Source organism: Nicotiana tabacum, chromosome 7 (genome assembly GCF_000715075.1).
Source record: "Nicotiana tabacum cultivar K326 chromosome 7, ASM71507v2, whole genome shotgun sequence".
Lineage (NCBI taxonomy): Eukaryota > Viridiplantae > Streptophyta > Magnoliopsida > Solanales > Solanaceae > Nicotiana > Nicotiana tabacum.
The window spans coordinates 138,031,770-138,103,579 of NC_134086.1; the positions used below are offsets into that span (position 1 = coordinate 138,031,770).

General features: G+C 37.7%; 4 protein-coding genes across 7 annotated transcripts; 1 reads left to right on the forward strand and 3 right to left on the reverse strand.

The window, feature by feature from the left end:
- Positions 1-8,884: 8,884 nt before the first annotated feature.
- On the reverse strand, positions 8,885-25,887 carry LOC107797880 (serine/threonine-protein kinase EDR1). Its single transcript, XM_075217707.1, has 13 exons — positions 25,227-25,887; positions 18,726-19,148; positions 18,232-18,335; positions 15,297-16,447; positions 14,605-14,645; positions 14,164-14,232; positions 12,324-12,424; positions 11,463-11,541; positions 11,259-11,357; positions 10,693-10,761; positions 10,523-10,572; positions 9,560-9,736; positions 8,885-9,462 (listed from the first exon to the last, which is right to left on the reverse strand). Exons 1-13 carry the CDS (start codon positions 25,683-25,685, stop codon positions 9,327-9,329), a joined length of 2,958 nt encoding a protein of 985 aa, XP_075073808.1. The 5' UTR covers positions 25,686-25,887; the 3' UTR covers positions 8,885-9,326.
- Positions 25,888-27,475: 1,588 nt separating this feature from the next.
- Positions 27,476-28,634, reverse strand: LOC107759974 (deoxyuridine 5'-triphosphate nucleotidohydrolase). Its single transcript, XM_016577989.2, has 3 exons — positions 28,452-28,634; positions 28,210-28,301; positions 27,476-27,878 (listed from the first exon to the last, which is right to left on the reverse strand). The coding sequence occupies exons 1-3, from the start codon at positions 28,556-28,558 to the stop codon at positions 27,634-27,636; spliced, it is 444 nt and encodes a 147-aa protein (XP_016433475.2). The 5' UTR covers positions 28,559-28,634; the 3' UTR covers positions 27,476-27,633.
- A 1,283-nt stretch (positions 28,635-29,917) lies between these two features.
- Positions 29,918-33,224, forward strand: LOC107759975 (late embryogenesis abundant protein 47-like). The gene is made up of 3 exons (XM_016577990.2): positions 29,918-30,113; positions 30,962-31,243; positions 32,756-33,224. The coding sequence occupies exons 1-3, from the start codon at positions 29,997-29,999 to the stop codon at positions 32,966-32,968; spliced, it is 612 nt and encodes a 203-aa protein (XP_016433476.1). The 5' UTR covers positions 29,918-29,996; the 3' UTR covers positions 32,969-33,224.
- A 7,287-nt stretch (positions 33,225-40,511) lies between these two features.
- Positions 40,512-45,675, reverse strand: LOC107759972 (cysteine synthase). 4 transcript variants are annotated; one of them, XM_075217704.1, is made up of 12 exons: positions 45,531-45,675; positions 45,345-45,388; positions 44,254-44,310; positions 44,057-44,166; positions 43,869-43,926; positions 43,312-43,575; positions 43,105-43,242; positions 42,907-42,958; positions 42,245-42,324; positions 41,752-41,815; positions 41,556-41,632; positions 40,512-40,818 (listed from the first exon to the last, which is right to left on the reverse strand). In XM_075217704.1, the coding sequence occupies exons 3-12, from the start codon at positions 44,290-44,292 to the stop codon at positions 40,729-40,731; spliced, it is 972 nt and encodes a 323-aa protein (XP_075073805.1). In that variant the 5' UTR covers positions 44,293-44,310; positions 45,345-45,388; positions 45,531-45,675; the 3' UTR covers positions 40,512-40,728. The 4 variants fall into 4 exon arrangements, with proteins under 4 accessions (XP_075073805.1, XP_075073804.1, XP_075073806.1 ...); XM_075217703.1 differs by lacking the exon at positions 45,531-45,675 and adding an exon at positions 45,486-45,510; XM_075217705.1 differs by lacking the exons at positions 45,345-45,388; positions 45,531-45,675 and adding an exon at positions 45,216-45,339.
- Between the last annotated feature and the right edge of the window lie 26,135 nt (positions 45,676-71,810).

The window sequence follows — 71,810 nt, forward strand, 5'->3', positions numbered from 1 at the left end:
AGATCACCCTCTCCCTTATCTTCTTTCCCAAATAGAATTTTTGAAAGAACATAAAATTTTAGATCTAAATTTGAGCGGGTTTTGTTGGTTTTATTGTCTAAATATTGTGAAAACTATTTATTTGTGGTAGATTTAAAAGCTTTAACAGTAGTATTGAAGGTTTGGTGAAAAAAATCTAGAATCCACCATTGTTGGAATAATGAAAAAAGTTTGAAAATTCAATTAAGTCTTGTTGATTATTGGGTTGTTGAACTCAATTTATTGCTCGATTATTTTCGGCTAGTTGTTTAGATAGTGTGGTTGAATTTTGATATTGTTGGAAACTTTCTCACAAACAACCATGGTGACAGCGACAATGATGCTTAAGATAGAAAATGGGAAGATGGGTTTTAATCGTAATTTCTAATAATTTTTTCCTTTTTAAAGTCAATGACACGTGTCACGAGCCTATTAGGGTGACTTTGAAAAATTGGTAATGCACAAAAGTGATGTTTTAGCCACACTTTTGAAAAGTTGAGTGTGTAAAAGATTTTCCGTGAACGAGACGTATGTAACAGGAATTTCGCTGCAAGGTCGATGGGTAAACTATGTATTTTGCTTTTAATGCTCTTAGCTAAATTCATTTAATTAGGTGTAATGAAACAGAAAATGCTGTGAAATATAAGGGATTAGGAAAAAAAACATTTGGGCCAGAAAAAGTTGTTTCATTGAATTAGGTGTAATGAAATAGATAAAGGAAATATTGAGTAAAGTACTCAACCTGTAAGTTTGAATACCTCTGTGAATCATAAAACATTTATAATGTCATGCATATGCATGTAAATGTGATATCATGCATAGGTATACGCGTACATAACATAATCAAGCCTCTGAGGGCATCCTATCATATCATCCCGGCCTCTGTGGGCAAAATCATCAATGTATACCAACTGATCGGGTGGTGGTGTGTATATAACGACATAACCTTTCCCTATACCCCATATACACATAATATACGCGTATATAACGTCATCTGGTCACGGGTCAATGTGCATGTATAAATGAATGCAATGCATACTGAAGTAAGTCAATAAGATCTCTCGGAATGTCATAAGATCATTATGCCTTCGATGAATATTATGATAAACTTTATCAACTTATATATTTCTGAGACACATGAATAAATAATATAATAATATGACACATGGGTAATCAAGAACATAGGCAACCCTAGTAATTCTATGAATAAAATCATTTATGAAAGTTGCACATTTGCTCGTTTCGCTTATATCATATAGATCATGACTAAAGGAAAGAAGGGATAGCCTTAACATACCTCAAGTCGTCAATGCAACACAATAACAAGCTTATGACAACTAGCGCACCAACCCTATAATAAAGAAATACATGTACAACTTAGATGGCACTAGTATATCACGTATCTCAAACAATAACTCGATTCTAAAATAAAACGGGCAGCATTTACCTAGTTTTATACATTCCAAAAACCACTAAGGGTCATCAACAACCCAACAACAATAACTATAACCAACAACAACAATATAATTCAATATGAGTTTCTTCGATTATTTTAACAATCATATTGAGAGGCAAGCTCGTTTTTACTCATAACAAGATATAAATTGAATCCAACTCTTATTCCATAAATTAGTTTACAACCTTCAAAATATCATATTTGTATGTACTATATTATTTCTAGTTCAAAACATCCACAAAATGCCTTTCAAAACAGCCTCATACGTCTAGCACTTTAATTTTTTTCGTCGATCACTTGTTTTTCATCTTTTCTTCTTCAATCAACTTAATTAGCACCTAGAAAAGTTTAACAATAGCAGCCAAAATATTATCAAACTATTTCTCACAAACTTCCAGCCACCACAAACTATATATTTTGCCACAAAACAGTCCAACCAAAAAGACAAATATATCCCATGTTCCTTCAAGTGTTGTCTTATGATTTTTCACTCAACCAACACAACCAACACTGATTAACCTTAGGCACAATCAAGAAGATATTATACATACCTTGGACAACAGCTACAACTCGAAACCCTATCTCAACTTAGCTCACAATAGCCCTCAATCACACCACAACATCATAGAAGCATTCTCTTGTACTCTTTAACACTTTTGATAGTGATTTGAGTTGATTTCCCTTGAGTTTGGTTCTTGGTATCTTGGGATATGTTAGGGAGGGTTTTGGAGATCTTGAGAGTGTTTTGGTGTAAGTAATCTCTGTATTTTTGACGAGATATAAGGGGATAAGACCACTTATAAGCCCACTGCCTCAATTCTCCAAGCAGGTGGATAAGCTGCCTGCTTGGCAGCTTGAGCAGTGCAACTTCGGACACTTGTATCTCTCTACTCTGATATCGTATTGATGAACGATTTTCAGTGTGAGAAACTATACAAATGGGTATTTAATTACATATAAAGATCTCCATGTAACTCTCAATAGATTGAGAGAAAACTACATCGCAACTTGGCCTATAAACCTACCAGTTTCTCCCAAGTGCGGTGACGTGACTTGGCGACCCTGCTTTAAAAATTCATATTTCTCTACCCCGATGTCATATGAATAAATAGTTTGGATCGTTGGAAATCAAGTTCCAAGACCTTCATTTTGGGTATAATATGTCCCAAAAAAAACCTCATATAACAAATGAAATATATTGCTCAAAACTTCGTTACAAGGCAAATACTTAGTCGATTTTTCTGCAACTTAAAATCTAAGTTTTCCTAAATTTTATATTTTAACATCTTATATAGTCATATCATGACTTTAAACTCATTTAAATCATGATTAACTAGTCTCTTGTTCATCTTAACTTACTTAAGACTTCGGTAAACTTTTCTTATCCTTGTAGAAGGATTTCGTCCTTTTTGAGTTTATACTAAATAATCCTATAATGAAAGTGACATCTGAAGTACGGGGTGTGACAACATTAAATCACTTTATATACTTTCAAAGAGAATCTCATTTCCGAACTTACATCAATTGGCTTACGACGTACTTTCACGTACAAAAATATGGGGTGTGACAAGGGGGCCTATTTATAGTTATTAAAAGGTTAATAACGTAATTTATCAATTATTAGGGGATGAAGGGTCTATTTTAATAAGGAGATAGGCCAAAATGGTTAAAAGTGCAAAAAATGGTCATTGCCCAACGGTCATTTTTTATTTTGACCATTGGCAACGGTCAGAATAAAAAAAAATTACAACATAAACTGCACTGGACCGGGCTGGAAGGGTTAGCAGGCTAGCCGGGTTCGGTGCACCAATAGCAAAAAAAGGCCCGACCCCGTCCGACACAACCCACGTACCCTAGTCAATCTGTCACACCACTTACCAAACCGGACCGACACAAACTAAATCGGGTCGAATGGATTGTTAATGGGTCGGGCGGGGCCGATTAACACCCTTACTTCATAATCACAAAAGATTAGAATCATTACATACGACAAATGGTCCAAAAAGAAGGCATCAAAGAGAGTAAAAATTGTGTGGGGTAGCCACTTTTTAAAGTGGTATTTATTTTTTATCCAGCATTTTCAATATTTAGCAATAGTAGTCACTAGTTTATTAAAACTAATATGAAAAGACTGTGTTACTCTTTCTTCTATCTCTTTCATGTTACAGAGAATAACTGTGCCACCGTCTATGAGACGACGACTGTCGTGGCTAACCGTGCACTTCCCCCACCCAAAGCTCAACGGTTCACTGACTCTACCACCAACACCCACAGTGCATCTTAGCATCCACACGGCAATGGGTTACGTAATTGCACGAACTGACAAATTACACAAACGAACGAAACTTAAATACGCCACTTCTGCTCTCCTCATGTCATTTTTCACCTCACAGTAAAATGTATGTATGTATACAACATTTGTGGAGAGAGAAACGCTAAATTTCACACTCTTCAGTCAATTTCAGTGTACATGTACATTTGTGAAGTAGAAATGGTAAAATATGCACATTTCAACTACAACCTATACATACACCATTTTTGTATCTATACATTGACCTACAGATACAACTGTGTACCTCTACATTTGGATCCTAAACTTACAGTTACAAGTTCAAAAGTTAAGGACACTTGGTTTTGAACTTCGAGTTCCAAGTTCAAAAGTTAAGGACACTTGGTCCTGAACTTAGAATTACAAGTTCAAAAGTTAAGGACAATAGGTCCTGAACTTACAATTATAAGTTCAAAAGTTAAGAACAATAGGTCCTGAAGTGTTGAACTTAGACTAACAAGCTCAAAAGTTAAGGACAATAGATCCTGAACTTAAGCTAAGAAGCCCAAAAGTTAAAAACAATAGGTCCTGAACTTAGACTAAAAAGCTTAAAAGTTAAGGACACTTGGTCCTGAACTTACAGTTACAAGTTCAAAAGTTAAGGACACTTGGTCCTGAACTTAGACTAACAAGCTCAAAAATTAAGGACAAGTAATCCTTAACTTAGAGTTACAAGCACAAAAATTAAGGACATGTGGTCCTGAACTTCGAGTTCCAAGTTCAAAAGTTAAGGACATGTAGTCCTGAAATTCTGAACTTAGAGTTGCAAGTTCAAAAGTTAAGGACATGTAGTCCTGAAATTCTGAACTTAGAGTTGCAAGTTCAAAAGTTAAGGACACTTGGTCCTGAACTTTATGAGTAGAAAGGGTGTTTTCGTCCAGGCAGGTAAAGTTTATTAAAGCAGTGGCTAAAGACTAAAAACATTTTAAACAATGGCTTAAAAGAAAATTCATGTGTTATTAGTGGCTAACCGTGCACTTCCCCTCAAAGAGAAGACGAGGTAAAATATCTTAAAAAGTTCATGCTCTACGCAGACTTTCACATGCATCATCCGGAAGTAAAACATTATAACGAACAAATGTGCTAAAAGAAGACAGAGGTACCTGAACTCAGAGAAAATTTAAGGCCAAATACATAGACATTCCATTAAATTTGGCATCATTTTTTCTTTTGGCACTCTATCTCAACCTTGTTCCATTTTGGCCCTCCAACCTCATTCCTTTTGTGTCATTTTAACACAGAAATTTTATCCGATGTAAAAATGCAGCGCGTATACAAACTTGCTTCTAATGTGTAACAACCATCCAATTAGATTTGGACACCTGTTTTTGTATCCTTGTCAGCTGGGTTTAATCTAAATACTCACCTGCTATCTCCCCCCCCCCCCCCCAAAACCCATCCCCGGAACAAAAATTATTTTTTACTTTTTGTTATAACTTCAAATTTCCGTTTTGTGCACCCCTACCCCCTCCCCCGGGGGAAAAATATTATTTTTATATATTTTCAGTTTTAGTTTTTTCATCTTTCGACTTACAGGTTCGAAATTTTACAAGTTCCAAAATTATGAGTTCAGAGGTTTATGTATTTGGAAGTTTACGAGTTTAAAAAAATATAAAGTTTACGAGTTCGAAAGTTCGCGGTTTTGAAAATTTAGCGGTTCGAAAGTTTATGAAATTTGTGGGTATTTTAGGATATGCATCCACACGTGTTTCACAAAATATAAAATTTATTTCAAAAAAATTTATTTTTTTATTTTTTACGAAACTGACCAACTTCGATCGGTTTTTTTGGCGCAAAAATATGGGAAACTGTTTTAGTGTCCCGCAAAATTTATTTTTTAAATTAAAATTCAAAAAACCAACCGAATCCGATTGGTTATTTCAGTCAGTCATTTTTAAAAAATCGATCGACTTAGGTCGGTAATTTTATGAAATAAACCCACACAAAAAAATAATCAGAATAAATAAACGAACAATAAAATTGCAAATTTTGAAGTTTTCTAGATGGCCATGCATGAAATTGGCAGATGAAAGTTTTGGAACTTTCAGAACGAAGATGGGGCAACAGTGAATGGGGAAGGAAATAATGAAGATGAAATATGGGGGAAGGAAGTTGGGGGATTAAAAATGGGGCCAACAATTATTTTATTACTGTTGGAGAAGGAATTTTGCCAAAAATAATCTGCCTCACGCGCCTACCAGGTGAGTAAATTCACACTATATGACTAGTCAACTTTCGTGTTAAAATGAAACATAAGAAATAGAGTTGGAGGGCAAAAATGGAACAAGGTTGAGATAGAGTGCTAGAATGAAAAATGGAGCCAAGTTCAATGGGTTGTATATATATTTTGCCTAACTTAAAAGAACCACACACCCTCTATAACATTCCTCAAATCTACAAAAGTTTCAAGACACACTCAAAATAGATTTTTTTTTTAAATTTTACCTTGAGTGCATAAAAATTATACTTCTATTACGGATTTAAAATCCTTATGATTGATTTTTGAGTTACGTTTCTATTTATAAATAGTGTGATATACAAGCAGGGGAATATAAATAATTTTAAATTACTAATTATTAAAAGTGAGTATCATTAAATAAAGGGGGGAGGGGGGAGGCGGCTAAATCCCATAAAGGGCTGTTGGAACTTGGAAGGCAAAAGCCTTAAAAAGCCTAATACGAAAATTTGCTCACGAAACAGAGGCAACCACGAGACAGACCCAGGTATATATCTATTGTCAATTATTCTAGGTAAGAATTAAATTGTTAATTCTCTTCTTTCTTTGTAGCAACAGTAAGTTCCATATTTAGGTGTGAAATTTTGAAATTAATTAAAATACACTAGTTGTTGTAGAATCGATTGTTTGATGGGTATAAATTGGATTGGGGCCTACGTATTGGCGAGAGTAGTTTTGAGGTGAGTTGATATAACCCTTTACTAAAGTGGTTTAACTCACAAAAGCACGCATATAAGGTGTTTGATGAATTGCTTAAAAGAGTTAATATGTACTTAATTGAAGCGAGTGAGTACCTATTAACTTAGAATTGTCCTAACTAAAATTTAAATGATTTATTATGATATATGTGCATAAATTTTCAAATTTTTGTGTTATTATTATATGGAATTTTCATGTTGAAAATTTAGAAATACTTTTGAATGTTTATTTCATGCTTTTGCCATGCAACATTAAGGATACTAGTATGTGTATGTATAGGTTGTTCCAGAATAGATTTAGACTTGAATGGTAAAGAAAATTGAGAAGTTGATTTAGATCCTAGCGAGGTCACACAGAATAATTTATTATTAAAGTATTTTTGGGAGTATCCTCTATTCTAAGAAGGGGTTATCATCCAGACCGAGGGTCCTGATCAAGGCGATGACTTCCTAACACTACTTGTGTCAAAGTAGGGAGCACACGAGTCGAGGGTCTCGTTGCTGAGAATTACCTTGTCAGGCTAAGGTATGATACATGAGCGTTGAGAATAATGAAGCGAGTGACACCTCATGGATTGAGCCTATTAGATCAGGTTGGGATCAAACCCATGCCGATCACATGGTGACTAAGACAGAAATAAGTCAGGATCGTTGGAATTCCCGAATCATAAAGTGAAGTATTTTTTTAGATAGGAAAGAAAAAGAAAAAAAATTGTTTTAGAATATTCATAAATTGATGTTATGCTATTATTTTAGAATTATTCTTAGAAGATTTATATTTTCCATGCATTTAGAATCTTTGCTTGTAATGTATATTTTATTAAAGTTCTGTCCCCTGCCGTTGAGACTCACTGAGTACAGTGGATGGTACTGACGTTCTCTTTTGGGAACCTGCGTTGGTCTGCGATACAACGTGGGAACCAGTTTTGCAAGCGAGTAGACTACAGGTTAGGACTTCCCTCACTTCGTGTGCTATTGGTGAGTCTCGCTTTTGTTCGTGGAGTATTTATTTGAGTCGTCATTATTTAGCTATTTCTTTGTTTACTTTGAGAACTGGCCAGGAAATCTCATGTCCTGAGCAGTGCGTCAGTTTATCAGTAGAGCTGTAGAGGCTTCATAGACACAATCGGTGGGTTAAGATTCCGGTGTTTTTGATAATAACTTTGTATATTTCAATAGTTACTGCGAATAAAGTTTTGGAATTGGTTTATTTTAGATATTTATTAATTAAAAGTATTCGATCAAAGTATTGCCTTGTTGCATATAAAGTTTAAAGTTATAATAGTTTTGATAAGCGCAGATGATTTGCTCGATCAAATTTAGCAACAAAGTGTCGGTCATGGCTTATTCAGAAAATGGGTCGTCTCAAAGTTGCTACACTTGCAGAGAGGTTGGTCACATTACGAGGTTTTGCCCTCGTGACACTCTCTCTGAATGAAATACAAATTCAACCAAGAATAGAACACAACGCAGTCAAAGGACTCAAAGAGGGAAAACCAACTAACTAACATTAGAACTTAGGTGATTGTTACTTGTATTGGCTGTTAACTAAGGATGGCAAACGGGTGGGTCAGGTCGGATATGATCGGGGTCAAAAATAGATAATTCAGAAACGGATAAATTATCCGACTCAATATATGATGAATACGGATAAAAAAACGAGTTATCCGGCATATAATATGGATATATGTATTATCCATGGCTTCTTGAATATGATTACTTTTGGGAGAACTCCTAGTCTCCCAAACTTGAAGAATCCTCAATTTGAGACTTTATAAATGTAAAAGTTAAACCCATTAATTATCCATCGACTATCCATTTTCTAAGTAAATAATATGATTCTTATCCATATTCGACCCGTTTTTTAAAAAGTTCATTATCTAATTCATTTTTTAATGGATAATATGAGTAAATAACTATTTTCTTTTAACCATTTTGTCACATTTAGCTGTTAAGGGTTTGCCAAGAGTCTTTCTAGTCTTCTGTCATAGTAAAGACATATACCACATTGTTAAATTGATATGTAAGCAAGATCCGACAAAATAACCAAATCATAACACTTTATCAAACAAGAAGATGATCACACGAGCAGGCTACCTGAAGATATTTATCTTTCTTTGCTTTTCAAGTATCGAAACAGTGCAGACTTGCCAAAGGGACCAATAATATATTCGCGATAACTGGCAACTTAGCCAAGCCACTGTTGTATAGACTATACAGGGATCATGCGATAAGTGATTACGGGCACCACCCCATTATTTCGAGGGGGCCTCAACCAAGGAATTTATGTCATTAAGAATATACAACTCAAAAGGGCAACCGCTCCCTTCGGGATCAACTTATACACAACCACTATACAAGAAGATTAAAACGTAAACGACACATTTCAACAGCAGTATAGCACTACCAAGGTCGCTTTTACTTTTTCTTCCCAAAGCACCTCTCTGAGGAACAAGCACCATCTACTCCTTTGCCCAAAAGACAGTCTCCGTTCTTTCGTCTTGCATAGGGACGAAACGAAAACCAAAACCTTGCTTTTCCCAGATATAAAATGACCGACCGACATTAGCACCTAGGGAACTGGAAAATTTACGGAGTAGAATTTACTGAAATTTCCTGCGGCAAATGGGAGCTGGGCTGATCCACATACGAAGGAATGATAAGACGTTGCAATGGTGCTAAAGCCACTGTTAGCTGAGCAAATGAAGGACGCAAGTTTGGATCACTGGGAAAAAAACATGTACAAGATAATTTAGCATTTTGTGTCTTGAAGGAAATAAACAAAATTATAAAAGAACATAACAGGTGCATGTCACTCTCACGTTTGCCAACATTGCCATATTATTCTTGCTACAACAGGATCAAGTTCCTTTGGAATCTCGAGACGTTTATTCTGGAAGCCAACAGCTCCCACCACTTGCATAGGGTTCATCCCGCTCCAAGGTAATCTTAAGGTAGCAAGTTCCCATAGAATGACACCAAAACTGTAGATATCACACCTGTCAAGTGACCAAAATATCAAGCCGATGATAGCATAGAACTCAGCAAGTACAAAACCTGATGTAAAATAGATGCAGGTTGCAAGCTTTGCCATCTATGAGCTCATTTCTTTTTTGGAGAAGGATATACGAGATCACTTCCTTTCTATGGGACCAATAACTCCCATGAAAAGAGTTCATTTTCCATATTTGCAGAGATGGTGCGGCACAGCGGCAGTCCAGCTCCATGGGCATTAATACTATTCTAAAACTCAATTTTCAGCCAAGTACGAATAGTATTTAATGAAAAACTTTCCCCTTTTTTGGATCGTATCCAATGTACTATAGGTCGTTAGATTGCTCCACATTGACAGAGTGAAAGGGATGTGTTTCTTTTATGATCTTGGGAATCCTCATCCTTGAACTTGCTTTGGACTTGAGTTACCTAAGGTCCATTTCCTTAAGTGCTATCATATATTGTCCATGCTCAAAATATACCGCCCTGGGCATGTGACGAGGTATTAGATTGTCTTACATTAGTCGAGGCAATGAGTTATTCTCTCCTTTTATGGTCTCGGGCAATCCTCACTAATGAGCTAGCTTTTGGGGCTTAGGTTGATTCCAAAATCTATTTTCTTTACAAAGCTTACAAGCAGTAACAACAAGACGAACGCTGACAAGCATGCTAAACATGAAGATTGACAAAAAAACAAAAGGCTCCAATTTGTAAAGAAAATAGAACTACAAGAATATCTAGCACAAGCTATGAGCGAGAACATGGAGTTAGTAAAGTAAATCTTAACTCACTTCTCATTTGAAGGTTCATTGCGAAGAACTTCTGGCGCCATCCACTCAGGCTATGGAAAAAAAAAACTAGGTTAGGAAATAAGAAAGGAAGTGAAGAAATAAGATAATTAGTATCCAAACTTAATGGTAAGGGTAACACATCTAAATAATTGAAGATATATAGTTCTCACCGTTCCAGCTGTTGATTTGGATGACAAAAATGTGTTGTGCTTCAAGCGAGACAAGCCAAAATCACATACCTGCATTTCAAGATTCAGAGTCACATCCCTCCCGAGACATCCCATAATCAAATAATCAAATAAACTCCCTTTTCATTTTTCTGACCTAAATTGTAGAGCTGAAAAAGAAAAGAAAGAGGGCCTATAGCTGTTTGCTCAAAGATTAACGCAGTTTGTGAGCATTTCACTGAAGCAATACAGGTTTACAACCAGCTCAACAAAACAAAAAAGATCAATTTTTTTTATAACCAAAAATTCCTTGGGGGCCAGCTGGCACACAATTCAAAACTCATCGGATAATGGGTCCATCCCTCCCCTTTTCTCCACTTAAATACCCGACTATTTAGTCCCGCGGGGGTTCAAACTCGTGACGTGCGCTTATCCACACATCATGCATTGCGCTCTTACTATTGAACTAAACACCAAGGGCAAAAATAATAAATTTTGCTCACTCGCCAATGACATAAGCTCATGAAAGGTAAAAAGAAGGAAGATTCAAACATCTGAAAGCGAATTACCTTAACAGTCCAGTTCTTATCAACCAAGAGATTAGGTGACTTCAGATCACGGTGAACAATTGTAGGGTTGCTTGTATGTAAGCAATCCATACCCTTTGCCTGCACAAGAGGAACCTCGAGATGAACATAAGCAAAAGAAATGCTGATCAATTGGTCCGAAGCACCAAGCAATATTGATCAAGTAAAGATGCTGCTGGATCATACCACATCAAGAGCCATTTTGATTCTCCTCCTTTCATCAATTTGACAATGAGGACGATGAATTATCCGATATAAGCTACCTCTGAAAAGCATGATTTTTTAGATGAGTAATTCCTCTTTCACAAGAAAATTTTCAAAAAGCACTAACTGCTTGCCAAAATTAGATATTATTTGATGACTAATGCTTGGCTGAAAGAGACTTTAACACTTACTTAGCACTTGTAGAACCACATATCAAACACAAATCACGATAGAATATATCATTCATCTTTGTAGTTTTCATGTCATACTAGAAAGGGCTCTCAAAAAATACATCAGACGGAAACAATTATATGGTGAACTAACCAAAGGTTTATTCTGAATAAAAATTAATCCAAATGGTAAACCTGCTTTTCATTGATTTACCATCCACAAAATGCTAATAAAGACACCTAAAAGAAAATTCATGTTATGGCTTAGTGGACATGAGACTTACGCGGTAAGCCTCGCTTATTTCAATTTAATGAAGATCCGGATCATTCAAATCTTAGCTCATTAAGTGTATTGTTTTTCCCCTCTTTCACAAACACCCCCCTTTACAAACACTTACTAGGTTTTAATAGGTTTGATTCATTCAAAGTTAGTACATAGTTTAAAATCATTAAGATGTTCATTCAAAAATTCATCTGAAAGTGATGTTTTGTGTAGTAAAGAATTTGCATCGAGTGCTTGGGCTTGCGCCATATATTTTCAACAAAAGTACACCAAAGGAGAGACGTCCATGTAGCACAGATTCAATAAGTTGATTGTGATAATAGCCAAAAACTTACTAATTATGGCAAAATTTGAAGGAAAAAGGGAAGGCGAATCAAAATACAAACATACCGTGGCAGGAACTCAGTGATAATAGAAAGGTGGGGTGGCCGAGTTATAGCACCCATAAAACGAACAACATTTGGATGCCGTAACCTACGCATGATACGCACCTGCCAGTAAATACCATTTACATTAAATTAATGATGCATTTCAACAAGAAGAAAGTTAAGCAGCAAACAAAAGAAAAAGGAGAAGTGCAAACATTAAGTCTGAGGAATATCTCTTCAAAAGTACAGTTTAATTTAACAGAACTATGAGAAGATAAAAAAAAACATTGATTAGTATCTAACCTAAAAAATCAGACTTAGGATTCTCATCAAACTTACCAAAATGATGAAACTTACAAACTAAAGTTGACACAAGAAAGGAAAATACACAAGCTTATTCTTAATGAAAAATATTTATACATACTCCTATTTAGGCATAAAAGACAATGAAGATGCTCAATGAAAGTAATTTTCACATCTAAATAGAATGGTAGTCTTTGGATAAAGAGAATGGAGGAAATTATCCTCAAAGTACTTCATTCCAATTTATAGCACACCCTTTTTCTTTTTCTTTTTTTGGTACTATACAAAATCTCTGACACCATTCCCTTAATAGTATTATTTTAAACAATTTTCGAGAATTCAAATTCTTTTATCTACTAAAATTTTAAACTTTGATTTAATGTTTTCTCTGTCAAACTAACTTTTCAACCACAATTCTAATATTTTCTTCGTATTTCTACTATTTTTGGCATAATAAAATTTTGGTTTTCATGAGAGCATCCTCGGGCCAGATTCAATCTCAAGGTCAATAAAGCCCAACTCATTCAAACGATTACGAAAATTTCTGACAGTCAGACCATTTGAGAGTCTTACAAGACTTCTGAAAGTTAGTGACAGGATAAAACTGAAAATGATTGAGAGAATCGATTACGACTACAACAACAACAACAACAAATCCAGTATAATCCCACGAGTGGGGTCTGGGGAGGGTAGTGTGTACGCTGACCTTACCCCTACCTTAAGAATAGAGAGGTTGTTTCCGATAGACCCCCGGCTCAAGGAAAGAAAAAGAAAGCAGCGACAACAAGCAATACCATCAACAAGATAATAAGAAAACAAGCAGTAACAATAACAAGATAATAAGAGAACAAGCAGTATCAACAACAATATAATAAGAAAACATGCAGTAATTTTCATATATCAAAGCACAAAGGTTGTGCAAAAGCAATATATGGAAATTGTCGTAATCGATTACGACTATTTCCATATATTGCTTTTGCACAGCCTTTGTGCTATGATATATGGAAATTGTTACCATTCTCAAAATAATTTTAAAAAAAAAGGAATTGACTATGACTGTTAGAGATTCATGTTGGTACTAATATAACATATAAGTCATATTAACATCGTAACTCTGTCTTCAGACAGATTTATGTTCACACTAATATAACTTGTAGCCAAACAATTCAAGACTCTTGAAAACAGACAAAGGGTAATACAGCTACAACGGACTCCAACAAAAAGAACACGAATGTTATAAAAGAGGTTATGCCAGCATACTCCCTGTAAATGCAAACATAACAGAGCTACTTAATCTTCCCTGTGTTTAACCAGGTTTGTAGATTCATCCTAAAGGACCAGGTTAACCAGGTTTGTAGATTCATCCTAAAGGACCAGGTAGGCAGGTAATATTATTTCCCTTTCTATGGAAGCATTTATGTTATATTAACAAGAAGGTCTAAGTCTACCTCGATGGGAAGGGGGAAAAACTCAACAAGAACATGTTTCTAGTGCTCTTTTGATTAAACTTCAATGCAGGCATCAAATAGTACATAAGTATAAAAGTGCAGAGTCCAGACCTCTCTCTTAAACTCGGCCAAAGCTGCACCTGAGAAATCCTGATCGAGGAACTTCTTTACAGCAACCTCCTATTTCAGATAGATTCACAAGCAAAAGAATTCAATGATCAATAAACTCAAGCAATTACATAAATACCAAAGCTATTTCAATAAGGAACATCAATACCAAAGCTTTCACTTATTGATAGAAAAAAGTTTCTACAGAACCTAGATATTATTCCAAGGGGACTGATGATGACAACACTTAGCAGCCGAAAGTGAGGGCACCATTAGAACATTGGAATGTGATGAAATGTGAGGCAAGCTATAGAGGAAATATAAAAAAGAGCACACTGACAACTCAGAACTTGAAGCCACTTGTAGTAACATGGCTAGTAACAATTTATGAATAGGAAGATGAAACAAAATGCTCCTAGGAATATTTTAAATAAAATCACTTACAGTGCCATTCCAATCTGCATGGTAAACCTCCCCGTATGAACCTGAAAATGGGACCAGAAAACTTCAGTATGAAGAAGACATACTAAGAGTAAAACCACAATTTTACCTAATAGCATTCTGACTACTACCATCCATTTTTGTGGATATCATGCAGCATATTTTTAAAAATAAATAAGAACAGAATATCTGAATTATGACTGGCTTCCAGAGAAATATCCCAATAGAAAATCTAGATGTATAAACAAATAATTAAGTGGATAAAGCATGATTGCATTCTTTAGATGGAGAAGCGAAAGTATGTTGAGGCCCTTTGCTTTTCACTTTTATTAACCAAGCAACTAAGTATCTCCAACAAAATACTAAACCTAAATTAAGTAATTTACAGACATGCACTCTATTCACTCCTCCATGACAAACATTAGATAGAAATTTCCAAAATGTTTCAAAATTTATTATTCACTTCTCAATCCAATGTATGGAAGGGAATGGAGTACAGAGGTAGAAATGTATATGGTACATTAAATGTTTTTATTGGCCCCACACAAACACACGGAAGTATAAATCTTAATGAAACTTCAGGCTGAGACGTAGTTGTTGCATAAATATAAAGGAATGAGGTTTAAATGCATTTGCACAATAGCATCCAGCATTATCATTGCAAGATATTTCAGACAGGGCAAACAAAGGCTTACCAAGACCAATCCTCTCGCCAATGACAAGATCTTCCCATGGAATTTCGCAATCACCAACATCATCAAAAACAGGATCAACCTGATTTCGACCTGCATCGCCTGAAGAAGTTGGATATTCTGGCTCCTTCAATTTTATATTTGTTCCTATTGACTGAGCTTGCAAATTTCTTATGTGGTCACTTTCCAGGATAATAGCTTGTCCGTGTGCCTGTGTCCTATTTAACTCATCAGTCTGCAAAATGTGCCCCTCCCATTGACTTGTTTCTCTATTATTGTTTTGACTGTCCTGAACAGACAACCTTCTAAATTCATGTTCAGCTACTAATTTGGAGCTGGTATCCTGGGTGGAAGTAACCCCTTCATTTCCTCTATAGGCAGGATGTGAGTTTCCTTGTAACCTGGAGGTATCAGGGGAAGATTTCTGTGGTATGTTTGAGCTGGTAGATGCTATTGATGATGTATTATAGCCACTAGATCCACAGCTCTTCTTCGGAAAAAGTGCCTCAGAATCAGAATCGTTTTTCCAGGGGACCTCATTGTGTGCATACCGATTTTTCCACATCATAGGGGCAGGAGGTCGTCCAGTGACCAAAGTATTTTTCGGCTGTTGCAATTCACTGACTTTGTTTCTTGCAGGGTTTTTCTGCATCACTGTATTGCCAGAGCCTTTTACTTGAAACGGATTAAGATCAGCAAAAAGATTTTTTGGGTCCTCCGGGTTATTCTGATCGTAAGGAACCACATTTACATTCAACCTCAAGCCATCACCAGCCGCATTGGGTCCACGGCCCCCTTTGTACAAAGAAGTTCCAATTGCTAATGGCGAAGTCCAATCGACCTGATTTGAAGAAGATGGTCTTTTACTGATTGCTGAAGAACCAGGGGTGGAGCTACCACCTGCATCTGAGATTGAATGAACTGATTCTATCTTCTCAGGCTTAGACCTATTAGAGAAATCATCTCCTAATCCAGAAATTTGACCAGATAACAAGTTCAGCCTCGGGTAAGAAACTCCAGAATCATTATTGGACGAAAAACTTGGAATCTTGTTCAATTTTGGACCATATGATTTAAAAGAAGCATCCTTTGCACTCAGAACATCAGCTGGTATAAGTGTGCCAGGTGCTCCCATGAGATCAACCAAAAACTCGCTGAAGGCAAAGAATTGATTTAGAGGCTGAAAATGTAGAGAGATGTGCGACAAAAGCAATTAATCACAATGGTTGCAATACATACATGTGTATGCAATTATGCAATTGAAGCAACTAAAGCTTCGGGCAGTAAGAGTAACAATTTGAAGCTGCAGATGAAGAAAGATCATGTGTCTCATGGGATTGCATAGATGACTACTGCTCGGAACACTTAGCACAATTGACTTTGGATACAGTCTAACGTACTATACCATCCCTTTAATTGATGGTATTAATCCACGTTTTAGACTTCATGCTTAGAGGAGAAGTTGTAGTGAGAAGAGTAAACATTGTCCTACATGATTTACTAGATTATAGAAAATGCATTTAATCTATATTTCAAGGATAAAAATTACCGTTTTGGGACGAAATAGAAAGGAAACAAATAGTGGGACGGAGGAGCAACATTAGAAACCATATGACTTTATGTGGAACCTTTACTACTTGTATCAAAATATGATTCTTCTCTATTGTGTACTTTCAACTAAAAAATATTATTAGGTGACAACAAATGGTTAACAAATACGAACGTTGGTGTTCATGGAGAGTTGGTAAATCCATCAAAAATATTTGGGTAATGATACCTGCTGCTATCTTTTGGTGCATTTGGAATGAAAAGAACCGTAGATGTTTTGATGGGATCTCAACTCCGACTCATGTAGTAAAAACAAAATGCTTATTGAATTTGTTCAGTTGGCTAAATCAGGCACCTGTAACTAGTTGTGTTCAGTTTTTTGATTGTGTCTGCTCCTTAGTGATAGAATAGTTTTTTTTTTGTGTGCGTGTATACGAGCAGACACCATCTCTCTTAATTGTAATCTTTTGCCTGCATCCACTGGATGCTTTTAATAAAATTCTCCTTCATCAAAAAAATGGTTAACAAATACACATTCTCATCTCTCCTTGTAATAATCATAAAAATCAGATGTTGCCATTCATTTGAGACAAGGAGTATTTGAAAAGTTCAAACTATTAATTAGGAGTTCAGACTAGAAGAAGCACTACTCAGTATTCTCTTCTTTCTCTCTAGCTACAGAAAGAAACTTTGGCAACCATGAAGGGGATTAGTCAATATTTTCAGACGTAAAGCTCCAGTATCGAGAATTTAACAACATAAGGTAAACAAATTTTCACAAAGATAATATTCTACCCTGATACAGAAAAGCAAATTTTGACTTGACCTTTCAAATACATTGGGAGGGTCCACCCATATTACGTAAATAGACAACACAGCGAAAAACAGAATTTGACATAAAGTAGTGTTAACAACTCCACAAAAATACACTGAAAGAGGAGATCGAGACCTGCCGACTTTATAAAAATTAAGACAAAAATGCTTTAAGAAACTTAAATTAAAGGCACAGAAATAAAGTTCCAAAAAATAGATAGTCAAATACCAATGGACTAAATAATATTGAGAAACAGTTTATGTAAAACATAAAAAGGAACATAAAAAGGACCCATAAGTACTTTTAAATTTCACGAATGTTAAGAAATGGAACTTGGTCTAATTCAATCACAAAAGCTAGCTCATAATGTGAAGATTGTCCAAAACTATGCAAGGAAAAAACTCGTTTCCGCAAATAATATGAGACTCTCACGCAACAACTTCGACAGCAAAAAGAATTGTAAACAGAATCAACCATGGTCAAACATGCACAATACTTTCTGCAACATGTCAAATTAGGATATAATTGTTCCCTCCTAATTATATTTAAGAGAAGATATGGAACTTCGAAATTCACCTATCATTTGGTAACTTTACAATGTTGACAGCATCGTCTTCAACGCCAGTATAGTGACTCCCTTTAACAAGTCTACAGGGTATTCCAACATGGTCAGCTAGTACCTGTCTCCAGTAAAACAATAGCAATGATGACGATACAAATCTTAATATATAAAAAAGTAAACACTCAAATGCTACAAGAGCATAACGTCAACAAACTTGAATATTAAAGTTCCCACTATTTCAGACTTATATCTGATTAAAGTAATAAGAATTGCCCACACCCTTCCCAAATAGCACCTTTACAAAGTTCAATGAGTCAAAAGCCAGCTAAATGAGGTCACAAGTACAGAAGACTATGGCCATGGTTTGAGTTGCAATTGTACTGGTTAAAATAAACGTAACAAAAGCTTTGTAGATCAATGATGCAAAGTAAATTCGGGAGATAAGGCCCATCTCTAGGTAGATTTACAACGCTCTTAAAAAGACATAACATTTCATTATGATAATCACCTTAAAAAGCAATGCACGGTGACGTGAAAGCCCAACTTTTAGGGATCCAATTGGCAGCACACTGGTGTGAAGTGATGTCCTCAACTCGTTGCTTATTTCCATCCATTTGGCCAATATGATATTTGCATCCTTTACTGGCCCACCTAAATGCTCAGTTACAAGTTCCGAAAGCCTCAGTACTAACAGATTAATCTCACTGGCAGGGCAGTCCAATGTAATACAATGTGCAATCTGCATCAACTCTTCCAAGGAGGGGTCAATTCTCCGATTAATTATCACGCCTTCAAAGTCAGAACTCCCAGGAATTGTTTCAAGTTCAGTAAGAGATGGCATTTTCCCACGACTTGCTGGATCTGTGAAGAGAGTATATACGTCATAGAAACCATCAACAACTTTCTCCTCATAGTCCAGCACACCATAATCCTGATAAGAGGGTAAAGTAAGTGAGAAAAAAGTAGAAACCAAATTATGAGAACCAAACTGAAAATCATCTTCAATAGAGAACATATCCCAAGAACTAGCAAAGTATACAAATTATTAAGCTTTTGGAGTGGAGGCAGAAAAAAGAAAAACATCATCGATAAAGTATCGTGAGGAACAGAACCTATTCAAACCTTCAAGGTTAAGCATAAGACAGATAACAAATAAAATCCTAAAAGAAACTCATGTGTCTTTCAAATTAAAAATAGCATGACAGTTTTGCTTGAAAACCCGTAATGTCAACTACAAATCTAAATCTTGGTCTTCCATGAGCATCCAAATCATGTAATGCTTTTTCTTTTTTTGATAAGGTAAATTGTATTAATCAAAAGGGAGAAAACTCCCGTATACAAGAAGTATACCAAAAAGTAGAGAATTTACATCGAACATGATTCTCTACAAATAACGCCCAATCTTCTATACAAGTAGGGGTTATATGAGTGCACCAAAAAGCGATCAAAGATAAAAGACTATTCTTAAGATGTGAAAAAGGAGACTCAATCCCCTCAAAAGCTTTCCTATTTCTCTCCCCCCAAACTATCCACATGAGAGCTAACGGGGCGAACTTCCACGCCATTTGCTTTCTTCTTCTACGGAAACCAGCCCAGCTATATAACATTTCCTTTACAGTGCTTGGCATCACCCATTGAACACCAAAAAGATTCAGGATCGCCCTCCACAAACCCGAGGACACAGGGCAATGCAACAAAGATGATCAACTTCTTCCCCTGAGCTTTTACACATGTAGCACCAACTAACAAGTGTAATTCCTCTCTTTCGCAGATTTTCAGCAGTCAAGATCACTCCATGCAAAAAAGAACACCTTCATGGACGCCTTAGGGATCCAAATCGAGGAGTATGGAAAAGTGGCCTCCTCTCTCACTAACATACTCTGGTAAAAGGACTTTACGGTGAACAAACCATCGCCACGCAACCCCCATCTCCAAGAATCACAAGATTGGTTGGGGCATGTCTTGCCCATATAGCAATGCCAACCCCTCAAAAGCTCTCCTATTTCTCTCCCCCCAAACTATCCACATGAGAGCTAACGGGGCGAACCTCCCCGCCTTTTGCTTTCTTCTTCTACGGAAACCGGCCCAGCTATATAACATTTCCTTTACAGTGCTTGGCATCACCCATTGAACACCAAAAAGATTCAGGATTGCCCTCCACAAACCCGAGGACACAGGGCAATGCAACAAAAGATGATCAACTTCTTCCCCTGAGCTTTTACACATGTAGCACCAACTAACAAGTGTAATTCCTCTTTTTCGTAGATTTTCAACAGTGAAGATCACTCCCTTCAAACCTAGCCATGCAAAAAAGAACACCTTCATGGGCGCCTTAGGAATCCAAATCGAGGAGTATGGAAAAGTGGTCTCCTCTCTCACTAACATACTCTGGTAAAAGGACTTTACGGTGAACAAACCATCGCCACGCAACCCCCATCTCCAAGAATCACAAGATTGGTTGGCGCCTGTCTTGCCCATATAGCAGTGCCAACAAATCTTGGAGCTCCGCAATCTCCCAATCTTGCATGTTCCTTCTAAATGAGAGGTCTCATACTACCCCGCCTCCCCTTCATGCTCCTTGCGAATCTGTTGAACCATCAATTCCTTCTGGTTTGAAACTCTGTAAGACGTGGGGAAAGAGACCCTCAGAGTATCCTCTCCACACCACCTATGATTCCAAAAGCTGATTCTACTTCCATCTCCCACCCTGTAAGTGATGTTGCCATTGAAAGCTTCCCAATTCTTCATGATGCTCCCTCCACAGAGCATTCTACCCCGAATCTCCACAGCCACTTCCCCAACAAAGCTCTGTTGAATACCCTAAGATCTTTTACTCCAAGTCCACCCCACCTCTTTGGGGAAGTGATTGTCTGCCAATTCACTAGATAAAACTTTCTAGTTCCATCCGCCGCATCCCAAAGAAAATTCCTTTGAAACCGCTCCAGTTTTTCTATGATGCTCACAGGAGCTTGCAACATGGACAAGTAATAGGTAGACATACTCGATAAGGTGCTTTTAATAAGCACTTCCTTATCACCTTTTGACAAGTACCGTTTCTGCCAGCGTGCTAATCTTTTTTCAACCCTTTCGATCACTGAATTCCAAGCCATAGTATCCTTATGCGAAGCGCCCAATGGGAAACCCAGGTAAGTAGTGGGAAGAAAGTCCACCTTACATCTGAGAACATAAGAAAAAGCATCGATGTTAGCAACTTCAACCGCCGGGAAAATCTCATACTTGCCGAGGTTGATTTTGAGTCCTCATACTATCTGAAACCACTGCAGGACCTGCTTCAGGTAGGTCAACTGATCCATATCGGCATCACAGAAAACCAGTGTGTCATCCGCAAAAAGCAAATGTGAGACTCTTCGGGCACTGAGCACCCCAATCGGAGCTGAGAATCCTCTCAAGAAGCCTCCGCCCGCCGCACGATCCATCATTTTGCTCAGAGCATCCATCACTAGAATGAATAACATGGGGGATAGGGGGTCACCTTGCCTGAGACCCCTGGAGCTGCCAAAGAAACCACACGGGCTACCATTAACCAGGACAGAGAATCTGACTGAGGAAATGCAGAACTTGATCCATCCCCTCCATCTTTCCCCAAACCCCATCCGCATCATAATGAAGTCCAGGAACTCCCAATTGACATGGTCGAAAGCCTTCTCAAGGTCCAACTTGCATAAGTAAGCCGGGTTCTCTATTTTTCCTTCTGGAGTCTACAAGTTCATTTGCCACCAAAGCAGCGTCCAGGATCTGCCTACCTTCCACAAACGCATTCTGGGAGGACGAAATAAACTCGTCAAGAACCTTCTTGAGTTTATTGGATAGCACTTTAGAAAAAATCTTGTAAATGCTTCCCGCGAGACTAATAGGCCTGTAGTATCTGATACAAGATGCACTTTCTTTCTTATGCACAATGGAAATAAAAGAAGCATTGATACTTCTCTCGAAAACACCATTCACGTGGAAGTATTCAATGGCTTCCATCAACTCCCCCTTAATAGTGTTCCAACAGAGCTGGAAGAAGGCCAAGGAGAAACCATCAGGCCCGAGGGCCTTATCACCAGCACAACTCGACACAATCTCGTGCACCTCCTCCTCCTCCTCGAAAGCCCTCTCTAGCCACTCACTGTCTCCCTCCCCTATGTGGTTGAATTTTATCCCCCCCCCCCTCCAAAGTAGGCCTCCAACTAACTTCCTCTTTGTATAAGTTCTCATAAAACCCCACTATCACCTCTTTTACCTCCTCTCCCTCAATCCTCACCCCATCCACAACTAAAGACTCTATGAAGTTTCTCCTTCGATTTGCAACCGCAACCCTGTGAAAAACTTGGTATTCAAATCCCCTTCCTTTAACCAGAGCGCCCTCAATTTTTGCCGCCAACTAGTCTCATGAGCTATTGCTAACTCGACTATTTCCCTCTTAACCTCCCCTAGTCTCACTTTCTCATATTCTAACTCCCTCGCCCTTTCCCCTCTCTCTAATTCCCAATTCATGCATAAGCTCGCTCATTTTAATCTCTACCCTACCAAAAACCTCCTTATTCAACTTAATAATATCTCCCTTGAGCAATTTAAGTTTCTTAGAAAGGCGGAATGAAGGTGTCCCTGATACCCCGTAGCTTGTCCACCATTCTTTCACTTTGTCACCAAATCCTGGCACTTTCAATCACATGTTCTCGAATTGAAAAGGAGCACGCACCCCCTCCCTCTGCATCCATCTAGCACGATAGGCAAATGATCCAAAGTCAGCCTAGGTAAAGGAATCTACAGCACATTCGACACCAGCTCATCCCAGGAGGGCGATATCAGAAATCTATCAAGCCTAGACCTTGAGTTAGAATCCTCCGCCCTGGCCCAAGTAAACCTTTCCCCTGACAGAGGAAGATCAATGAGAAAATGATCATTGATGAAGTCAAAAAACTCCTCCATGGCCCACGAAATCAGGCTACACCATAATCTCTCCTCTGGGAATCTAATAGTATTAAAGTCTCCCCCTATAACCCATGGAATGTCCCATTCCCCCATAACATTGGCTAGTTCCTCCCAGAAAAACACCTTGGACCTTTCTCCTACCGGTCCGTACACTCCCCCAAAACCCCAATCCACCCCACTCACTCTATCTTTAACAAGAACTGCTAAAGAAAAAACTCCCTTCTTAATCTCCTTTACCTCCAAGCTTCTATCATCCCACATACGAAGAATGCCCCCGGCACTTCCCGCTGTTGGGACCCAGTCATATTTCACCCAACTACCTCCCCGAACAATCCTCACAATCGCATCCTACAAAACTTCCATTTTTGTCTCCTGAAAACAAACTAGGTTGGCATCCCACTCTCTAACTCTCACTTTGATAATGGCCCTTTTGTTTGGGTCATTCATCCCCCTCACATTCCATGAAAGAATCTTAACTTCCATAAATCCCCCTTCTCCCCACCCCCTCTAACCGAGCTCCCTTCCTCCCTGTCACACACTCGGCCCCTTCTCTGGTACACCACTACATCTCTTAAATTATTTTGCTTAACACATTGACCCAACTCCCTCCTTGCACCATCATAAAAAGACTGTTGCTCAATCCCTCTCAATAGTTCTAACACCCTATCTTCCTCCATTCAAAAGAAACACCTAAATATTTTTCGAAGTTTAATAGTTTATCCTCCATCTAGAAGGACATATCCCCTCCTCCAATCCGTGACGAAATTGGACAGGCGTCTTTTATATGTACTTTTTCCTTGCTCATACCGGAGGAATACAAGACCATAGTATTGCTAGCAATAGGAACTTTAGGTGCCAGAAGGATCTCACCATTTCCTTGAGAGGCACCAACCTTTAAGATTAACACCCCGCTGATATAGGAATGTCCAGAAATGCCAGCAGTGTAGCGGGAAGGAAGAGAGCATGGAACCCGCGGTGGCATATTAACTGGAATTGCTGGTTGGGCACTAACATCAATTGGGGCATGCGCAACGATCTCCCCAGAAGAAGGAGCTTGAAGTGTAACCTCTGCACAACTAAGCACAGGAGAAGATGAGGGGGCGATGGAGCTGGGTCCTTCAGAGGCGGGAGGCCATGGAATAACACCACCAGCATTAGCCGGTGTTGCCCCTGAAGCAACGGCCGTCGAAGAGGGGCGCAAGACACTAGAGCTCGGAGAAGAAATATCACTGTGTGAAGCACCATTGACAGAAGAAGAAGGAGTGATTGTTCACATATGCTTAGGAGCCTTATCAGACGCAACTTGAAATAATTTGGGCCCCTTAGAATTAATTCTAATAGAATTGGGAAAAGTTGTTGGGCTCATATGTGGAGGCTCAGGCCTATACTTGTTGAAAACTTGTCCGACCCTATGATAACTAAAAGAGGACCGGCCTATTCTGCCTTTCCAGCCCGCATCACTAACCCAGGGGCATTTACGTCTTTTCTTCCTGATAAAATTTTGTCTTCTTCTCCCAAATTCAAACCCTCCGTCTCTTCTCGATCTAACTTCTGATTCCTGCTTAGCCCACTAATCCGGTGAGCCGTCCCCTCCTTTCAAAGACTTATTTCCCCTCCTCTCTCTTCTATTTGACCTACCCTTTTCTTCCGCCACTATCAATAGGCATAAAGATAGGGCGAAATTCAGGGCTCAACCAAACCCTATAACTCAAGTAGCCATCTTCCACTTCTTAAGTTTCTAAAATTTGTATAGGGATTTCTCTGTTTCCAAACTTAATTTTCTTAAGTTTCTAAATTGTTGTTGTTTATCAATATTCATTAACTTCACTTAAATAAAGGCTACCCTTCTTCACAATTCAAATTAGTTATCTAATCTAATCTTTTCTGAAAGTTACATTGTTTGCAAAGTTTACAGCTCAAAACGTTGTACTACCATGACACTGCAAAAGGGCATAGAAAAGGAAAATATGGGATTCTCTCACTTGACTTCAACTAATAAGATCATAAGCTAAATTAGCAAATGCGAAAATAATGGAAGCAAATTCAATAACAATGAGAACTCAAAGTTTACCCAATACTGCCTCGATAATAAGTCCGCAGCGGCATCCTCCCTATCACGTGCCAAATCAGCAGCGGTTCGCCCTCCGCCGAGTATTTGACCGTTGCTTGAGTTAACATCGCACGGGAAAGAATCCTGAGCCTGCGAGGATGACACACTCAACGCTAGGGCAAGCTGCACCTGGTACTCTTCCTCCGAAGTATAATAATCCTGCTGCCGATTGATCGTCGAAATATTCCCTCCTCCGCCACCAGCACTAGCCGGAGCAGTGGCCGCCGTGGAGGCACTCGACGTAGTGGAAGGAGTCGACGGTGATTGAGCAACAGAACTCGAATTCCGGTGATCGGTAGCACATGACGCCGATGACGACGATGATACCGCCGCCGGCGAAGATGAGGATACTGCCGATGAAGTAGGTTGAGCGTCGTTGGATCGATTTGGATGGTGAAGCTTCTTGAAAATGTGTTTCATCGTTCGTTGAGTTTCTCTCTCTATATCATACGGCACTTTTCCTTTCTCTCTCTATATTTGTATATATGTATGTACAACTACTGTTAGTCTTCACACTCTCTTTTTCTCTCTCTATAAAGTCCACCTTCCTATTGACTGTAAAAAGACAGGCATAGAGAAAGGGGAGGAGGGAAACTTAAGGGGGTGGATATGGGGCTACCTAAAAAGGGCATGGAGTTGAGTGAATTTACAGCAAACGACATCAGTGATTCAACACGGTCTTTTTACTGAGATTTCGTTTTTGCCCCAAAAGTAACAGAAATGGAACATTTTGCCCTAGTACAACTACTTATTTCCTAAAGTCAGATTTATGTACAATGTACAAGACAAGCATGAAGAATATCTATACACAAGGATAATTACGGGCTGTATATCTCCATTTAAGTTTATTTCAAGTCATTTTATTCACACAAAATATTCTTTGTATTTTCTACTAGTATAAAAACCTCTAGTAGGGCGGGATGTTGTTTACAATTATAAATCGCTTAATCAAATGAGTTATAAATGCTCAATTATCAACTGATGATTTTTAAATAAATGTAAGGCGTCTAGTGTTGATAAGCAGACACTGCTTCTTGACTATGAATTTTTGAACTTACATTTTGAAAGCCATGTGTTTTAGATTTACATACAAAGAGCATACTATAAATTGAATAAAATACGTAAAAGAATCGTGTAAAGCTCTATAACTTAAAGGAAAGTGGTAAATAAGATGAAACAGGGGCGTACGCAATAATTTTATAAGCGGTGTCGAAATTTATTAAAAAAACGAGAATAATAACTTTAATTATCATATTTTTAAACGAAAAATAGCCTCAATATGTTAGTTTTGTTGAGTTTTAAGCTAGAAAAAGTTCCGGGTTCAATTCTACTTCATTATAATTTTTAACTACAAAGGCTCTCTCAAATATTTACAAAAAAAATGTAATAGTTAAGCTCCAAACATTTGACCTCTTAGAGCAAAATCAAACACATAACAAACATGTCAAAAGACAATTATTGTCAAATGATGTTATTTTATCGTACTTATCCGTTTGCTCACAGTATTAATATATATACTTAGTAAAAAATTTCAATGAAGCAGTGCAAGTGACACTGCTTTGCTAAAGGTGCATCCGCCCGTGACATGAAATGAATTAAATTGATATGAAATTCAGTAATGCTCTATCTACAAAATGTCTAACTTATAGCCTTCCTGTTGTACTTCCAATTTCTTTAAATTCGATATATCCTACCTGGATCATGGAAATTAACCCCAAAAAAATGTGATATGTAATGAAATTGTACTTGAGATATCTTGGGTATAATAAATATTTTGTTTTTGGTTGTTGAGGCAAAGGCATCAATCAGAATGACATCACTAATTCTAACTCCCAATTTTCCAGATAAAACTGAATATTGAAGTAGGATAAGTATACTTTATCCCCAACCATCTTAGGATGTTGTCACTTGTCTGCAATCTGCCGGAGCCGCTAGACAAATGGCATTACATCTATATACTGAGATGCCTAAGAATGAATCATTCAGCATTAGGACCTTTGCCATCACCATCCGGTTGAATTTACCTAGTTTATCAATCAATTCTCAAACAACAGAGTGACTACTTTCTTTAGCTAGCACAAGTATTGAATTTTGATCTGTCCATTGACCGGCTATGTAACATACTTGTGTGCGACAAGAAACCTTAACTCGCATCATGAATTAAAACAAACATGACATAAAAACACATACATAAACGTTGACAAAGCATAAAGACTTAACTAATCTGCAATTTCCAAAATGCTCCAATCTATAAAAACATATCCAAATTACCAAGGCCAAAAGTACTCATGAACAAAAATTTATACATCAGTAGTTACTGGTAAATATAGTACTTTAACCAGTATGATTCTAATTCAAGCCAAAGATTTCAAACGCCGGTTGATCCAAAGCCTCCAGAGCCTCTAACTGTCGAGTCTAGATCATCAACCTCCTCAACATCTGGCACTATGATTTTCTCTATGATCAATTGAGCAATTCTGTCACCAATTTTCACTTCAAAATCAACATCACAATGGTTGAAAAGAATAACACCAACTGGTCCCCTATAGTCTGCATCAATCACACCTGCCCCAACATCTATTGAATGCTTCCAGGCCAATCCTGATCTTGGAGCTATAAAAGAAAAAATCACGAACTAATAAGCCCCTAATCCTCTAGAAAATTTAGCATGAAATATCAAAATATCCAGCCTATAATAGAAATCGAGATTTTACCCTGATTAACTTCTTACTACAACTAATGGATTATCAAACTAAATCATTTTGCCACTCACATTTATTCAAGAATGTTGAATACAACCTTATGTGTTCTCGTTTGCCCCATTTTTTTTCTTTTATATTATTATTATTATTATTATACAAGTCTTGTATCAATCATCTTTTCTATTTTCTATTTATGTGTTTGGTATTGATGGAAATGAAAGAGAGAGAAAACAAGAATATACCTATACGGGCATAGGTTCCTTCAGGAACGGCAATACTAAGATCTGTGGGTACTAGAGCCTTTCCCCTTTTAGGCACTTTTGTCTCCGTTGCACTGCACCAGAAGTAGGGAAAATATGGAGTAAATAAAAATAAATTAGGAAAAAGTTACAAATTCCCAAAATTGATTATACACCAAATTGAGGAAAAGGTCTAGTTTTGTGAGATAGGTACATTAAATTCGTCAAAAAAAAAAGGGGGAAACCTGGAGAGATCGTAGCCAGCAGAAAGAGAGGAGCCTCTGGAGGGTAAAACGGCATTATCTGAGAGCTTTTTGACGAGAAAGAAGGAATTGATGCCATTTGCAGCCATTTTTAGACGTGGAAATGGAAAAGCTCGAGAGGAAGGAAAAATTGCAACTGTGGTTTAATTTGCGGAAGAAGACTGGATGTATAGGTTTATTAAAGGGGTGTTTTGGTTAGGAAATGTGGAATAGCGCCAAAAGTTCCCGCCATTGCGACACACGTATCGATTAAAAAAGAGAAAAAAAAGTAAATTCTAAATGGTGATAGTGTGATTTATTTTATGTTACGAATAATGCAATGTAGCATGTTATAATATGTTATTATTTTTAGTAGGTATGTAATTAATATTTATCGTAGAAATTTATTTATAATTAATTAGAACTTAATTCACAAAAGGAAAAAAAATAAACATAATATTTGTATGGATGAAAAAAATAAACCCTCTATTCTCAAAAGAATGATATTTTTTAGATTTTAAGAGTCAAACTTTTTAACTTTTACCATGATTTTAAATACAAAATCTGTAAGTTTTTTGAAATAAAATATTTGTATTTGAAAACTATATAAAAAATATTATAACTCGCAAAACTTAACAATTTAAACTATCTAAAAGGTATGTAAAAAATCGTAATCAAATAACAATTTATATGAGTCTCGAAATCCAAAAAGAATAAATCTTTCTAGGACAAAGGGACTAATATGTTTACAAGAAAATAATACTTCGTATTATCTCATTTCTATCAAATTTGTAGGGCCATTTGTTAAAATTATACTCCTTCTGTCCTAATTTACATGATACTTTCCTCTCTCTTTTTTTGTCCAAAAAAGAATGAGACATTTTTATATTTAATAATGATTTAATTTTTAAATGTCCGCTTTATTCTTAATGAGATGATATATAGCCATAAAATATATATGATTTACTTTAGAACACAAGTTTCAATAATCTTTTTTAAATTCTGTATACAGTCAAACACCTACACATAAACTGAGACGGAGTGAGTAACCAATTGTAATAGATCAATTTTTTACATGATAAAACACCAAAGTTGTATCAAATAACTATAGTTTTCGATCGCATATAGAGTGACAAGTAAACATAAATATCATGGTCACATCACATTTAAAAAACATTTCCTCTTCAAATTCTTAATCCAAATTCAATATACAAGCACATCCAAAAGAAAAAGTCACAAAAAGTTTTTTTTCAAATACATAAGTTTAGGGCCTCCCATCTCCACCAAAATAGCTCTTTTCCTGTCCCAACAATATTAATCCATATAACACAAAATCACCCACCACGTGTTTACCTTTTACACTTTCCTCTTTTGTCGACGCTTCTTATGCATAGAAACTATCTTTTCCATGCGTACTTTACGCTATATCAACCTTACTTCCTTCTCTTATACTATACTAAACGTTAACACCATTTACATACAAGAGGTGTTACATATTTCCTCAAAAAACACCTACTTAAGTAATTCTTGAATTAAGATCATTAGAAAATGAGCCAAGAACAGCCAAGGAGGCCAGAAGAAACCGTCAAAAATGAGGATCTTGTGGTAGATGTTCAAGGAGCGCTTGCTCGGAAGAAAGCTGTTGCTGAGTCAATTGGTGGACAGGTTAATTCTAAACTAACATGTTTCTCACCTTTTTTGTTATACTTTTTCACCTATGTTTCATTTAATTTTTTCTCACTATTCTTAAGCCGAGAGTCTATCGAAAATAAGGCCTCTACCTCTCTAAAGTAAGGGTAAGGTCTAACTACACATTACCCTCCCCAAACCCCATTTATGGGATTCCATTGGATATGTTGTTATTGTTGTTTCATTTAATTTTTAAGAGTGGTGATCGGATATTTGATCATAGCTATGTTCATAGCATAGCTAGTACACACACATCAATGTTCTATATGCTAGTGATCAGTGGCAGAGGTAGAAGCCAAATGATGCCGCTGAACCTAGTAACTTTTGCTCAAATGATGTATTTGTGTTAACATATTCATCAAATATGTAGACAATTTAAATTTAAAATCCAATTATTTGTACTTGAAATTTCCGTTCTAAAATTCAGAATTTGAAGGTTGAAATATTAGTCTCGCCTCTGCTAGTGATCAAACTGATGTTGATAGTGATGGTTTATTTTTCCTGCTCTTTTGGATGGTGTTCATCAAAAAGTCTCAATGCAAGGGACGTTTGAATTAATATTTCAATAATTATGCAAGTTAGTAGGGACAATTTACTGCTTAATTTTCTTTCTTTCTTCAAAGAGGTATTACAAATTTTATTTACTGGAACAATTGCATTCACGAACTAGTACGTGATTTTGTAATAAGGAACTTCTGTTTTTGTTCGGTATATGATCTATCATCTTAATTATTTGGGAAATCCAGGAGTAATTAAGCATAGAGCGTGACACTAAATCAATATTTTTCTTACCTTTTTTTTTTAATGTGACCCGTATTTTAAAGGTACTTGGGCAAGACAAAAAGGCTCCACTTAGCTCAGAATCAGTATCATCAGGAAAAACAAACATTACCATAGGTGAAGCCCTTGAAGCCACTGCTCTCACCGCCGGAAACAGGCCGGTGGATTACAGCGACGCGGCGGCGATACAGGCCGCAGAAGTGAGAGCCACCGGACGTACCAACATTATCCCTGGTGGAGTTGCTGCTGCAGCTCAATCAGCAGCTACTCGCAATGCTCGTGTTACCAAAGAGGAAGAGAAAACAAAACTGGCTGAAATCCTCGCTGTAAGAATTCTTTAAAGTGTCACCATCTGTAAGTTAAATCCTATTTTCCATAGTCGTTTTCACCATATGAAAATTATGGTGTGGATTCATTCCCATTCATCACCCCTCATGCCGAGATTCGAACATTCTTTATCTGGGTTCCACTGTTCGGTCTGGAACGTGCACAATCATGGACCGACGGTATTTCCACCCCCTTCAATTGGCCCAGGGCCCACATCGGCCAAGGGCCTGACTCTGATACCATGTTAAAATAAGCTTTGGGCCTAACTCACACCCCCAAAAGATAGCTCCAAGGGAGGATTGCCCAAGCCTTATTAGGGGTGAGCATCGATCGGTTCGGTTCGGTTATGAATATTATCGGTTTACAAATTTGATATACCGATAACCGAACCGATAAGATATCGGTTATCGATCATTATCGGTTCGATTATCGGTTTACCCGATAAGATAACTCAATCTAAAGTTAAGCAAAAAAGAGAAGACAATTCATTGGAGTTAAGCAAAAAGAAGAAGAATTCACATAGAGTATACTACCCATTTTTGAGTTCTGTCCAGTGGCCACAACTAGAATTGTACTAATTCCTCAACAACACTTGTCCAAATACATTAATAATAATACAAAGTAGTAGCAATTTCACCTTAAAATTAACAAGTTCAAACATATAGTATTAACAGTTCAAATTCAAGTTAACAAGACAACAACTACACAATCCTTATAGGCTTCACCAAAAAATCAGTGGATAAATACTTATCAAACTGTAACAATTCCCACAAAATGTTCCAAGGCATTAGCTGCCTCCTCCGATATGATAACAACAATAGTTGATTTAAAATTTTTATTTCACACAATACCTGCACTTCCACAAGCATTGAAGCCCTCAAACGATCCAAGATAAACTGGATGTTATTTGTCAAATGTCTAACCTGAAAAAAGAAACAATAGAGCAAGCCCTATATGAGGATGAATTTTGTTATAGAAATTAAAAGTCTAATGTATAAGACTAAAGACTTATGGTAGGAGTAACTAGTAAGGTCTATGAAAAATAAAGATAAAGCAACTGAAGAGTGCGGCTGAGAAAGAATAGGAGAGAATGAACTGAAGCCCTGACATATATATACTTAAGGGTAAAGTCGTAATTTTATTAATTCTTATTGGGTTATGGGTAACCCATTAACAAAATTGGCAAACCGAGGCCCGAACCGATAACCCAATAATGAAAAAATTCTAAACCGTTACCGAATCGTTAACCCAATAACCCGATACCGATAATCCAATAAACAATTAACGGTTCGGGTTATCGGTTTTACCAGATATATGCACAGCCCTAAGCCTTATAAGAAGACCAGCGGTCTCATCCCGGTCCGATGTGAGATTCCTCCATTCATCAAATTGTTTTTAACTGTGAGTGACAATGTAAAGAACTTTTATATTAGTAATGCATTTTCACTTGTTGTAACATGTAAACTGCCTTATTTTTCAAGTTACTAATCTGCTCGTTTTATATTTGGCAGGACGCGAGTGCAAAATTACCAGCAGATAAGCCAGTGACACGAAAAGATGCAGAGGGAGTGATAGGTGCTGAACTGAGGAATGATCCAAACTTGTGCACTCGTCCTGGTGGTGTGGCTGCTTCTATTGCTGCTGCTGCAAGGCTCAACCAAAGTCACACCACAACCAGCACCAATAATCAAAACAGCAACAATCTCAAACAAAAACTAAACTAGAATGACCAAGTACACTACTGTAATATCTAATCCTGCATTTTCTTCTCCATTTTGACATTTTCTCCGGTGCCTTCTTTCCAGACTTTAAATCTTTCTTTTCTTTTCTCTTTTAAAAGTATAACCCCATTTGGTGTTTTCTCCTGCCTTTTTGGTCAAGGAACTATTACAAGCCCTCATTGAGGCTTAGCTTACAGGATTGTAATTTTGTAGTGAATAATACTTGGAGAATCTGTCTAGTCAGTTTCTCTTCCCTTCCCTCTGTGCAAGGGTTCAAGAGCATTTGAAGTTTTTTTTTTGAAGAGCATGTACTTTTTCGCTTCTGACTCTTGTGCATGTCCAGGGAGTTGGTGATGTTTTGTCATTAGTCACAAATGTATGCTTTACACTGTACAGGAGTAATTATCTAGTTCCAAGCAGTTTGCTGGAAAGCTTTCACTTTCCCTTACAATCTGAAAAGTGTTTCATTCGTTATTAAAATAGCAACTCTTTCTTTCTTTCTTTTTTCGGTGACAAGTGTTGCGCAATACTTGCAAGAAATTATTTGTGTCCCTGCCTTATGTTGGAATATATACCACAGCGGAAGCAATAACAGAATCTTATTCACGTGTAATCTAAACAATTAGCACGTATGGAGATTTTAGGATTACCTCTTGAGCGTAAACACAATAAATCTATGTCGTTCTCCAGTTACTCAGTTGAAAATACACTAGCAGATTTCCACAGTCTTCTACTGTATTACCCAAACAATAACCGAAAATAGAGAATTTTGGGTGGGCAAAATTCTAGTAGAAACCGCAGTCAGAATCATGTAAAAAACGTCCAGCCCTTATATCCACATATATAGTTGCATTTTTTAGGTCAAAACCGTTTTCAAAACCTGTTAGGTTTCCTTCTCCCACTAAGTGACGGTTTCCATGTTTTCTTTCCCACTAAGTAACAGTTTCCACTATTTTCTATTATTTAGGCACAGTAGGGACTATAGAATTTAATTAACAATGCTTCCTATTATGATATTAATTTCGAAATTCTGAAACTAATTTCCATCATAATAAATTACGAATTATTCCACTAAAAATTCGTAATTGCACTCCTTAGTTCAATTTCGAAATTCTTCCATAAAACCTTATTTAACTCCTCATGTTAAGATTCAGATACTAATCAATCAAATTAAATTACTGACTATTTACTTTATTGATTACTTCCTTTAGACTTACACTTAACTTATTTCATGTGTCGGATACAAAATCACCAGCCGGGTTTACACATGAAAACTTATAAGCTTTCATAAAGGAGTATCATCAATCTCAAAATCGAGACTTGGATTCCATCAACTAATTATTACTTCGCCAATGTATATCATTGTTATCCAATTTACCAGGCTTATTGACTCGCGAAAGAATCTCGCCTTTTAATAAATCAAAACAACAAGTGACATACACATATAATAATAATTATATCAGGATTAAGAGTATAAGTACATTAAATGGACTAGAGAAATTATTTTATAAAGTCAGTATAAAATACTCATCTCTACTTGATCCGTTCAATACATACAAAATGTACTAGCACAAGAAGTTGGAATTAAACCATTCCCATAATCAAGATAAATTATATTTAATCTTGTGCTACAATCATTCCGATGATTTGTCCAATTCCATCATTAGATTGTGAACATTAACTTTTATGTCTTACAAGAACCGATGATTTAATCTTCCGTATATAAGCTAAACTCTATACACTAAATCATCTACTATGTAAGCAATGGACGCACAAACCAACACATGATCTATTTAAAATGAAACTTTATTGAATTTAAACAAGTAAATAAATAATTGTTCATAAAGAATACTATAACAATACGCATGGCTTATAGTATATTCTAAACCAAAAGTTTTAATCGCCTTATCAAAACAAGTGTTCCATGCCCTAGATGCCTGTTTTAGTCCATAAATGGACCTTTTAAGCTTACACAACATGTGCTCTTTGCCACTTTCCATAAAACCGTCTGGTTGCATCATATAGATGCACTCATCAAGACTTCCATTAAGGAAAGTTGTCTTGACATCCATTTGCCAAATCTCATAATCATAATGAGCAACAATGGATAAGAGAATCCTTATATACTTAAGCATGGCTACCGGCGAGAAGGTTTCCTCATAGTCAATCCCGTCTTTCTGAGTAAACCCTTTCGCTACAAGCCTTGCTTTAAAAGTTTGTACTTTTCCGTCTACACCTCTCTTTTTCTTATAGATCCATTTGCATCCAATGGGTTTAACCCCATCAGTTGGTTCTACAAGATCCCAAACCTGATTAGAGTACATAGACTACATCTCTGATTTCATAGCAGCAACCCACTTATCGGCATCCTTATCATGTAGTGTTTGGTCGTAATTGACAGGTTCGGAGGTAGGCTCCTCAGGGATCCTATCATATGATTCTCCCAAGAGCGTGTAACGAACTGGCTGTCTTATTTCTCTCCCACTACGACTACGCACTACATCAGTTGCAACTACATCACGTTGATTTTGTGGTTGAACCACAACATCATCAGGAACCTGAGTCTCCATGCTATTCACAGGGATATCAACGACTTCTTCCTGTTGTGCAGTCTGCTCAATATGACTCCCACTACTTTGTGGTAGTATGACTGCGAGCACTTGTTCTTGTGGTACATTAAGTCTATTGACATTTCTCCCACTACTAAAGTGCAATGGTATGTCAAAATCGACTTCCGGGGTTTGGATATGGTCGTTTTGATTTTCAGATGACTGAGTTTCCATTCCTTTGCTAAGTTCCTGTAAAACGAGTTTACTTCTAGGAACATGGTTCATCAAATAGTCCTCCTCTAGAAACTTGGCATTTGTGTTAACAATTACCTTTTTCTCTTTAGGACAATAGAATAAACCACCTTTCGTCCCTTTTGGATAACATATAAACACGCATACATCCGTTCTTGCCTCCAATTTATCCGTTTTCCCCTTTAGCACATGTGCCGGACAACCCCAAACTCGAATATGCCGCAGATTAGGCTTGCGCCCAGTCCACAATTTTGTAGGGGTCAAGGGTACTGACTTTGAAGGAACTAAGTTCAGAACATAATTCGCCGTTTCTAAGGCATGTCCCCAAAAAGACGAAGGCAAATCGGAATAACTCATCATTGATCTAACCATTTCCATAAGAGTCCCATTTCTTCTTTCAGCTACACCATTTTGTTGTGGAGTTCCAGGTGCATATAATTGAGATGTAATTCCACATTCTGATAAATAACCAATGAAGTCCGTAGAGAGGTACTCCCCACCACGATCAGATCGTAGTGTCTTGATATGTTTATTATGTCGTTTTTCAGTATCAGTCTTGAATTCTTTGAACTTTTCAAAACATTCAGACTTTCGACGCAACAAATAAATATATTCATATTTTGAGTAATCTTCTGTGAAAGTCACAAAATACTCAAAACCAACTCTTGCTTGGACATTCATTGGACCACACAAATCAGAATGAACTAATTCTAATTTATCACTTGCCCGATTTCCTTTTGAGGGGAAATTTCGTTTTGTCATTTTCCCTTCTAAACAAGATTCACAAGTTGGTAGTGCCTCCACTTTCAATGAACTTAAAGGTCCATCCTTGACCAACCTGGAAATTCTGTTCAGATTTATATGAACCAAACACAAGTGCCATAAATATGTTTCACTCAATTCAGAAGAACGTTTTCTCTTCCTTGGTAAATCAACATTATTCAATTCTTTAGGTGGTAATGGTTTAGGAATAGAGTCAACAACAAAAAGACCATTAATCAATGTAGCCAAAGAGAGATAACGCTTATTATGAGTAATAACACATTTATCAACGTCATGACAATTAAAATCATAACCATCTCTCATAGCGCTAGAAACCGAAATTAAATTCCTTCTAACGGAAGGTACATATAATGTGTCTTTTAAAACTAAAACTCTACCACTACCAAACGAAATACTAATATTTCCTAATGCTAAAGTTGGGGCTGCTGAACTGTCTGCTTGATAAACATTGATTTCTCCTTTACTTAGTCGACGCGTTACCTGAAACCCCTGCAAATAAGTGCAGATATGATTAGTGGCTCCCGAATCTACACACCATGACATGGTAGAAACAACCGCTAAAAATGTTTCAACGACAAGTAGATGTAAATCACCTGGTTTATTTTTCAGCTTGGCCAGATAAGTTGGACACTGCTTCTTATGATGCCCGGGCTGCTTGCAGTGATAACACTTGCCCTTAGCCTTTTTCACACCAGCAGTCGCGCCACCAACAGAGGGTTTTTGAGCCTTTTTCTTTTTCTGCCCGCCTCTCGGCTTAGAAGAAGAACCTGCCTCAAAATTCAATGCCACAGGAGGAGCTTGGGACTTGATAATAGTCTCTGCCGACTGCAGCTCATTCAACAATTTCGCAAGGGACAAATCCATTTTGTTCATGTTATAGTTCATGCGAAATTGCTGAAAACTGTCAGGCAAAGTCTGCAGGATCATTTCAACCTGCGTGTCCTTATCAATGTTAGCTCCAAGGACCTCCAGTTCATTCAGAAGACTCATCATCTTCAGAACATGGTCCCTGACCGATGAACCTTCAACCATTTTGGTATTCAGAAGGGCTTTCATGGCAGTCTGCTTAGCCGCACGATTCTGATCTCCGAACATTTCTTTGAGATTTTCCAGAATGTCATAAGCAGACTCCATCGACTGATGCTGATGTTGCAGAACATTCGACATGGATGCCAAAATGTAACACCGCGCCATCTCATCAGCCTTAATCCATTTCTGGTAAGCCTTCTGTTCATCATCTGTGGCATCATCTCCAGGTTTTTCTGGACACACCTCATCGAGCACAAATTTGTACTCTTTAGCAATTAGAACAATATCCAAATTTCGTTTCCAATCAACATAATTTGGACCATCAAGTTTGTTTTGGGTAAGAATGGCAGTAAAGGGATTAAAAGCAGTTATTGTTAATCTGGGAGACATTAAATATTTAAATAAATCAAATCAGTTTGTATTATGAACATTAAAATTCAAAACACATTATATATATACAATATATGCACCTTGAACAACAAATTTCGATGGGAAAGAAGCTATTCTTGCAATATACATATATAATGACAGATTTTCACTCCATAAACTTAAACATGTCATACTCAGATGGAGAGTAAACTGTTAATTTAAGCCAAGTGAATATCAACATTCAACATATATTAGTCCCATTGAACCAACATGCATACTCAGATGGAGAGTAAATACAAATAATCAATGACTAGTATAACATAGTGATTATTCATAATATTTTTATCCGATATGGAAGAAGACCTACGTCAACGTGTAAAAACATTATATCACTATTTTTTAAGCCCGGGGACCAAGGGAATTGATCCCCACAATTACTGGAATTAAAAACAACTAAAAAAAAATTCAGAATTTTAGGAAAACAGCAAAAACACCATCTAAACGACCCCGAACGCCCAAAAAATGACTTCAATCATGATAAAATCCATGAGTATTGCTCACTAGGCCGTTTCGCATGGACCTGCCAAGTTTCAGGTCAATCGGAGTCCGTCAACTTTTTGACCTCCGATTTTCTGCCCTAATTCAGCAAAACGTGTTTTTCCGTTTTACATGATAAAATTCAATTTTCAGATTATTCTAACTCAACATCACCAATATTAAAAGGATACATCAAGTTTTCAGAATAATCAACACAACCCATAACAGATAATCACACCAAAAAACAGTGCAGGTTTTCAGAAAAAACAAACTTTGCATGTAATTCAAAACTTGCATATAGAACATGATATTAATCCTTATGGTTTATCCTAATTATTTAATTAGATGTGAGTAAGCTCTGATACCAATTGTTGGAATATATACCACAGCGGAAGCAATAACAAAATCTTATTCACGTGTAATCTAAACAACTAGCATGTATAGAGATTTTAGGATTACCTCTTGAAGCGTAAACACAACAAATCTATGTCGTTCTCCAGTTCCTCAGTTGAAAACACACTAGCAGATTTCCACAGTCTTCTACTGTGTTACCCAAACAATAACCGAAAATAGAGAATTTTGGGTGGGCAAAATTCTAGTAGAAACCGCAGTCAGAATCATGTAAAAAACGTCCAGCCCTTATATCCATATATATAGCTGCGTTTTTTTAGGTCAAAACCGTTTTCAAAACCTGTTAGGTTTCTTTCTCCCACTAAGGGACGGTTTCCACGTTTTCTTTCCCACTAAGTAACAGTTTCCACTATTTTCTATTATTTAGGCATAGTAGGGACCACAGAATTTAATTAACAAGGCTTCCTATTATGATATTAATTTCGAAATTCTGAAACTAATTTCCATCATAATAAATTACGAATTATTCCACTAAAAATTCGTAATTGCACTACTTAGTTCAATTTCGAAATTCTTCCATAAAACCTTATTTAACTCCCCATGTTAAGATTCAGATACTAATCAATCAAATTAAATTACTGACTATTTAATTTATTGATTACTTCCTTTAGACTTACACTTAACTTATTTCATGTGTCGGATACAAAATCACCGGCCGGGTTTACACATGAAAACTTATAAGCTTTCATAAAGGAGTATCATCAATCTCAAAATCGAGACTTGGATTCCATCAACTAATTATTACTTCGCCAATGTATATCATTGTTATCCAATTTACCAGGCTTATTGACTCGCGAAAGAATCTCGCCTTTTAATAAATCAAAACAACAAGTGACATACACATATAATAATAATTATATCAGGATTAAGAGTATAAGTACATTAAATGGACTAGAGAAATTATTTTATAAAGTCAGTATAAAATACTCATCTCTACTTGATCCGTTCAATACATACAAAATGTACTAGCACAAGAAGTTGGAATTAAACCATTCCCATAATCAAGATAAATTATATTTAATCTTGTGCTACAATCATTCCGATGATTTGTCCAATTCCATCATTAGATTGTGAACATTAACTTTTATGTCTTACAAGAACCGATGATTTAATCTTCCGTATATAAGCTAAACTCTATACACTAAATCATCTACTATGTAAGCAATGGACGCACAAACCAACACATGATCTATTTAAAATGAAACTTTATTGAATTTAAACAAGTAAATAAATAATTGTTCATAAAGAATACTATAACAATACGCATGACTTATAGTATATTCTAACACCTTAATCTGTTACATAGTTCCAATAAGCAATGTTGCAAATTTATGTTCCGTTAAAGAATTTGTAATGTTAAGCTGGTAGATTTTCAAAAACTAAGGAAGTTAAATACCCGCAAAAGATAGCTTGAGGGGGAAATGTAACTGAAAGCAAAAACAAGAGGTTAAAAGGAGTAGTAATTGTCATGTAAATTACAAAGAAGACAAGCAAAGCTTAGACTGATGATTGATGAAGTCCAGCCTCAGGAATAGCCTCAGCTGGTTGCCCAGCCCAAGAGCTACTGCTGAGCCCATAGAGACTGGAGCCACGCCTGGAAGGGCGAACCAAGGAACTCAGAACAAACCAACTGTATAGCTCAAGAGAGGTTGATAGCCGTACACGAAGAAATAGTTATTCTTTATACCTTTCGCATGGTAAGACAATTTGTATTTGTGAACAATAGTTCACCTACTTAGGAGGAAACCCTTAGTTGTATTTTCTATTTAACCACTAGTTACAACATGTAACTTCCTTCAGTTCCCTATCACTCAAGTCCAAAGAAGCATAAAGTTACTCAAACGTCATGTTAGCCACCTCTTCTCGGATAGAATCAAACAGCACGGTGGAGAGATAACGCTCCCCAAAACTAGGGAAGATAACCTGCATATAGAATTAAAATACAATGCTTAGCTGCAAGCACCTTTGTATGATGCGTTTCCATGCTTCTAGTGGCACATGTCATATACGGGAATTTGAAGTCAGATCAAGTTAGTATCACCGGTTGGCCTCTGTTTTGCAAACTCGGATGCGGATTCTAAAAATTCCATCATATATAAGAAGAGCCTGAATAATGCTTAAGCACAGATTCGTATGACAGTAAAAAATAATACTTACCCATTCTTATCTAGTAAATGTTTACAGCAACATGTATCTAAGCATACAATATGACTTCCTATCATCTTCTTCGTGTTAAAATATTCAGCTGCTTCTTTCTTCTATAAGAGGTGTCTATTCAATTTTCAAGCATTCTAGTTCAGCTAAAATAGATTTTTCCTAGGTATAGATCATACTCCTATCCAACAGGTAAAAGTTACTCTCCTTTTTTTTTAATTAAGGATAGCGGAACAATTACTAGAAAATTCCAGCATTAACCTTCATGCCGAGTACTACGTCGCATATGGAATGAACCAGAGGGAGTACAAAGTAAAATACTCCTGCTTAGAGTAGAACAGTCCATGAATGAATAACTGTATAGGAAAGAGAGGAAAAACGGAAAAGAAAAGAAAACAGAACCAACTAATACACATTCATCCCATTAAATGAATAATTAGACAGTGAGAAGTTTCAAGGAAACACAGAAAGAGTGATATCAGCTTACTGAAATAGATCCAACTTACCGTAATGAGTTTCCCAGCGTTTTCTGGCTTTTTTGCTACTTTTATCGCTGCAGCAGCTGCAGCCCCCGAGGATATTCCTACCTGAAAATATTCCAGGAGGAAACTGAAGTATAGTTGTGATCATATCAGAATGCACATGGTAAATGAAACAAAGGACAATGTGTGGACTCAGAAGGATCCTTATGGACTGGTGAACCTACCAGCAAACCTTCTTTTAATGCAAGAAGCTTTGTCATTTCAATAGCTTCATCACTAGATACCTGAATACAAATAAAAGCAGTAGCTGTCATCATACCAGGAACTATAGCAAGTAACCCCGGTGGAAGCCAAACGAATTTACTTTGGCGGGATGCTTTGTGACTGGGCTGCCCTTTTTTTTAGAGAATGGATATTTTTCAGAGATAGAGCTAGCTGGAAACTTTTTATATTGAAAATTCGCGAAATACTTTATCCTAAATATATATCTGGCTTATGTTCCCATACATTATATCTATGCTTATGTGAGTCGCAAATGCATTAGTTTTAGTTCAACCAAATTGATATTGTCAGTCGGATCATAGCAGATTCATCATCTGATTACAGAGTTATCTGTAAGATACAGAGGCTTGATAGAATAATCTTGTACACATTGAGCAGAAATTTAAATGTTTATAAAATTGGATTGCTATTTATATGGTTTACCGCCTTACTTGAAGAACTTCATCCAGGATGCTGAGATCAAGAACGGCTGGGACAAAACCAGCACCAATTCCTTGGATTTTATGTGGCCCTTTAACGATAACACATTTAATTACACGGATCAGTCTATGACAAATAATAATTCACAGAAGTAGAGATGAATACAGACTGCAATGCAAAGCAGTTTATTCAATGAGGGTATAGAACTAAACTAATGACTTTCTATATTTAGCTGGATATTCTGGAAGACACAGAAAGAGGGAAACTTTTCGCAGCAGAAAAGTTTGGATGAAAATATGCAGTACTTGGTCCTTAACAAAATAGCTTTATTAAGCAGAGGAATAGTCCAATTAGTGCCAGAATACAGTGCATGCCGGAGATACCTAGATAATAAATATAAGAGGGTAGTGCAAATATTCAAACGACGTGAATGAGGTAGCGTTTGGTGTAAAAATTATACTTAAGTAAAATAGTACAAATATGATATAAGGTATCTTTATCAGGAGATAGTGAGATGTGCTAGTGTTTCGTGTTCACGGAAAGATGCATCTTTAAGAAAGAACAAAGAGATTTTGTGCTCAATTCCTCAACTAGTATCTGCAATTATGAAAATTATAGCACAGCTCCAATCAATTTGATGCGACAACTCGTATGAGCAAGACAATTGACTGACCTTTTTGTCCTCCATTTAGAACTGCATTTTCGGCTGGTTCTATACCATATACCTGGTTTGCACGCAAGACAAAGGAAGGAAAGAAAATGAGAAATCAAGACAAAAAGGAAAAAGAACATTACCACTTTTCCTCCCTCTTTTGTCAACCCTCTCGATACCACTTTTGTTTTCCATCGCTCCACTCACAAAAAACCTAACCTTTATTTCTGGATTCTTCTCCTTAAGGAACCTTCCAGCTCCCGTCACTGTGCCTCCAGTTCCAATCCCGGCAATAAAAATATCAACTTTCCCTCCTGTGCCTTTCCATATTTCTGGTCCAGTTGTTTCATAATGGATCTAAACATGGATGCTTGATAAGCATGATGTTTCTATAACAAATGAACAAGTTATCTGTAAAGGAGATACCTTTGGATTGGCAGGATTCTCAAACTGACGAAAGAAATGACAGTTTGGCGTCCTATCTAGTATTTCTTCAGCCTTCTGAAGCACACCATCTATACCTTTGGCTGGATCTGTGATGTATAACTCAGAACCCAAAGCCTTAAGAACAATCCTTCTCTCGAGACTGTATGATGCTGGCATCACTGTCACGAGTTTGTAGCCACGAGCTGCGGCAATAAATGCAAGACCAATGCCGGTATTACCACTGGTTACCTCAAGGAGGACTGTCTTCAGCCGCCATTATTTCAACATTTGAAAAAACAAGGAAGTCATTAAGTTCAGCCTTACAGGCAAATAATCTTTAAAAGCACAGGGAATCAGAAGTAAAAGTTTCCATCTCTCTTAAGACAGGAATTTGAATAACCTTGTATTAAGAGAAATGGGCATACATGAAAAATTACGTTGAGCCTATTTTAATCATCACATCAGTTTTTGTGAAGAAGTATTTGGGAATCATATAAAAACTCTTCAAGCTGTTACTATTTCCTCCTAATAGGTATTCTAACACGAATTTCACCAACCTTTCCAGGAGTAATCAGGCCCTTATCTTCTGCGTCTTTGATCATACTGTATGCCATCCTACATATCAGTAACTGAGGTGAAAATTTCTGTAGATTTTTCAAATTCAGATAAGAACAATGTACACACTAGAAACAGGAAGAAAGATAAGTTCCTAAGAAGAAACTGGATCAGGCGGTTGAAAGATAACCTGTCTTTGACACTTGAGCACGGTTCCATTGACTCCAACTTGGCTGCAATTTGGGCAACACAACCTTCCACGATTTTGTTGAGATATACCATAGGGGTGTTTCCAATAAGCTACATCGCGAGACAAAAAAATGAGATGATTCGATACTTAAAAAAAGATGTAGAGAGTACCAAGAAAAATCTCAGAAAGGGAACTACTTCTGTGACATCCTTCGCAATATCACTCTTCTCTTCCATATTTTCTGGCTTGACTTGCTGCAACGAGAAACAAGAGCTAGCTAAGGTAAGAGCTACACACAGTTAAAGATAGGAAGAAGAGAACAACTTATAATGGTCGATGACCCACCGAAGTTGACGTAGATGATGAGAGATCTGACAAGTCAAACAGTTTTTTCAAAATTATATTCTAAATTCATTTATATACTTAAGTATGATTTCCTGAAGCGTCAAAATATTTAGTACCGATTGGTTTCTTGAGAGTATTAAAAAGTAAGGTATTATTTAAAAGCTTACACATAAACATATGTACATGTTAAGGTTATCCCTTGACATTTAACAAAATGTAGGGCTTGACCAGTGAACCACTAAGTACTTAACATAATGTGGTGTCACTTTAAAATAAATATACGTAAAATTATTATTTTTCCATATTGCACCTACGCGAATTTTGTAAAATTTTCCGGGGAAGCGCAGGGGCATAACCTAAATCCGCCCCTGGACACAAATGGCAAGTAACTTTGACAACAGACGAGAAATCACAAATGTTTACTCGAAATCAAATGCCATGAATTAACTTTTGTGGAGACCAAATGATATATCAGAGTAGAATACAACCCATTACAACGAAGGACACAATTAGTTCTGTTAATTGAAATGAAAACCATAAACTCCTCAAGACTGATAACAACAAATGAATATTATGAACAAAACGTGATACTAAATATCAGCTAACATAAAATTAACATCAAATGCAACTAAGGTAGCATGCAACTGAGGAGGAACCCAGATATTTTCCACAAGAATTAGCATAAAATTAAGATAAATTACATTAGGAGCTGAAAACGGCCAAAAATGAAAACCCCAAAGTAATTTGAAGTTATAAAAAGAAAACAGCAAAGAAATGACTTGGAATGGAACTGAATTAGCAGACACCCACTTACATAAACCAATAAAGCAGGGCCTTTTCTGAAGAATTCAACTAGTTAAGCAGAAATTTAGAAAGTTAAGAAATAATTCAAGAACCCAATTTGGTTCTTTAATTTTGTGGTTATGGGGAGAAAAAACATTACCTTGTGGATGCTTTGAAGTAAGCTAGCTTCCTTATCTTGAGATTCTGCAAAAACACATATGAACAAAAGACCAAAATGGGTGTATTAATACATTATTATGTAATGTGCATGCCGGGGCGATCTACCACAAAAGCTATCCACCTGATTAGGAGGTTGGTGGAACAGTATAGGGATAGGAAGAAGGACCTTCACATGGTGTTTATTGATCTGGAGAAAGCGTACGATAGGGTTCCTAGGGAGGTCTTATGGAGCTGCTTAGAGGATAAAGGGGTCCCGATTGACTATATTAGGGTGATTAAAGACATGTATGATGGAGCTAAGACTCGGGTTAGGACAGTAGGAGGTGACTCTGAACATTTTCCAGTTACTACGGGGTTGCACCAAGGGTCTGCGCTCAGCCCATTCCTATTTGCCCTGGTGATGGATGCACTGACTCATCATATTCAAGGGGAGGTGTCATGGTGCATGCTATTTTCTGATGACATTATTCTAATTGACGAGACACGAGGCGGCGTCAACGAGAGACTAGAGATTTGGAGACATGCTCTTGAGTCTAAAGGTTTCAAGTTGAGCAAGACGAAGACGGAATAACTCGAGTGCAAATTTGGAGTTGAGCCGACGGAAGCGGGAGTTGAAGTGAGGCTTGACTCTCAAGTCATTCCCAAGAGGGGTAGTTTCAAGTACCTTAGATCGGTTATCTCGGGGAGATTGACGAGGATGTCACACATCGTATAGGGGTGGGGTGGATGAAGTGGAGGTTAGCGTCGGGAGTCTTGTGTGACGAGAAAGTGCCACCGTTACTAAAAGGTAAGTTTTATAGAGCAGTGGTTAGGTCTGCCATGTTATATGGAACTGAATGTTGGCCGGTAAAGAACTCACACATCCAGAAGATGAAAGTAGCAGAGATGAGGATGTTGAGGTGGATGTGCGGGCATACAAGAATGGATAAGATTAGGAATGAAGATATTCGAGAGAAGGTGTGTGTGGCCCCCATGGAGGACAAAATGCGGGAAGCAAGACTCAGATGGTTCGGGCACATTCAGAGGAGTAGCACTGATGCACCGGTGAGGAGGTGTGAGCGACTGGCTGTAGTGGGCATGCAGAGAGGTAGAGGACGACCTAAGATGTATTGGGGAGAGGTGATCAGACAGGACATGGCGCGACTTAGGATTACTGAGGACATGGCCCTTGACAGGGAATTATGGAGGTCGAGTATTAAGGTTGTAGGTTAGGGGAGAGTTGTGAATATTTCTATAGCACAATAGAGTGAGAGTAGCCAGTTAAGAGTTGGACTAAGAATGTCATTGGTCGTCTATTGATGCAGGGCTTTACCTGCTAGTTTTACTATACCAGCCATCTTTTTCGTATTTCGTATTCTGTATTTCATATCTATTGTATTGCTGTTATTTTATTATGCATTTTTATTATGCATTTTTATGGTACTAATATATCGGCTTCTGTTGCTTTTGAGCCGAGGGTCTTCTGGAAACAGTCTCTCTACCCTTCGGGGTAAGGGTAAGGTCTGCGTACATATTACCCTCCCCAAACCCCACTTGTGAGATTATACTGGATTGTTGTTGTTGTTATTGTATTATGTAATGTGCAAGTTGTCCAAAATATACTCATATTTTAAAGTGGAGAGGGCTCAGTATATAGTTTATTCAATTTTCAATTGAATGAGTCCTCTTTGAGACTTTGACTAACATCGTATCATAAATAAAAATGGCGGGTAACAAACAACAACAAAAAAATTTTGTTCAAAAGATAAACATATATTGCAATTAAATTAAGCATACAGAGAGTTGATGCATAGACTGCATCCTACTAGAATACACTCTATTAGATACTTTCTCCGGTCCAAAATAAGTGATTTTTTGGATGTTTTCACACAGATTAAGAAATCCGCCTTTTAGCATTAATTAGCAATAGAATTGACCATATTAACCTTTACTATCTCACATAAACACTCTTAACACATATTCCAACACTGTTTACTCCAAGGACAATATAGGAAAAAAATAATTAATTCATTCTTGAAATCTGGAAAAATCACTTATTTTGGACCACAAGAAAAAGGCCAAAAAATCACTTATTTTGAACCGAAGGGAGTAATACACAACTACTAGATAATGTGTCATTACACAAACCCCTAGTATTACTATTATCATCTACATCTAACTTGCATCCTTTGGCAAGAATAAAATCCACTTGTTTTATTAAAAAAAGTAGAATTAGACTTTTCGAACATTTAATCCCTAGGTATCATTTTATATGATACTTTTACTATTTGGGAGTTAAATAAATTTTTTTCTTAATTACGTTTTTGTCACTTAGATTTAGATGTAATTACAAATAATAATGACTTATGGTACTTCTAAATGTGTAGCTTTTATTTTGAAATGGATTAAGAAATAACTTATTTTTTTTCATTCATTATTCAATTCATTTAGAATACAAACTATATTCTAAAGGAATTGTCATTTATTATTATTATTATTATTATTATTATTATTATTATTATTATTATTATTATTATTATTATGTGGTTATGGGGAAGAAAACAGAACCTCGTGGATGCTTTCACGTTTGTTAGGTTTATAATCTTTTGATTCGACAAAAAAAAAAAACCATAAAAAGAAGTTCAGTTATGTTAAGATCGAAATAATCAAGTGTCATGCAGAAATTAGCAAAATAAATCTTGAACAGTGATAAATCAGAATAAAAGAGAAATATACGAAAAAGAAATACAAACATTTAGCGTAATTCAGTTAATGTGACGTACCAAAAAGAGACGCAAACAGGAATAGAGATTAGCCAAATATGTGAGATTTATAATTTTTTTCTACAGAAAAACCCAATTATGATAAATATATTACTCTTTCCTTCAAAATATAGAAAAACTAAATACGGTAAGAAAATAACGAACATATAAAATAAAAATATAGAAAAATATGCAGCAAACGCAAGCAATTACGTATTATGCATGTGCAAATGTCAATATATTAATATATTGAAGTGGTAACTCATTCCTTTTTAATGCAAAACTACTTTATTCAGAGTAATCCTAAGTCCTCTTTGACTAATCATAAATTATAAATGGCGGGAGGAAACTACAAACAATTCAATAAACGGTGTGGTGATTCTAATAAGAGGATAGATTTTCCTTTCGCGTATTTATTTAACTAGTAGAATCACCCGCGCTTCGCCCGACATATTAGTGAATTTACAAAGAGACCAACAGATTAAATAATAAAGTTATATCATTGTGATGACCTTTTCACTTGTTTTAGAATTAAATTTTGTGTTTTGGGGCCTTAAAACCTCCTTTTTGTCTCATCTCGATGTGCGTGCACAGTCCGGACGTATATCTGGAAAGCCATTATGTGAAAATCTGTGAAAAATGGTGAATTTTGCTTTTAAAATAAATTTAGGTTGACTTCTGTCTACATTTTGGGTAAACGGACCCGGACCCATGATTTGATGGTCCCGGAGGGTCCGTAGGAAAATATGGGACTTTGGCGTATGCCCGGAATCGAATTCCGAGGCCCCAAGCCCGAGAAAGGAATTTTTAAAGAAAATTATTTTCGGGAATATATATGAGTTTTTGGAAATGAAATATGTTTAAAATTGATGGTATTGGACCCGTATTTTGGTTCCGGAGCCCGGTACATGTCTTATATGTGATTTAAGTTGAGCCTATAAAATTTGGTAAGTAACAGAGGTCATATGACGTGATTCGGAACCTTAGTTGTAAAATTTAAAACTTTGAAAGTTCTTGAGATTTTCTTTGATTTTGATGCTAAATTCATAGTTATTGATGTTGTTTTGATGGTTTGATCGCACGAGCAAGTTCGTATGATGTTTTTGGACTTGCGTGCATGTTTTTGGATAGGCCACGGAGTGAAATTTGGACTTAGAAAATTGATGTTATGTTGCAGGTATGCAGGCTTCGCAAATGCGAAAGTCGACCTGGGCTGCTTTGGTCGCAAGTGCGACGTTTGTATCGCAAATGCGATATCGCATTTACAAAGGGTCCTTCGCAAATGCGAAGGTGACCGGAATTGCACATGGTTGCAAATGCGACAAAATCTTCGTATTTGCGAAGTCAACCGGTTTTGAAGGGGTTCGCAATTGCGAACCCTGGTCACAATTGTGACATCTGCGACCTGCAAATTCATAACTTAGCCGAAAATATTTCATTTTTCAAATTCTTTCAAAACATAAACTCTCTTGGGCGATTTTCCAAAGAAAAATTCTTCTCCAAATCTATTGTAAGTCATTTCTAACTCGTTTTCTTCGATCTTTAACATCTTTTCGCATGATTTCAACCCAAAATCAAGAGTTTTCATAGGGGAAATTTGGTATTTTGGGTAGAACCTAGGTTTTTTCAATTTTTGAGGATTTGAATCTCGATTTGAGGTCCGATTTCAAAATAAATTATATATTTTGGGTTCGTGGGTGAATGGGTAATCGGGTTTTGGTTCGAATATGGGGTTTTGACCATGTGGGTCCGGGGTCAATTTTTGACTTTTGGGGGAAAATATTGAAAAACTTATTTTCATGTATTAGATCTGATTCATTTAGCATTTATTGATATAATTAAGTAACTTATGGCTAGATACAAGCGAATTGGCGGTGGAAACGAGAGGTAAAGCGATAGTTGAGGCTTGAATTGTGTTTGTGGTATCGAGGTAAGTGTTTGGTCTAACCTTAGCTTGAGGAATTAGAAGTTGTGTCTTATTTGCTATGCGTTAATTGTGGAGTACGACGTATAGGCATGGTGACGAGTATCTATACATTGGTGTCAAGCATGCCGGTGGGTCTAGTGTTGTAATTGTTGTGACTCCGTTGAGATTTATTCATGTTTAATATGTTGATTATCATTGTTGGTTCCCTTGCCGGATGTTATTGTTTATGATATTGTCTCCCTTGCCGGGATGTTATTGTTATGACATTGTCTCCATTGCCGGGATGTTATTGTTTACGATATTATTTTCCTTGCCAGGATGTTGTTGTTATACTCTTGTTCCCTTGCCGGGATTTTATGTGATTGATGTTGATTTGTAGATGGGATCGGGTGGCACGCCGCCACGGAAATATATGAAATGGGAGCGGATTACACGCCTGCAACGAGACATATAGCATGGGAGCGCGTTGCACGCCTGCAACGAAATATATGAAATGGGAGCGGGTTGCACGCCTGCAACGAAATATATGAAATGGGAGCGGGTTGCACGCCTGCAACGAGATGTATGAAATGGGAGCGGGTTGCACGCCTGCAACGAGATGTATGAAATGGGAGCGGGTTGCACGCCTGCAATGAGATATATGAAATGGGATCGGGTTGCACGCCTGCAACAAGAAAGAAATGAAAGTAATGTTGTGTTTGTTTTTCTCATTATTGTTGGCAATTAAATTATGGTTTCTTTACATTCCTCTTTGGTACTTTGTTGTTATCTGATACTTCCCGTAGCATGTTTTCCCCTCCCCATCTTTAACTGTGAATATCTGCTTTTATTTTTCGCTGTATATGATTTAACTGCACAAGTTTATTTGGTAGTCTTGTAATGGATATAAATTATTCTTATATTTTAATAAAAAATATAATATTTTAGATATAAAACTTGACCAATTTATATCCTATTCTCGCACTTTTCTAACAATTCTTGCAGGAAAAGGAATATATGGAAAAATAGAAAAAGAAAGAACCTACAGTTCAAGGAAGAAGGATACATCCGTGACAACTTCATCTAAGTCTACACAAAGTCAAGAGATACAAAAGTTATGGCAAATTCTTACCAAAATTTCATGACAAATTGCCATGTCAATTTCTCGTCAAGACCATATGATATATTGATATTATCTTGCAAATTCTCACCAAGGTCTTGTAGAAAGTTTCCTATAAATAGACATATATTTGTAGAAGAAAGATCATCCCACTTTGTATCCAATTTTCTATCTAGTTTTTTCTAAGTTTCTAAAGAGAAAGAGAAGAGTAATATTAGTCTCTTCCTCTAGTCTTTCTCTTTGTAGTAAAAATATTCTTAGTCTTTTGAAAGTATTTTTTAGCTTTTCTTACTTCTTAATGGAGTAATTTCTTTTTGTTGGGATAGTCGATGAAGCTTGATATAATTATAATACTATCTCCTTTCAATACATTCTTGGCCCGAAACTCTATTTACATTTCATATTTTGATGGAATGATGATTTTTTAATCATTATTATCACATCTACATATTTTATATCTTAGTTATTCTTATATTAATTTTGTAACTCTCACGGAACAAATTTAATATATAGTAACTTATGAATAGAATATTAGAGTGAAAGTAATTTTTAGTAAGATTATTATTTCAAGTCTGTAATCTTGCTTTCCTCGGTTTTAATTCTCACGGAGAAATTATTGAAGGAAAGATTATTGATTTTCTAGTAAAAATATTCTCACGAAGTTTTTACTACACTTGAGCACATAATATTAGAGTCAAAGCAATTTTTAGTAAGATTATTGTTTCAAGTCTGTAATCTTGCTTTCCTCGGCTTTAATTCTCACGGAGAAATTGTTGAAGGCAAGATTATTGATTTTCCAGTAAAAATATTCTCACGAAGTTTTTACTACACTTGAGCACAATTCAGACAAGATATTTCAGTTTAATCGTCACTAGCTTTAAATCAATTAATTGACATAACCTCACAGAGTGTTAATTATTTATTTATTTCTTAGTGTAAAAATATAATTGTATTAGCAATAAGCAATTATTCTTTAGAGAAATACATATGAAATCGAGATTTTATTGTAATGTTATATTAAGTAAATTCAACGATTCCCAACTCTTTTTATATATAAATTTTTCGGAAGAAATTTGTCTTAATTTACAATTTCAAACACACCTTTCATCAATTTGGTTCTCTTAAATAGTAGTCAAAATATTACAAGTCTGTAGCTTAGATTGTCCAATCTCTGTGGGACGATATCATAAACTATACTAGAATTTGACAGAGTACGAGCAGAAAATCCTATACACACAAGCTTCGTCATCTTGTCCTAGCCTCGTCACTACTTCGCCGAGGTTAGGCTAGGCATTTACCCATCACATGGGGTCGATTGTGCTGATACTACACTTTGCACTGTGTGCAGATCCCGATGCAGCAGCTTTTGGACCGTAGTGAGGGTGTTGTCTTCAGTCCATTCAGGCAACCCGAGATAGCCTTACAGGCGTCCGCAGGCTTTGGCATCCCCTTCTATCTTTCTATATTGTTTTCTCTATGTATTTCTGAAATAGTTTGTATTTATCTTTCGGACATTTATTTGTAATACTCTTAGACAGTCTGTGAAATTGTGACACCAAATTTTGGGTAGAGTTGTATTTAAACTTTCGCAGTTTGTATTAAGTTAAATTATCAGATTTCGTCTTCCGCTTTGTTATTGATATTATTATTTCAGGTGTTTTGATATGTTGTTTTGAAATATAAGGACTTAAAGACTTGAAAAGGGTAATTAAATTGGAATAGTTGGCTTGCTTAGCTTTCACTAGTAGGCTCCATCACAACTCCTGAGGGTGGGAAATCCTTGTTGTGGGTATCAGAGCTCTAGGTTACTTAAGTCTCACAATTCACGGACAAGCTTAGTAGAGTCTGAGAGATCAGTACGGAGACGTCTGTATTTATCCCCCAGAAGCTATAGAGTTAGGAAAAACTTCACATCTATTCTTTCCTGTCGTGCGGTGTGGTTTCTCAATGCTAAACTGAAACCTCTACTCTTGTCCTTTCGCGAATGGCGAAGTCATGTACCGCTTCTCCAGCCGAGCAGCAGCACAGACCGATGATAGATCAGCTACATCTTCGGAGGCTTTGTGGAGGTTGGATAGGTTTCACCAAGCTCTTCACTACCACTTTCAGCGATGCATCTTCTGAGGATCCCCAGAATTATTAAGACGACTGTCATGAGGTTCTCAAGAACATGGGGATAGTGGAGACCAATGGGGTCGACTTTGCTACTTTTCGCTTGTCTGGATCCACCAAGACTTGGTAGAGAGATTATTGTGTGGCTAGACCGGTTGGGTCACCAGCTTTGACTAGGGATCAGTTTTCTCAGCTATTTTTGGAGAAGTTTCTTCCTATCACTCAGAGGGAGAGCTATCGGAGGCAGTTTGAGCGTCTCCAATAGGGTTCTATGACTGTTACTCAGTACGAGACCAGATTTATTGACTTGGCCCGTCATGCTCTTTTTATACTTCTCACTGAGAGAGAGAGAGAGAGAGAGAGAGAGAGAGAGTGAGAAGGTACATTGAGGGATCATTCAGCCTATTCGACTTCAGATGGCCAAGAAGACAGGGAGCGAGATTTCCTTTCAGGATGTGGCCAATGTGGCCAGAAGCATTGAGATGGTTCTATGACAGGGGGTGGTCAGGGGTTTGACAAGAGGCCTCGTCATTCAGGCAGATTCAGTAGCGCCTCGTCTGGAGGGAGGGATTCATATGGTAGAGGTCATCCTCCTAGGCCTTTTCAGTCAGCACTTCAGGTTTCTCACAGTGCTTCAGGTGGCTGTGGTACTCATATACAGTATTCTGATCAATAGTCCTACAGTGTACCGCCACCTCCTATCATTACACCTCTAATTTAGAGTTTTTAGGGTCGTCAGCCTCAGCAACTAAAGGCTTGTTTTACTTGTGGCAACACGAGGCATATTGCTAGATTTGCCCTCGAGCACCGAGCAGTTCTTAGCACCAGGGTTCCCGTGCCATGGTTCAGGCACCGAGTGTTTCACCGCCCGCTCAACCAGCCAGAGGTGGAGGTAGAGGTGCAAGAGGTAGAGATAGAGGTATTAGAGGTGGAGGCCAGCCAGTAGGAGGCCATCCCAAAGATGTAGTTCAGAGTGGTTGGGCCCAACCCCGATGTTATGCTCTTCCAGCCAGGCCTGAGTCTGAGGCTTTCGAAGTTCCGATGCAGTTATCACAGGTACTGTTCTGGTTCATAATAGAGATGCTTCAGTTCTATTTGATCCAGGGTCTACATACTCCTATGTGTCATCTTATTTTGCACTGTATCTGGTCATGCCTAGTGATTCTTTAAGTGCTTCTGTATATGTGTCTACACCGGTGGGTGACTTTATTGTGGTAGATCGTGTCCATCATTCATGTATAGTTGTGATTGGGGGTCTTGGGACTCGAGTATATTTGTTACTTTTGGAAATAGTTGATTTTGATGTCATATTGGGGATGGACTGGTTATCACCTTACCACGCTATCTTTGACTGTCATGCCAATATTGTGACCTTAGCCTTGCCGGGTTTGCCTCGTTTATAATAGAGAGGGACTCCTGGTCATTCTACTCGTAGTGTTATCTCATAAATGAAGAGTCGGCGTATGGTCGAGAATGAGTGTTTGGCCTATTTGGCATATGTTCGTGATTTTAGTGCTGAGGTTCCTTCTATGGATTATGTGCCTGTGGTAAGCGAGTTTCCTTAGGTATTTCCTTTAGACCTGTCGGGTGGCAACTTCTGCATTGATTTGACTCAGGGCACTCATCCATTTTTATTCTGTCGTATCGTATGGCCCCGCCTGAGTTGAAAGAATTGAAGGGGAAATTGCAAAACTTGCTTGATAAAGGCTTTATTAGACCTAGTGTCTCGCCTTGGGGTGCACCAGTGTTGTTTGTTAAGAAAAAGGACAGATCTATGAGGATGTGTATAGATTACCGGCAGTTGAACAAGGTTACAATCAAGAATAAGTATCCATTGCCGAGGATTGATAATTTGTTTGATTAGCTTCAGGGTGCCAAGGTATTTTTGAAGATTGACTTGAGATCGGGCTACCATCAGTTGAGCATTAGGGCATCCTATGTTCCTAATACAGCTTTCCGCACTCGGTACAGGCATTATGAGTTCTTGGTGATGTCATTCGGGTTGACAAGTACCCCAGCAGCTTTTATGGATTTGATAAACCGACTGTTCAACCCTTATTTGGATTCATTCGTGATAGTCTTTATTGATGACATTTTGATTTATTCCCCTAGCCGGGAGGAGCATAAGCAGCATCTGAGAGTTGTTCTTCAGACTTTGAGAGATAGTCAACTGTATGCTAAGTTTTTGAAGTGTGAGTTCTGGTTGATTTCAGTTGCATTCTTGGGTCATATCGTATTAGTAGAGGGTATTCAGGTGGATCCGAAGAAGATAGAGGCAGTCAAGAACTGGCCTAGACCCGCATCAGCTATAGAGTTCTGGAGCTTCTTGGGTTTGGCAAGCTATTATCGTCGGTTTGTGAAGGGGTTTTCATCTATTGTAGCCCCGATGACCAGGTTGACCTAGAAGGGTGCCCAGTTCAGGTGGTCGGACGAGTGTGAGGCGAGCTTTCAGAAGCTCAAGACAGCTTTGACTATGGCGCCGATGTTGGTTTTGCCCATAGGTTCAGGGCCATATACAGTTTATTGTGATGCATCTCGTATTGGACTTGGTGCAGTGTTAATGTAGGATGACAAGGTCATTGCTTATGTTTCGCGTTAGCTGAAGATTCATGAAAAGAACGATCTGGTCCATGATTTGGAGTTAGCAGCCATTATTCACGCGTTGAAGATTTGGAGGCATTATTTGTATGGCGTGGCATGTGAGGTGTTCACCGATCACAAGAGTCTTTAGTATTTCTTCAAGCAGAAGGAGTTAAATTTGAGGCAGAGAAGGTGGTTGGAGCTATTGAAAGACTATGATATCACCATTTTTATCATTCGGGGAAGGCTAATGTAGTGGCCGATGCTTTGAGTAGGAAGTCAGCTAGTATGGGCAGTCTTGCATAAATTTCGGTCGTGAGAGATCGCTCGTTTTGGATGTTCAGGCTTTGACCAACCAGTTCGTGAGGTTTAGCTTGCAAAGTTGCTCGTTCTTCTTTATTGGAGCGTATCTGAGATCGGCGGTATGATGATTCTTATTTGTGTGTCCTTAGGGACACGGTGCAGCACGGAGGTGCCAAGCAGGTTACATTAGGAGATGATGGAGTTTTGAGGCTGCAGGGTCGAGTTTGTGTGCCTAATATAGATGGGCTTCGAGAGTTGATTTTAGAGGAGGCCCATAGTTCCTGGTATTCTATTCATCTTGGTGCCGCTAAGATGTATCACAATTTGCGGCAACATTATTAGTGAAGGAGAATGAAGAAGGATATTGTTGCATATGTGGCTCAGTGTTTGAATTGTCAGCAGGTAAAGTACGAGCATCAGAGACCTGGTGGTTTGTTCCAGAAGATTGAGATTCCTGAGTAGAAGTGGGAGCGTATCACTATGGACTTCCACGGACTCAGAGGGAGTTCGATGCAGCGTGGGTTATTGTTGATAGGATGACCAAGTCAGGACATTTCATTCCGGTAGCAGTCTTCTATTCTTCCAAGAGGTTAGCTGAGATCTATATCCGGGAGATTGTTCATCTTCATGGTGTGCTCGTGTCTATCATTTCGAACTGAGGTATGTTGTTTACCTCACATTTTTGGAGAGCAGTTCAATGGGAGTTGGGCACCCAGGTTGAGTTGAGCACAATATTTCATTCTCAGACAGACGGGCAGTCCGAGCGTACTATTAGATTTTGGAGGATATGCTTCGAGCTTGTGTCATTGACTTTGGAGGCTCGTGGGATCAGTTTTTGCCTTTAGTAGAGTTTGCCTACAACAACAGCTACCAGTCGAGCATCTAGATGGCTCCTTATGAGGCTTTATATGGTAGGCGGTGTTGGTCATCGGTTGGATGGTTTGACCCGAGAGAGGCTCGGTTTTTGGGTACGGATCTAGAACAGGATGCCTTGGACAAGGTCAGGATCATTCAGGATAGGCTTCGTACAGCTCAGTCCAAGTAAAAAAGTTATGCCGATCGTAAGGTTCGTGATTTGGCATTCATGGTTGGTGAGCGAGTATTGCTTCGGGTGTCGCCTATGAAGGTCATGGTGAGATTTGGAAAGAAGGGCAATCTTAGCCCTAGGTTCATTGGCCCGTTTGAGATTCTTGATCGAATGGGAGAGGTGGCTTATAGACTTGCGTTGTTGCTAAGCTTATCAGTCGTGCATCTAGTGTTTCATGTGTCCATGCTTCGGAAGTATCACGGTGATCCATCCCACGTGTTAGACTTCAGCACTGTCCAGTTGGACAAGGACTTATCATATGAGGAGGAGCCGGTAGCTATTTTAGACAGGCAGGTTCGTCAATTGAGATCGAAGAGTTTCTCTTCTATTCGTGTTCAGTGGAGAGGTCAGCCTATTGAGGCATCGACCTGGGAGTCCGAGCTCGATATACGGAGCCATTATCCCTATCTTTTCCCTAACTCAGGTACTTCTTTCTTATGTCCATTCGAGGACGAATGGTTGTTTTAGAGGTGGAGGATGTGATGACCCAAAAGGTCATCACTTGATTTATGAGTAAATTCTGTATTCCGAGGCCTTAGAAGCCTCCTTTTTCCTCACCTCAATTTGCGTGCGTGGTCCGGACGTACATCCAAAACGCTTTTATATGGAAATGTGATGAAAATATTAATTTGGCCTTTAAAAGTTAATTTAAATTGACTTCGGTCAATATTTTTGGGTAAACAGACCGGGGCCTGTAATTTGACGGTCCTGGAGGGTCCATAGAAAAATATGGGACTTGGGCATATGCCCGGAATTGAATTCCGACGTCCCAAGCCCGAGAAATGAATTTTTGAAGAAAATTGTTTAACTGAAATTTTAGAGTTTTTGGAAATTTGAATGTAATTGAATTTGATGGTATCGGGCTCGTATTTTGGTTTCGGAGCCTGATACAAGGTTAAATATGATTTAAGTGAGCCTGCAAAATTTAATAAGAAACGGATTTGAAATGACGTGAATCGGACCCTCGGTTGTGAAATTTGAAACTTAAGTGTTTTTGAGATTTTTCTTTTATTTTGATGCTAAATTCGTTGTTAAAGCTATTAATTTAGCGATTTGATCACACGAGTAAGTCCATATAATATTTTTGAGTTAGTATGCATGTTTGGTTTGGAGCCCCGAGGGCTCGGGTGAGTTTCGGATAGGTTTCGAAAGGTTTTAAACTTAGAAAAAGTTGCAGGTTTTCAGTTTTTGGTATTCTGAAATTTTGTTCTTCGCGTTCGTGGAAGGACTCTCGCGAACGCGAAGGGTAAGTCAGGCTGAAGGAATCTTCCTTGTATGCGAATGCGAGAAACAGGTCGCGAACGCAAAGCTTTGAGGGTGCTACCCTTCGCGAACGCGGACTTGCTATCGCGAATGCGAAGGCATTTGGGCTGGGGCAGGGGGAACAGAATTTTGTTCTACGCGAACGCGGCCACTCGCCCGCGAACACAAAGGCTTGAGGAGTCAAAGCTCCGCGAACGCGAGCCGCTAAATGCAAACGCGAATGCTAATGAGCCTAACCCTTCGCGAATGTGAAGAAGGCATGTCCAGTGAATTAAAAACAATAGCAAAATCGGGATTTAGTCCATAACTTCAAATTTTAAAAACTAGAGAGCATTGAGGCGATTTTCAAAGAACATGTTCTTCCCCAACGCTTTGGTATATGATTCTAAACCTTTTTTTTTTCGATTTCCCATTGCATTTCATCAATTTTCATCCACAAATCTAGGGTTTTTATGGTAGAAATTAGGAATTTGAGTAGAGTTATGGCTTTTTAATTAATTGGAATTTAGACCTCGTTTTGGGGTCGGATTTCAAACCTAATTGCATATTCGGGCTTGTGGGTGAATGGGTGATCGGGTTTTTGTCCGAACCTTGAGTTTTGACCAAGTGGGCCCGGGGTCGATTTTTGACTTTTGGGAAAAATGATAGAAAATCTATAATTAAGCATTGGGTATGAATTCTTTAGCATTTATTGATGTTGTTAAATCAATTTGGGCTAGATACGAGTTATTTGGAGGCGAATTCTAAAGGAAAAGCGGTGTTTGAGGATTGAGTTGGCCGTGAAAGTTTGAGGTAAGTGTTTGGTCTAATCTTAGCTTGAGGGATTAAGAGTTGTGTCCTATTTGCTATGTGTTATTTATTGAGTACGACGTAGAGGCATGGTGACCGGTATCTATACGTTGGCGTCAAGCATGCCCGTGAATCTTATACTATGATTAATGTGACTCCGTTTGTATTGTTCATGCCTTATGTGATGATTTCTATTGTTGAGCCAAGCTTGTGGAAGTAATAGTTGTATTTGAATATTGAAGAGCATTGATTCAAGTTGTATAATGAATTGTGGAAGTAAAGTTGGCAATTGAACCTTATAGAGCATTGGCTCAAGTTGTGAAGTAAATGTGAAAAAGAGAAGATGATTATTATATTGTCTCCCTTGCTGGGATGTTGTTGCTTTTAATGATATCTCCCTTGTCGGGATGTTGATGCTTTCGATATTGTTCCCTTGTCGGGATTTGATTGTAGAACTATTATTCCCTTGCCGGGATTTTATTGTGATTTTATTTATTTCCTTGCCATTATTGCGTGTGATTGTTGTTTGGGTGAGAAAGAGTGTTAAAGCACGAAGGGTGATGTCGTGCATTATTTTGGTGAGAGAGTGTTAAAGCACGAAGGGTGATGCCGGTTATGATTTTGTGAGGAAGAGTGTAAAAGCACGAAGGTGATGTCGTGTCGCACGATGTATAATTCAGTATTGATTATATTAATTTTTTATGGTGAGAACGAGAGTAAAAGCACGAAGGGAGATGCCATGCATATTATATTGATTCTTATGGTGAGGACGAAAGTAAAAGCACGAAGGGTGATGTCATGCACTTGTTTGATTTCTGATTCTTGTTGATAATCGAGTTATGGTGTTCCTTATATTTACCTGTTGTTCTTCTGTTATCATTTGATGTTTCCCCGCAACATGTTTCCTCTTCCCATCCTTAACTGTACATTCCTGCTTTTATTTTCTGATGTATATGATTTAACTGCACAGGTATATTTGGTAGTCTGGTCCTAGCTGTGAGCACATGATTTTTGCCCTATATGAATTATTTTCATAAATTCAAACAAAGTAAATCGTTCCCATTGTTTGCAATTTCGTGGATTTTTGTAGCATTTTTTGTTAATTGCTTGCAATTGTCTGTGCACATTTATTTTATTTAAATCATGAAAAATATCAAAAAATATCATGCATGGCATTTAGGCTTATTTTTACATTTTTAAGATTAATCGATAGTTACTTGTTTTATAAAAATTGAAAATCACAAAAAATGCGTCATTTTTACACTTTTTTCTTTTATTGATTTTTCTCTTTTAATTTAGGATTAAGTAGCTTTTATAATTTTTGTAATTAGTTTAATTTCACATTTTTTTAGATAATCTAGGATTTTAATTTCTAGGATTTTTAATTAAAGAAAAAGAAAAATAAGAAGAGAATTTGAAAGTGGGTTTTAATTCAAATTTGGGTTGTTCTTATACCCAAAATGTGGCCCAAACCACTCAAAGCCCAATCCCTTCCCCCTTCACTAAACCTAATCCCTTAACCATTAAAAGGACCCAAGGCATCAGATGAAAAAACACGCCTAAATCCGTAGACTCCGATACAGACACAAGAACGGCGTAACCCCAAGGCTCTCAGCTTCTGTCTTCTTCTTTATTTCTCCACTGAAAACAAAGATCGCACCCTCACCTCTCCAAAAACGCAGCAGCGGCGCAAGAGAGGGCGAAAAAACGGAAAAATCAGCAGCAACTCACAAATCTCTCTCCATAGAAGAGCTGACTGCCGTCCCTTCTTCTTCTCTATATTCTTCACTCTCATTTCTCACCTTCACCCACACCCATTCATATACACCTACACAGATCTGGAAAAGAAGGGACCCTTTTAAATTTCAAAAAATCAAATCTAAAAAAAGCTTCGAAAAACTAAAGAAAAACGGAGATTTCAATGAAGGTTTGAGTTGATTTCTGGGATCCCAGGCAGTTTATAGCTTGAGACTGAAGCTGTGTGTTGATTTCTGCTGTTGAATCGGCTGTTTGGTGGTTGAACTCAGACCATTATTTTGACCCATTTCTTTGTTGTTGTTCTGTTTGTAGCTGTCCTGAAGTATTTATGGAAGCTGATTCAAGTCAAATAGTGGCCTTTACTCTGCATTTTAGTTGTCCTAAAGTATTTATGGAAGTTGATTCAAATCAAATAGTGGCCTTTACTCTGCATTTTAGGTACGTACAGGTCCAACTGTAATTCTCCATTGCATTTCTAAATGAAAATATGGGTTATCTTGTCATACTTTGTGTTTAATTTTATGGGTCCAGCATGTTTAAGACTTTCAAGTTAATTAGAGTACTTATTCTTTTAATCCTTGATATTGCCGGTGTGTTTTAATTTAAATGTTCAACTTGTTGATTCCTCATAAATTGGTTTCAATATTTTTGGTAATATATTACTATTAAAATGATGATTCATGTTTGGGATAACCTTTAGCGTGGTATATTTGAAGTCTGATCCTCATGTGGCCATGTTTGGTTTGGAAGAAGTTCAGTTTAACGATTTTAGGAATGGAGGATTCTGCGATTCTATTGTCCTATTAATTGGAAACAATTGTTCATTAGTTTTCTATCAAGATTTGGAGATCAGGCTGGGGATTGATGCTTGTAGGTTATATACATATTTGAAGTTAAAAGTCCTCTGCTAGTTTAAATACCTCACCTAGTTCGATCCAGCATACAAAATGTAATTAAAACAACTTTTCTGTCAAAATTAGTTCATTTCCTTCTAATGCATTTTCTGAACTTGGATAACTTGAGTTTGAGTTTAATTGTTGGGTTATTTTATTCCTTTGTGATGATGTATTCTATAATCGACAATATAGCTATTTGGGTGGCTATTCGTGTAAATTACAAATGTTTAAAATGATAGAAGCTCATTGTTCAATCACTGACTTTATTTTATGTGTGCTATAATTTTGAATGTTATAGTCGTTTTGAAAAATACTCTGCTGGGGAACGAAACCAGAATCTCTGGTTCAGGATTCAAGAATTCGAGCTTAGAATAATTGTTATATTTGGCTTTATTAATTATCTGATTTTATTCACATGTTTGGGCCTAATGTGCTAAATGTTGCTTTGTACCGCTTTGATATCGTTGAACTGTATATAAATTGCCATGACTCCCTCCTCTCTCTGAGTCTTCTAAATCATCTGGGAAGTGTCCACTTCGTGTGACTTCTCTTCTGTTAGAGTCATTCCAATTTTAGAATGAGGTTCAGGCAAGTTGCAAAGCCGGTGAAGCTTCTGTATTCCCGGTACGCTGCCCCCCCCCGGCTCGAGCTGTCCGCTCGGGTAAGCCAGGTCTAGAAAAAATAAACCCAGATTTTTAAACCTAGTATAACATAGCCTCATGTCGGATCCCTAGTAGGAACGCTTGTTTGCATCATGTGCATTTTGACTTTGGGGGACTCAACATAGGGGTTGGGTCCATCTAGGACAGGTGCACCTGAAATCAAAAGACCATCTTGATGCATCCTATTTGCTACTTATGCATTCACTTGCTTCGGACTTGCATGTTGACCGGATTATAGGGAAAAGTTGAGAAAAGGAAAGACAATGTGAGGACTGAGAGAGATAATTGTCTGTTTTTGAAAACCAATGTCCAAAATTTACTGAAACTATGCCGAAATTTTGAGAAAAAAAAAGAAATTTTTTTTTTAAAAAAAAAATATAGTTGATTGTTTGTTTTGTCAAAATTGCCTGAACTACGCTAGTTTGATTCTCGCCGGAGTCAACCCCCATCGGGTCCAACTTCCTTTTTGAAAAAAATAGCCTGAAAGGCACCAATTTTTTTTTACTTTGATTGGAAATAAGTAAGGTGAAGTCATTCTTGTCGAAAATAGCCGAATGTCCCCAAAAGAACGCTGGAAGGCTGTTTTTGTGAGAACAACCACCTTTGGTTTCTTTTTTGGCATTTTGGCCGGTTAGCAAGCACAACCTTAAAATCTTCTCCCAGAAAGTGCTGAAAGGCCGTATTTGCAAAGCCGAATTTTATTTTGAAATAAAAATTTGAAAAAAAGAGAGAAAAAAAAATAGTGTTAACTTTGTTTTTGAGTCAAATGAGTCTTGATTTTGCTTAATCACCCTAATAAATGTATAGAATGAGCACGAGTCAAAGTTTGCCAATAACAGTCATGAACAAGATCCCTTTGGAGTTGCATATGTGGTGGGAAGATCTGAGTAAATCAGATCAAGATAAGTTCAATCTACACTTGGGAGGTCTCACCGGGTTATTGAAGATCAGGCCTAGAGTAGACATCATAAAGGCGTTAGTTACGTTTTGGGACCCAGCTCACAACGTCTTGCAGTTCTCGGATTTTGAACTCACACCCACCTTAGAAGAGATAGCAGGTTATATGGGAAGTATTGAAGGTCTGAGGCATAAGTATCTGATCGCTCCAAGAGCCGTTAACTCTCACAAATTCATGGATTTGCTAAAAATAAGCAAGGGAATCCCGTACTCTGAGTTGGCGGATGGTTTTTCCACTATATGTTTCATATACCAGAGGTACGAGTATGTAGGAGGATTCGACAACCCGGAAAGCGGGGTTTGTAGCAAAGGGAATTGAGTAAAATGGGATGAGCATAGGCGTTTCGCCTTCATGGTAGCTTTCTTAGGCCTCATAGTGTTCCCCCGGAAAGATGGGAATATCGATCTGCGGGTGGCTGGAGTCGTCAAAGTCTTGATTACCAACGCCAAGAGCACTCTTTCCCCTATGATAATGTCTGAGATATACCGAGCCTTCACATCTTGTAAAGCTGGGGCAGATTGCTTCGAGGGATGCAATTTGCTACTACAGATGTGGATGATCGAACACCTATGTCACCGCCCTCAGTATATGAGCTATGGGTCCGCAGAGAAAAGTTGCATTAAAGAGTTCGACACAAGGATTTCAGGGTTCAAGTTACCAGAAGAGTTTGGAGATTGGGTATCCTACCTTCGCTCCATCACTGCGGGGAAAATAAAATGGATACTGGGTTGGCTTCCTGTTGAAGAAATTGTGTATATGCCCACCACCGATCCTTACTTCCTCCTAATGGGTCTTCGAGGCATTCAGCCTTACGCTCCGTACCGGGTGATGAAACAGTTGGGAAGGTGCCAAGTGATGTACCCAGATGAAGATCTTAGTGTTTATGCGGGCGAGGTTAGCTCCGATGGCCAATTTCATGAAGAAACAATTCGTTCTATTTGGAACGAGTGCCAGTATCTAACAGCGAAAACTCGAGTGCGTGACCTATCTAGAGGCGAGGTCTTACCCGCTTACCTTGCATGGTATAGAAAGAAGAACACTGCAAGGGCCGAACCGAAAAGACCAGCCAAAAAGCCTCACATTCAGGAATTCGTTGAGGCGTCGCAAGAACAGTAGGCTTGGTTGGCCAAGGAAAATGAGTACAGGGCCACAATAGGAAAGCTGGAAAATCAAGTCAGGGCTCTCCAATTCGAGAACGAATTGCAAGCTACGGCGGATGAGGGTGAAAAGATAAAGTTAGCCAAAGAAAATGACGCTCTTCGAGCCTAGATTCGAGAAATGAAAACAGCAGCTGAAAATCCGGCCAGAAGTGCAAAGGATGAAAAGCTTATAAAGAACCTTAGGCAGAAGGTGGATGAGTATGGTTTTGATTTGAATAAAGCAGAGGGTGAACTAGCCAGAGCTCGAACAAAATTGGATAAGAATGTGGAAGAACGAGCGCGCCTGGTTAAACAGTTAAAAGAAAATATGACAATGAGGTTGTGGGGTTGAGAAAAGGGTCACCATCTTTGAGAACAAAATGATCAAGCAAGCAAAAGACTTTAAGGTAGAAACAGAACACTGTTATGCAGTGATGGCACAGTTAGAAAGAAATCTGCAACAACTTCAAGAACATAATCATATAGCTGAACAAACTATGGAAGTTAGGGCCCAACAGATTGAGCGTTTGTTGCAAGAAAAGGGCGTCATAAGAGAACGGGTTAGAAGGATCACCGACTACATCATAGTGAAATGTAGTAAGTGTGAGGACGTGACTAGATCCATGTTCTTCGCCACTGTGATGACCTTTGTCCGCCAGATAATGGTAGATCTCTACTGTCACACCTCCTTTTTCCGCACCCGCGAGGGGGCGCAGGGGGAGTTTTTTCCAATTAAAGGACAATCGAAACGGGATTTGCTTATTTATTTCAGAGTCGCCACTTGGGAGATTTAGGGTGTCCCAAGTCACCAATTTTAATCCCGAATCGAGGAAAATAATGACTCTATATTATAGTCTGCGTACCAGAAATCCGGATAAGGAATTCTGTTAACCCGGGAGAAGGTGTTAGGCATTCCCGAGTTCCGTGGTTCTAGCACGGTCGCTCAATTGTTATATTCGGCTTGATTATCTGATTTTATACAAGTATGAACTTATGTGCAAATTTTAACTTTTAACCGCTTTATTATTATTGTTTTTACAAGAATGTGAACATCGCTTAAAACACGTCTTTGGACTGTGTCACATGAAATGCACCCACAATCCGGAACATATTTTATTTAATGTTTTGGGATTTGGATCTGGGTCGCATGAAATGCACACCCAAGTTTTAAGAAAGTAGATTATTAAACACGCGCCTAAAGAGACTATCGTGTTATTATTTTGGGAAGGCCACGAAATTCGCTAAGCGGCCCTCCTGAATTCTAAGTAAATTTAAAACAAGTATTTACTGAGGGCCCCACAATTTGTATTTTTATTCGGCGAGGCTCATCTCATTCTTATTTTTTAAAGAATTTGCAACGTCATGGAAATGCATCTCGGGCCATGCCACAATCAATGCGCCCGTGACTAGAGACATATTTCGACTCCGTTGAGATTTGGATTTGGGTCACATAAATGTGCACCCGAGTTTAGGGAGATAACATTATTAAAGGCGCGCCTAAAGCAACTAGCGCATTATTATTTTTGGGTAAGGCCGTGAAATTTGCTAAACGGCCCGTCCCAGAATCTAAATATTTTAATAAGGCTCCTATTAATCCCAACTTTGCTAGCGTATTGTTATTGTTATTAAATCCAACTTCTATTACTAAAAATGAGAAATATGGCTTTAACGCCAGTAGTCATGATTTTTCATTCAGACGTCCACATACTTATTGCAACGAGAGTACATAATACACGTGAGTACATACATTCGCAACAATTCACTGGATGTCAAATTGTTCCCTTAATAAACACAAATATATGCATAGAAGTAAACATTCTCGTAAAAACTTAAGCCCACGATATATTCTCTCATTTACTTTAAGCATATGCGGTAACTAACCATGAAATAAGCTTTTTTTTTTTTTAACAAAAGAAACAACGAAAATGCATTATTGACATACATCCATATCAAATAATACTCTTATTCACCTTGAACGATAATATGCGAAATGAACGAAATGAAACAAAGGATGAAGAATACTAACCTTCGAACCTCGACAAACCTAGAACGACAAACAAGACCCCGACGGGACTCAAACGGGACTTCACTGAACAAGGAACAACATCGAAAACCCCGGAACAAACTCGACGAACCGGACCTCGACTCAACTTTTGGACTTTGGACTGGAACTCGACTTCAACTCGACCTCGATGACGGACTGTTTGGTCGACGACTATGGGGTCAACGGGCAGTATTTGACGACGGGGGGTGCAACGATGGAGCTAGGAGGAGAAGTGATGGTCGTGGGCTGTGTGAGACGATGGAGGGAGCTGGTTGTTGCTGTTGATCGTGGTGCTGGGGAAGGTGACGAAGGGGGTGTTTGGACGACGCAACAGCGATGGCTGCTGCTTGACGGGTGGTTGTTTGGGTGTGAAGGAGTGGGGTTAGGGTTGATGGGGGGTGTGAGGATGGTGAACGACGATGGTGGGAGCTGGTTGCGACGGGGAGGGGGGGTGCGACTGGTTTGGGCTTGCTTGGTGGTTGTATTGTGACGGAGAGGAAGTGGGTGTTCGGACCAGATGGTGGTGCGAGGAGGACGACGAGTGAAGCAGCGACGGGGACTGCCGGTGGTTGTAGGCGATGGGGAAGGCGTCCGGGCTGGTGGTTTTGGGGAGTTTGACGTTGGTTTAGGGTGGTCGGAGGTTTGGTGGATGGTTTTAGGTTTTCTGCTTCTTCTTCTTTAGGAAGAAGAAGCTCGAACAGTGGAAGGGTCTGCTAGTAGGAGTTGGGAGGAGACGGGGTGGAGGTCGGAGGCTTGGTGGACGTAGGGTCGACGATGGAGGGGATCGTTTGTGGTTTTTCTGTTCGGGTTTTTTGCTGGGTCTTTGCTTCTTCTTCTTCTTCTTCAAGAAGAAGCCTCAACCGTAGTCTCCCCTTTCAAAAATTTTTTAAAAGTCCCCAAAATCCCTCAAAGTCTGTCCGTGTTTTGTAATGTTTTGCCAAGAAAAATAGCCCCACGCGTGGTGGGGTTCAAGGTTTATGTCCCCCACGCGTGGTGGGGTTCCCATGTGTCCTGAACACGGTTTATTATGGGTTAGGTCCGAAATTAGGCCTAAAACCGGGTAGTTTGAACCCGAATATTATTCTTTTGCCCGGACCCGAGAAATAGGAAAACGTTGCTTAACTAGTCCTATGTAAGCAAAATAGCTACTAAAATAAGACTAATTATTTAAAACAAAACTATATTATTTTCTTAATATTTTTTCAAGATTTAAAATAACTACAAAATATTAATAAAATTATTTTTTTGTAATTTTCGTTTTTTATCTAAAGATAAAATATAAAGTAATATTTTTGTATTTTTCCAAAATTAAAATGACTATAGAATATTAATAAAACTATTTTTTGTAATTTTCGTTTTTAATAAAGACAAAAATATGAAGTAATATTTTTTTGTATTTTTCAATATTATAATGACTGCAAACATTAATAGAACTATATATATTTTTTGTAATTTTCGAATTTATATAAAGTACCAAAATAAAGTACAATTTTTGTATTTTTCAAGTTTATGAGAGATACATAAACTAAAATTTATATATATTTTTTTGAAATTTTTCTTTTTGCAACGAAATAAAGTGAAAATAGTTAAAATAGCTATACTAGACCCAATTTCACATATTCACGCTAAAATGTGAAAATTCTCGGGGAGGGTCAAAAATCACGTGCTTACAGTTTGAACCCGAATATTATTCTTTTACCCGGAGCCGAGAAATAGAAAACGTTGCTTAACTAGTCCTACGTAAACAAAATAACTACCAAAAATAAGACTAGTATTTAAACAAAACTATATCTTTTTTAAATATTTTTCAAGATTTAAAATAGCTACAAAATATTAATAAAACTATTTTGTGTAATTTTCGTTTTTTAAATATTAAGATAAAATATGAGGTAATATTTTTTTGTATTTTTTCCAAATTAAAATGACTACAAAACCTTAATAGAATTATATTTTTTTTGTAATTTTCGAAATTATATAAAGTACAAAAATAAAGTGCAATTTTTGATTTTTTCAAGTTTATGAGGGATACATAAACTAAAATTTATATATATATTTTTTGTAATTTTTTCTTTTGCGAGAAAAATAAAGCAAAAATAGTCAAAATAGCTATATTAGTCCTAAATTAAATATTTAAGCTAAGAACATAAAAATTCCCGGGGAGGGTCAAAAATCACGTGCTTACAGCTGCCCCTCTTTGACTGGAAACACGAAGAGTTTTCCGACAAAGAACGACTAGACGTGTTTTTGACCCGACCATTACTTGGACGGACTACACTTAAGGAAAGGGAGGGAATGTGACCGATCCCTGGTATCTGAGCTGCCTACATATCCTTGGTTATACAGGAATCAGGCCACGTGTAGTTCGGGATATGAGAGAGATAGTGAAGTGTACCGCGGTGGAGAGCCGATCGAGGTGCCGTTCCGTTGAGGTTCCGGTCCGCGGTCCTGTCATTACAACAAAAATGAAAACTTAAAAAGACTAACTAAGCCTATCAGCTACTAGTTACAAGGATTCCTATCTCTTAAGTCTTCTGAAACTTGGTCTTGAGTCTTGAATGGTGCTTCATACAGACTTTGGATCTGAACCTTGATACTTGCTAGTTGTAGGTGCTAGTTCTTGAGCAGACCACATTTGTTATCCACTTCTGTATTTTGGGCTCTTCTCTTTCTTCTTTTTTTTTTCTTGTTTTTTTTGTTTTTTTTTGTTTTTGTGACCAGCTTCTGTTGATCATCCCAGACTATTGATTCGCGTTCTTGAGGCGAGCTTCTAACTTGGATTGAATGCTGGGGATTTCTGTTGTAATCCTTCTGCTTTCCAGTGGGTCACTGTTTGATCTTTGACAGGCGGACTCCTGACTTCTTCGATCTTTGACATACCACAAACTCCGTTCTACAGGCGGGTCCCTGACAATCAAACAAACAAAACAAACAAAATTTCCTAACCCAGTTTGCACTGGGGAGGTTTGTGAGTCGTTAGCAAAATCGTAGCCCACTGATACTACTGATGCAGTGCTGAGAGTGAACTAAACACTAGATTAGGATGTATTCCCTTGTTATACAGGTGGGCGCCTAACTTCAATGCTTGAAATGTAAGGACTGAAATGTATTCCTCTGTTCTATGGGCGGGCTCCCAACTTCAACACTTGTAATGAAAAAGACTGAAATGTATTCCTCTCGTTATACAGGTGGGCGCCTGGCAAGAAATTTAAAGACTGGAATGTATGCCTCTGTTCTATGGGCGGGCTCCCAATTTTGTTTTTGGTATCTTAGGAGAAAGATTCATCGGACTAAGATTTTGATCCTAGGAGAAGGTTCATCAGACTAGGTCTTTTCTTTTGGTATCTTAGGAGAAAGATTCATCAGACTAAGATTTTGATCCTAGGAGAAGGTTCGTCAGACTAGGTCTCTATCTTAGGAGAAAAATTCGTCAGACTAAGATTTTGATCCTAGGAGAAGGTTCATCAGACTAGGTCATTTTTTGTTGGTATTTTTTTTGTGGTTATCTTAGGAGAAAGATTCATCAGACTAAGATTTGGATCCTAGGAGAAGGTTCGTCAGACTAGGTCTCTATCTTAGGAGAAAAATTCGTCAGACTAAGATTTTGATCCTAGGAGAAGGTTCATCAGACTAGGTCATTTTTTGTTGGTATTTTTTTTTGGTTATCTTAGGAGAAAGATTCATCAGACTAAGATTTGGATCCTAGGAGAAGGTTCGTCAGACTAGGTCTCTATCTTAGGAGAAAAATTCGTCAGACTAAGATTTTGATCCTAAGAGAAGGTTCGTCAGACTAGGTCATTTTTTGTTGGTATCTTAGGAGAAAGATTCATCAGACTAAGATTTTGATCCTAGGAGAAGGTTCGTCAGACTAGGTCTCTATCTTGGGAGAAAAATTCGTCAGACTAAGATTTTGATCCTAGGAGAAGGTTCGTCAGACTAGGTCATTTTTTGTTGGTATCTTAGGAGAAAGATTCATCAGACTAAGATTTTGATCCTAGGAGAAGGTTCGTCAGACTAGGTCTCTATCTTAGGAGAAAAATTCGTCAGACTAAGATTTTGATCCTAGGAGAAGGTTCGTCAGACTAGGTCTCTATCTTAGGAGAAAAATTCGTCAGACTAAGATTTTGATCCTAGGAGAAGGTTCATCAGACTAGGTCATTTTTTGTTTTTTTTTTGGTTATCTTAGGAGAAAGATTCATCAGACTAAGATTTTGATCCTAGGAGAAGGTTCGTCAGACTAGGTCTCTATCTTAGGAGAAAAATTCGTCAGACTAAGATTTTGATCCTAGGAGAAGGTTCATCAGACTAGGTCTTTTCTTTTTGTTATCTTAGGAGAAAGATTCATCAGACTAAGATTTTGATCCTAGGAGAAGGTTCATCAGACTAGGTCTTTTCTTTTTGTTATCTTAGGAGAAAGATTCGTCAGACTAAGATTTAGGAAGTGCGTCTCCTATTGGGATAACTGTTCTTAGGAAGTGCGTCTCCTACTGGGTGAAACTAAACTTTAGGAAGTGCGTCTCCTATGATAAACTGAACTTAGGAAGTGCGTTTCCTATGGTAAAATTGAATTTTAGGAAGTGCGTCTCCTATTGGTACAACTATTCTTAGGAAGTGCGTCTCCTATTAGTAGAACTTAACTTAGGAAGTGCGTCTCCTATAGGGTACAATAAACTTTAGGAAGTGCGTCTCCTATTGGTAGAACTGAATTTAGGAAGTGCGTCTCCTATGGTAAAACTGAACTTAGGAGGAAATGCATCTCCTATGGGTGAAACTGAAACAAACCTAGGAGGAAATGCGTCTCCTATGGGTAAAACTAAACAAACCTAGGAGGAAATGCATCTCCTATGGGTAAAACTAAAACTTAGGAGGAAATGCATCTCCTATGGGTAAAGACGTGGAATGTATGCCTCTGTTATCTGGGCGGGCTCCCAACTTCAATACTTGAAACGTAAAAACTGAATGTATGCCTCTATTATCTGGGCGGGCTCCCAATTTCAACACTTGAAATAAAAGACTGAATGTATGCCTCTATTATCTGGGCGGGCTCCCAACTTCAACACTTAAAAGTAAAGACTGAATGTATGCCTCTAT

What these genes read in the sequence shown, in the direction of transcription:
- LOC107759974 (XM_016577989.2), bottom strand. Translation starts at nt 28,558, where the DNA reads ATGGCTGCAAATGGCATCAATTCCTTCTTTCTCGTCAAAAAGCTCTCA. An exon ending in GCTGGCTACGATCTCTCCAG is followed by an intron (nt 28,302 to 28,451) that starts GTTTCCCCCTTT and finishes CTTCTGGTGCAG; the next exon opens with TGCAACGGAGACAAAAGTGC. An exon ending in AGGAACCTATGCCCGTATAG is followed by an intron (nt 27,879 to 28,209) that starts GTATATTCTTGT and finishes TTTCTTTTATAG; the next exon opens with CTCCAAGATCAGGATTGGCC.
- LOC107759972 (XM_075217704.1), bottom strand. Translation starts at nt 44,292, where the DNA reads ATGGAAGAGAAGAGTGATATTGCGAAGGATGTCACAGAA. An exon ending in GCCTGATTACTCCTGGAAAG is followed by an intron (nt 43,576 to 43,868) that starts GTTGGTGAAATT and finishes TGGCGGCTGAAG; the next exon opens with ACAGTCCTCCTTGAGGTAAC. An exon ending in ACGCTGGGAAACTCATTACG is followed by an intron (nt 40,819 to 41,555) that starts GTAAGTTGGATC and finishes TTCTATATGCAG; the next exon opens with GTTATCTTCCCTAGTTTTGG.
- LOC107797880 (XM_075217707.1), bottom strand. Translation starts at nt 25,685, where the DNA reads ATGAAACACATTTTCAAGAAGCTTCACCATCCAAATCGATCCAACGAC. An exon ending in ATGCAGATTGGAATGGCACT is followed by an intron (nt 14,233 to 14,604) that starts GTAAGTGATTTT and finishes TATCTGAAATAG; the next exon opens with GAGGTTGCTGTAAAGAAGTT. An exon ending in ATATGGCAATGTTGGCAAAC is followed by an intron (nt 9,463 to 9,559) that starts GTGAGAGTGACA and finishes TTTTTTTCCCAG; the next exon opens with TGATCCAAACTTGCGTCCTT.
- LOC107759975 (XM_016577990.2), top strand. Translation starts at nt 29,997, where the DNA reads ATGAGCCAAGAACAGCCAAGGAGGCCAGAAGAAACCGTCAAAAATGAG. An exon ending in CTGAGTCAATTGGTGGACAG is followed by an intron (nt 30,114 to 30,961) that starts GTTAATTCTAAA and finishes CGTATTTTAAAG; the next exon opens with GTACTTGGGCAAGACAAAAA. An exon ending in AACTGGCTGAAATCCTCGCT is followed by an intron (nt 31,244 to 32,755) that starts GTAAGAATTCTT and finishes TATATTTGGCAG; the next exon opens with GACGCGAGTGCAAAATTACC.